The following is a 72,089-nucleotide window of genomic DNA, read 5'->3' on the forward strand; positions in this document are numbered from 1 at the left end:
ATGTTGCCTAGCAACACTGTTACTCGAACTATTTTGCGTCGCGGAAGAATGCTTTATTGTAAGTTTATACACGATAAATACATTTATGAATTAAACATTGTTGTATTTATTATATTTTTTGTTGACCGCCGTTTTATAAAAGCAATAAGCCACTCGAGACCGTGCATTACTGTTATGATTTTAGCACGGGGAAAGAAGTTTTAGGCACTCCGCTTTACGTCGTGCCAAAAACGTCATCCCCGTGCTAAAATCACATTATAAAACGGATAGTTCCGGTCCTAAAATCTGATTGGCTGAGCCGCGTTCGAAGCCGTTGTAAAATCCCCGATAAACGCACACCTAGGACCACCTCACATCATTCCATATTAATACGCCACTGAAAATAAAAAGTTAATGTTATTTTCGCCCTCATGTTGCCTAGCAACACTGTTAATCGAACTATTTTGCGTCGCGGAAGAATGCTTTATTGTAAGTTTATACACAATAAATACATTTATGAATTAAACATTGTTGTATTTATTATATTTTATGTTGACCGCCGTTTTATAAAAGCAATAAGCCACTCGAGACCGTGCATTACTGTTATGATTTTATCACAGTAATGCACGGCCTCTCGTGGCTTATTGCTTTAGTAATGCACGGCCTCTCGTGGCTTATTGCTTTAATAAGCCATGCATTTTCCCTGCCTTACTACTTAACTATTCTTTGTTATTTTACCTTTTATGTCCCATTATAAACACATGACTTTTTAAACAAGAGAAAACATTTTTTTTGGAAAAAATTTAGCAGTTGACCTTATGGTAATTAAATTGAATTGAACAATTTAGTGCATATAATTAGAAACTATTTAACCAGGAATTTTATCATTTTTAACATATATTTTGTATTTAAAGGTCATGTGGTCATGATGTCTATTATATTTAAAACACTTTCTATTACTATTTTGATTGACCTTTAGCAGTAAATGTTATAATGTACAATTAAAATTAGTAATAGTCTTGCATGTATTTTTAAAATAAGAAATTTTATAATAATGACACAGCAGGTAGCATATGTGCAAAATAAAAAGTCCTGGGGCCCTGGATTTAAACAACACAGCATTCACAAGGGTTTCCTTGAGGTTTTTTTTACCTTTCAAAAATTCTTATTTTCTTTGAGGAGTGGAATATTTTAGATTGCAATTGTACATTGTGCACATATGCATTTGCATACATTTTCATAATGATACACTGTTTTATTGAGGTAGTCAGTAAGTTTGTTGGGAAATACATTGTATGTCCACAAAACAACTACATATATATGTATATACATACGTACATGAATAAACTTAATCACAACAGTTGATAAGCTGTTATCAACAGGACTATCCTAAATGTACTATGAAAGTTAGGAGAGGTCCTGGTATAAAAATTTAGTCAAACATATTCTTGCTTATTTTATTAAATTGTATTGTTATCATATACATAAATTACACTTGCATGATAAAATCTTCAGCTTAGGAAGCTACAGTGCTACCTAGCAAATTTATTTGTTTGCAGAGCTAACAATATTAACATTACCACAGGCATTACGGGCATTCCAGCATTCATTTTAGTCTTACTGTGTTGAGAGATGTTTCTCATAAACCTTAGAACAGAACAGCAAAAAATAAGCTTGCAAACTAGTTAAGGCGCTTATCTGTCTAATAATTTTTTTTCTGCTGAATAATCATTTTGTATGTCATATAAATGGTTCAGTTTTGGAACTGTTTACATTACATAATTCTACACAATGTCATCTTTACATTGATAACATGCCTATGTGTTTTTTGCTTTCATTATGTAAATAAATTTTTACATTGTAGCAGTTCGGACTTTGGCTTTTGTCTTGTTTGGATGTTCTAATGTACTGAAAAATATTATTATTTTATTTATTTTCCATCCAGTAAACAACAGAATACTGTTTATAGTGAAGAGAAACAAGCATTTATATACTGTTGTTTTTGTTATTTAATATACAGTGGATATATCTACTTATCTATTTGACTATTCGTTATTAATATACACTGTCTGGCCAAAAAAAAGGTCACCACCTGGATTTAACTAAGCAAATAGAGCCTCCCATTGGACAATTACTGCATGGTTGATTATGTTTCAGCTGGCAACAAGTTATTTAACCCTAACTGATGCAGTGAGTAGCTTCTCATTTGTTAAACAACCATGTTGAAAGACACATCCTGTGGTCGTGGAAAAGATGTTAATCTGTTTCAGAAGGGTCAAATTATTGGCATGCAGATTGCTGAAACTACTAAAATCGGGTTAAGAACTGTCCAGCCCATTATTAAAAAGTGGAAGGACTGTGGGGAAACATCATCTTCGAGGAAGGAATGTGATCAGTAAAAAATATTGAATGATCGTGATTGGCGATCACTTAAACATTTGGTGAAATCAAATCGTAGAAAAACTACAGTAGAACTCAGGGATATGTTTAATAGTGAAAGTAAGAGCATTTCCACAAGCACAATGCAAAGGGAACTCAAGGGATTGGGACTAAACAGCTGTGTAGCCTTAAGAAAACCACTTGTCAGAGAGGCTAACAGGCAAAAAATGGCTTCAATTTGCTAGGGAGCATAAAGATTGGACTCTGGAGCAATGGAAGAAGGTCATGTGGTCTGATGAGTCCAGATTTACCCTGTTCCAGAATGATGGGCGCATCAGGGTAAGAAGAGAGGCGGCTGAAGTGATGCACCCATCATGCCTAGTGCCTACCATACAAGCCTGTGGGGGCAGTGCTATGATCTGGGGTTGCTGCAGTTGGTCAGGTCTAGGTTCAGCAACATCATGTGCCCAAAGAATGAGGTCAGCTGACTACCTGAATATACTGAACGACCAGGTTATTCCATCAATGGATTTTTTTCTTCCCTGATGGCACGGGCATATTCCAAGATGACAGTGCCAGGATTCATCGGGCTCAAATTGTGAAAGAGTGGTTCAGGGAGCATGAGACATCATTTTCACACATGGATTGGCCACCACAGAGTCCAGACCTGAACCCCATTGAGAATCTTTGGGATGTGCTGGAGAAGACTTTGCGCAGTGGTCCAAATCTCCCATCATCAATACAAGATCTTGGGGAAAAATTAATGCAACTCTGGACAGAAATAAATGTTGTGACATTGCAGAAGCTTGTGGAAATTATGCCACAGTGAATGCATGCCGTAATCAAAGCTAAAGGCGGTCCAACCAAATATCAGAGTGTGTGACCTTGTTTTTGACCAGGCAGTGTATCTACCACAGCAGCAGCTCTGTACTGTAATGCTCTACTGCTATATATACACAAACATATATCTACCTCAGCAGCAGCTCTGTACTGTAATGCTCTACTGCTATATATACACACAAATACTGTATATGTTTGTGTATATACAGTGTATCACAAAAGTGAGTACACCCCTCACATTTCTGCAAATATTTTATTATATCTTTTCATGGGACAACACTATAGACATGAAACTTGGATATAACTTAGAGTAGTCAGTGTACAACTTGTATAGCAGTGTAGATTTACTGTCTTCTGAAAATAACTCAACACACAGCCATTAATGTCTAAATAGCTGGCAACATAAGTGAGTACACCCCACAGTGAACATGTCCAAATTGTGCCCAAATGTGTCGTTGTCCCTCCCTGGTGTCATGTGTCAAGGTCCCAGGTGTAAATGGGGAGCAGGGCTGTTAAATTTGGTGTTTTGGGTACAATTCTCTCATACTGGCCACTGGATATTCAACATGGCACCTCATGGCAAAGAACTCTCTGAGGATGTGAGAAATAGAATTGTTGCTCTCCACAAAGATGGCCTGGACTATAAGAAGATTGCTAACACCCTGAAACTGAGCTACAGCATGGTGGCCAAGGTCATACAGCGGTTTTTTCAGGACGGGTTCCACTCGGAACAGGCTTCGCCAGGGTCGACCAAAGAAGTTGAGTCCACGTGTTCGGCGTCATATCCAGAGGTTGGCTTTAAAAAATAGACACATGAGTGCTGCCAGCATTGCTGCAGAGGTTGAAGACGTGGGAGGTCAGCCTGTCAGTGCTCAGACCATACGCCGCACACTGCATCAAATCGGTCTGCATGGTCGTCATCCCAGAAGGAAGCTGACGCACAAGAAAGCCAGCAAACAGTTTGCTGAAGACAAGCAGTCCAAGAACATGGATTACTGGAATGCCCTGTGGTCTGACGAGACCAAGATAAACTTGTTTGGCTCAGATGGTGTCCAGCATGTGTGGCGGCGCCCTGGTGAGAAGTACCAAGACAACTGTATCTTGCCTACAGTCAAGCATGGTGGTGGTAGCATCATGGTCTTGGGCTGCATGAGTGTTGCCGGCACTGGGGAGCTGCAGTTCATTGAGGGAAACATGAATTCCAACATGTACTGTGACATTCTAAAACAGAGCATGATCCCCTCCCTTCGAAAACTGGGCCTCATGGCAGTTTTCCAACAGGATAACGACCCCAAACACAACCTCCAAGATGACAACTGCCTTGCTGAGGAAGCTGAAGGTAAAGGTGATGGACTAAACCCAATTAAGCACCTGTGGCGCATCCTCAAGTGGAAGGTGGAGGAGTTCAAGGTGTCTAACATCCACCAGCTCCGTGATGTCATCATGGAGGAGTGGAAGAGGATTCCAGTAGCAACCTGTGCAGCTCTGGTAAATTCCATGCCCAGGAGGGTTAAGGCAGTGCTGGATAATAATGGTGGTCACACAAAATATTGACACTTTGGGCACAATTTGGACATGTTCACTGTGGGGTGTACTCACTTATGTTACCAGCTATTTAGACATTAATGGCTGTGTGTTGAGTTATTTTCAGAAGACAGTAAATCTACACTGCTATACAAGTTGTACACTGACTACTCTAAGTTATATCCAAGTTTTATTTCTATAGTGTTGTCCCATGAAAAGATATAATAAAATATTTGCAGAAATGTGAGGGGTGTACTCACTTTTGTGATACACTGTATATATAGCAGTAGAGCATTACAGTACAGAGCTGCTGCTGCTGTGGTAGATAAAAATGCCGCTGGCCTTTTGTGAGCGCGCTCAGCCAATCAGCACTGAGCGCCGTTGCTCCCCTTTCTGTCCAATTCTGACCTTGAGGCAGAGAAATAAAAGGGGGTCAGTCTGCACCCCTCAGGCCAAGCCGAGCCGCTCAGAACCCTCGACAGGTCAGTACTCATGTGCATGCCCAAAATCACTGCGCAGTTAAAAACTATCGTCTTGTGTGTGAACCAGAGTAATTCTGTTTTATAGTCTAAATAACGACGTTTCAGAATCTGACATTAACTATTTTCTGACGGTAAAGTGACTTTGTGCGTGTTTATATTGTGGATCTGTGTAATTATAGCTAATCTTGTACTTTAATCTGGTGCAGGTGTGAAACATGACCAGATCAGGACTCTTTACTACATCCAGCTATCCGGTACTTATTCCAGTTTATCGGAGCTTAACGGACCTGGAGCAGCATGACGCGCATGCGCACACTTTTCACGGTACTGTCCATAAACCTGCTACTTCAGCATCGCTTATTGTTTAAAAAGTTTCTTTGTTGAAATTAAGAGGATTTTTAAGTTTACTTAATACGGGTGCTTTAACTATTGTGTCTTTAACTACTGTGGGTAAATAACAAAAGTAGATTATTTACGTGTTGAGTAAAGTACCCACTACTAATATCTAAATAAGAGTAATGCTAGCTTTATATTAAATAAGTCAAAGTAACCTACAAGAAATATACTAAGTTATAATACATAAGTATTAAAACAACTATGACTTTTAAATAGGCCTAGTAAAACATTTAAACCAGTTTTAAAGACATAAAGATTTTATTTCATTTTGCATTTTTGCAAGGAGAAAATAATACAGTAAAATGTTTTTTAAAGAATCATGTTAAAGTTACAAGAAATAGTATAAAGCATTATTTTATAAACGCTTATAACTAAAAACAAAGATTATGAAAATTAATACACATAAAAATAGTTCTGGAACTGTATGAAATTGGTGCACTGTTATTTCTTGATAATAGTAATTACTATCGTAATGAATGTGGAAATTAAAAATGATTTACTTTTGATTATGAATACTATATTAATAATATTTTTCTGAAAAGTTTCAGTAACAAAGTATTTGTAATTTTAATACATAACTAATCAATTCATAAAGCATTATTCTAAGTGGATTTGACCTGCATTTCTGAATCTGCAGTCATTTTAACAATGTATTGCTATTTTTATGGAGTTTTAAAATTTCAACATCAGAAAATGCCAAAATTAAAGTTTAACAACAATATGAACATGAACCATAATCAGGTCATATTACAAGGCAACACATTTCTACCAGCAAAATCATGTATAAAAAGTTTAATATTTATACACTCTGCAACGGTCATTTGGGATCTTCTCTTAAAATCGCACTATTGTGTTTAAGTGAACATTTATGAAAAAAAATTGCTTTTCCTTATTTGCAATATGTGAATATTTTAAGTGCTCATTGCAATTTAATTAAACATTATTTAGAAATTTACTCAATTACTCAGTTTAACAGTTAACATGCTTTCCGTAATGGTGTGGTGATAAAAACTAAATTTGCTTAATTATTTTAAAGCAAAATATTAGCTACAAATATATATAACCACAAAAATGCATGTCATTGAGCCAATTGGTGATGACGGCTACATCCAAAGCAAAATTATTAAATGGTAAATTTTATGTAAGAAAGCAAAAGAAAAAAATTTGTTCAATAGTTTTATATTGATCCAGATGGAATCTGTAACTCTGCAACAGATCAATAGTATTTTGGTATTTTCTCTGGATATTTCCTGTAAATGATAATGACATCCAGCCAATAAACCAATCACATTGTTTCAGTCTACCCAGTTCTCGTCTACAGTTTCTGTTTTCATTAAAAAAAAAACAATGCTTGTAAACACTGTGCTCTAATTACCCAGTGACTCACCTTAATGTTTAAATTCACATAGGGTATGAAAAAGAACCACACCAAGAACAACATCCTGGACATGAAGGCGTTTGGAAATGATACAACTCTAAGGAATAACAACTTGTCCGGCTTGGTGTGAGTCAACAATGAACAAGATCTTGGTGACAGAAGACACTGTGGACTTTCATTGACTTTGGCTTGGAGCTACAGGCCACCAATGATCTTAATGAAAGGTGGGCTTTTTAAAAAAAATTGTTTAAACTAAAACCACTAAAATATATTTTATAAATATTAAGTTACTAAAGGTTGGGAAGCTGTTCCAATGATTTTTAGAGAAGAATGTATAAGCATGTGCAGCGCATTACATAACTGTTTAAAGTGTTTTTGATGACACTGAAACAAAATGTAGACTGAAAAAAAAACAGTAGGTTGGGTATTGAAATGAGCTATCGAGTTTTTTAATTAAAAAAGTATATCAGGAATGTTATTGCATTGCGTCCGGTGATTCTGGTAATGCTGACCAGGATAAAGCGGTTTCCAATAATATCATTCATTTATGGGAAATGTGTCATTTTAATTGAAGGTATGCATATAGATGGCAGGCAAATTCAAAACACAGCATAGCATCTTAGTAAAGTGCTGGGCCACCGATACTTACCAAAAGAGCTTCAATGCACCATGAAATAGATTTTAGATGTCTGAAATGCCACCCACACCATAACAGAGCAGTGGTTCCGTAAGATACGAGCGTTCAGGCCTCTGCCTGACCTTTGGTGAACACTACACATGCAACAAAACACTGGTCAGTTGAGTAGATTGAAGATCCTGCTATATGTGCCCCAATAATTAATGTAGATGTTTAGATTTGGATTTTTGTCGCGTTTTATGTAGTATTTTTGTCTAAAAGTATCTCCACGTACTTTAACTGGTATATTCAGGAAAAATCTTCGTGCCATGCTTGTATGTTCAATTAATGCTTATTTTACACAAGGCTTATGTGAGAAGTATTAATCTCTCTCTCAGCAGGAGCAGAGTCAATGTCAGCACATTAGATTAAATCATTACAGCTTCATAAGGTGGGTTCAAACAGCCATTAAACTGAATATAGAATGCCAAAGTATATGCAGCTAAGTAATAATGAGTGGCAGTTGTAAAGTGACAAGGCAATATAATGGCATGGCTGAGTAAATGTTATGTTGCTATATTAGAACCGAGTGCTTTCTATAGATAAATGGGTCCACAGTTCCCACAGTGATGTTGGAGCACGAGGCAGTTAAGACTTGCAGTGATGTTTAGGTAATTTGACCCATGAACATCACTTTAAGTCTGTGCTGGCTCTACTCTCACCAGCAACACCAACAATGAGGTAAGAGTTCATAGTCCATGCCAAGGTCTTGAAAGTGTTGCTTTACCTCCTCCTATTACCACCTACTGCATATTGCATATTGTCTGAATATCAGTAAAGCCAATCATTGTTCTAATTTGGCATACTATTTAGTAGAGTTGTATGCAAAGATAATGTTCTATTTTAAGCAATTATGTAAGTCTGGTTTGTAGGGTTTGCCAAATACCATCAATATAAATGTCAATCTATTTTGACAGGTTTGGCTATTATTAAATGAACTGCTGGCAATATGAGGGTGCAATAAAAAAACTCCCATGTATATCTGAGTTATTTATATATAGCTTTTTCGTTTGTTTGTAATGTATCTAAAAATAACAAATAATATTTTCCCACCATGTGACATGTAAATCAAAAGTTATTTAAGCTTTATTGCTATATTAAAAAAATACTGTATTTTAATGAGGGTTTGTGTGTAAAGGCATTTCTAGGTCCACATTCGTTGGCATTTAGAATTTAAAAACTAATAATGACTGGGATTGGATTTGGGAATGGGATTTCAGAGGTGCTGTCGGCCAGTCAGGCGACTACATACAGACACGATTAGCCTTGAGGCCCGCAATAGATTCTGCCATTTTGTCTGAAGTGTGTTACTGCATTACCACAGTGAGTCTGGTTTCCCCACCACAACCCTGACCAGGATAAAGCTATGAGAAAACATGGAAAAGAATGAATGAAAATGAAATGAAAAATTAATAAATAGATTAAAAAAAAACATTGTACAGAAATAATGTAATTGTTTATAATCACCAGTACTGCAGAAAAGCATATGCTTGCATATTATCTCTTGATTTTTCCTATATCAAGTAAATATTTAACAAATGCATTTGTTAATATTGGAAACCTGTTGCTTTGTCAATTACAGAATTCTGAGCCATCCTGCCATTCCTGAGAGCCCCTAATGGACTTTAACCATATCCAAGGTCAGAAAAATAAATGTTTTTTTAAATAAAAGTTTTAGATACTGGCTGCAGAAATTAAACTATAGTCAGAATTGTTACACCAACAGTGCAGGCCAGCAGCTTTTTCTATTCTTAAACTGTATGCCAGGCGGCTGTGTAGTAATTCCAATTTATTTTTGAATGTATGGCTGCATGGCTGTGATGTTTCTAAATCTATGTAAAGAATGCATGGAGAAGTCTGGCCTGTGGCATGGCGTGTGGCTGGCGTGTGTCGCCACGCACACAAAGATATGGTTGTGTGTGGCCTCTGTGGAAAAAGCCTGTTAAACCCTTTCAACCCCAAATAGCCTGGACAAAAGCAGGTGTGGAGGTGGGTCATGTGGTGGCTCAAAGAAACCCAGTGCCAGTTGTTCAGTATTTTTTCCTTGTACGCACCGCCCCTTCTCTGTTATAAATAACATCCATCTATTCCCCGTCTGCCTCACCCCTTTGTCAGAAAGGGTAGCTGTACACGTTGCTGAGATGCCAGCCCAGGTGATTGAGGATTAAGTCCTGTTGTTTTACCAGCAAGCTTGCTTGCAGATAATCAGTGACCTCTGTGCACCCTCTGTCTGACTGTTCCTGGTGGTAATGCCATAGCAGATATGTAGAATTGATTTACTCTCTAGGCATGTTCAATGTCAGTAGCAGCTTACTGATATAGAACACAAGACACAATGGTGCGTGCTGCTCAGACCCTATTTGGTGCTGGCCTTGCTGAGCTAATTTAGAACAATCAGGCCAGTGAGTTTAACCATCAAAGCAGAGGCAGTTGTCCTAACATTTGTACTCAACCAAAAAGAAATGTAATATGTTTAATGTTTTGCTAATATATTAATTGTGTTAATAAATGTAGTTACACCCAATGTACCTATTACATAACATCAGTAATTTCTATTTATTTCAAAATGCTAAAAGACTCTACATAAGAAAAAGTACTTAAAGAAAAACACTTGAGGATGAAACCCTACGTCATTTAGTTGTGGCCATATTGTGGCTATAAGTGGCATATATAGCAGGAATAAAAAAAGCTGTTACTGCTTGCATTACTATTTTTCCTACCACATATTAAAAGGTATTCAACATTAAGAAACTATGATTTCCTACATTATTTATGTTATTTATTTACCATTTATCCTGGTCAGGGTTGAGGCAGGTCTGGTTTCACCATGAAACACTGGGTACAAGGCAGGAATACCTTGTACGGAACACCAGTCCATCATAGGGCTTAGGCAACTATTACAAAATTACATAGCCAATCATGTCTGTAAAGATGTCTGGGTGGCCAATAGCACCACCGAGATTTGAACCCAGAGTCTAGAGGTGGCAGCCTATCTAGCAATGGTGGGCTAGCGTAATAGACCTCAGATGCAGATAGCAGTCGGAAATAAAATAAAAAAATATATATTTTTCTATATGTCCCACTATTCACTGCTGAATTGGTTTTAGGATGACAGACATTTTAATATGCAGGTGATGTTATACGATATTAGAAATATTACCTTTTACTCCAATTGATTGACTGGTGGTTTCAGGAGCGGCAGAGCTTTTCTTGATTAAAATCCATAAAAGATTCACCCATAAGTTTGAAAGAGAAAATGTCAATACACATACAGATCTAGGACTTTTGCACCAAACGTTTTCCTAAAAAACATGGAATCATAATGACAAAATAATGTGATCATAAAAAAAGTAGGAAGAAATTTCTCAGTTTGTTGGTGTTTCACTTGCAGGAGCAAATTAATCTGGCGGATACAGAGGACCGATTCAACTTTAACACAGCTACGAACAGGTGAAGAGGAAAATGAAGGAACTTATGAAAAATCTTACAAGATGAAGAAGTAAAACATAAAGAATCGACTGGACTTGTAATCAGAAGGTTGCCGGTTCAAGCCCCACCGCTGCCAAGTTGCCACTGTTGGGACCCAGAGCAAGGCCCTTAACCCTCAATTGCGCTAAACTGTGTTCAGTCATAATTGTAAGTCGCTTTGGATAAAGGCGTCTGCTAAAATGCCGAAAATGTAAATGTAAATGTAAATGAATCTTAATTCAGCAAAACATGGAAGCAGAAGAGATTCACACCATCAACGCAACAAATGAAAATCAATACTAGAAAGCCTGATGTATCAGCTTTGGTTCTCATATGTTTTCCTTCAGGGTCCTGAAGTTACAACCCAACACATTAATTAGTACATAATTACATCAGGACTAGCATTTTAATTGTTGAATAATGATTTTAATTATTTATTGATGTACAGGCATACCTTTATTTATTGTTTTAAAAGGCCTATTTACTTGAATTGGTAAAAGTAAAATATGTAAATTGTTTAGATATTAATGCTACAAAAATGTCTGAATTGTACCTGGTTTTATTCTAAAAGATGCTGCCAATAATTTGTAGTATTTTACATAACAAGTAAATATATATACACATACAAGTCAACCAAAGCTTGGTTAAGGACAGTCCTGGAATATCCGGTAGTGGTTTTTCACTTGATTTAAATCCCACAGAACAGAAAAGAACACGGTTGCAAAAGCCATCAAACCTCTATGAGCTGAAAGCTTTTGCACTGAAAGAATGGATGAAGGTTTCACAAAAGAGGCATCAGAAACTTGTTAGCACTTACCGAAAAGGTTATCAACGTACAAGGATGTAGGGCAGTGGTAGCTCAGCGGTTAAGATACCAGATTAGTGATCTGAAGTTGTTGGTTCACGCTCACCACCACCACGTTGACCCGTTGGACCCCTGAGCAAGACAACTGCCTGCATTTTATTCAGTCACAATTGTATGTTGCTTTGTATAAAAACATCTGCTAAATGCCAGAAAAGTAAAAGGATATTCCACTAAGTACTGAGGCTGGGGGTTGAATAATGGTGCACTTCCAACAACTGTCAACTTATCAAAATTGCTTGTATCAATAAATGTTCTGAGTTTAATTATTGTTGTTGTTTTTATATATATATATATATATATATATATATATATATATATATATATATATATATATATATATATATATATATATATATATATATATATACAGGGGTTGGACAAAATAACTGAAACACCTGTCATTTTAGTGTGGGAGGTTTCATGGCTAAATTGGACCAGTCTGGTGGCCAATCTTCATTAATTGCACATTGCACCAGTAAGAGCAGAGTGTGAAGGTTCAATTAGCAGGGTAAGAGCACAGTTTTGCTCAAAATATTGCAATGCACACAACATTATGGGTGACATACCAGAGTTCAAAAGAGGACAAATTGTTGGTGCACGTCTTGCTGGCGCATCTGTGACCAAGACAGCAAGTCTTTGTGATGTATCAAGAGCCACGGTATCCAGGGTAATGTCAGCATACCACCAAGAAGGACAAACCACATCCAACAGGATTAACTGTGGACGCAAGAGGAAGCTGTCTGAAAGGGATGTTCGGGTGCTAACCCGGATTGTATCCAAAAAACATAAAACCACGGCTGCCCAAATCACGGCAGAATTAAATGCACACCTCAACTCTCCTGTTTCCACCAGAACTGTCCGTCGGGAGCTCCACAGGGTCAATATACACGGCCGGGCTGCTATAGCCAAACCTTTGGTCACTTGTGCCAATGCCAAACGTCGGTTTCAATGGTGCAAGGAGTGCAAATCTTGGGCTGTGGACAATGTGAAACATGTATTGTTCTCTGATGAGTCCACCTTTACTGTTTTCCCCACATCCGGGAGAGTTACGGTGTGGAGAAGCCCCAAAGAAGCGTACCACCCAGACTGTTGCATGCCCAGAGTGAAGCATGGGGGTGGATCAGTGATTGTTTGGGCTGCCATATCATGGCATTCCATTGGCCCAATACTTGTGCTAGATGGGCGCGTCACTGCCAAGGACTACCGAACCATTCTGGAGGACCATGTGCATCCAATGGCGGTGCCATGTATCAGGATGACAATGCACCAATACACACAGCAAGACTGGTGAAAGATTGGTTTGATGAACATGAAAGTGAAGTTGAACATCTCCCATGGCCTGCACAGTCACCAGATCTAAATATTATTGAGCCACTTTGGGGTGTTTTGGAGAAGCGAGTCAGGAAACGTTTTCCTCCACCAGCATCACGTAGTGACCTGGCCACTATCCTGCAAGAAGAATGGCTTAAAATCCCTCTGACCACTGTGCAGGACTTGTATATGTCATTTCCAAGACGAATTGACGCTGTATTGGCCGCAAAAGGAGGCCCTACACCATACTAATAAATTATTGTGGTCTAAAACCAGGTGTTTCAGTTATTTTGTCCAACCCCTGTATATGTACAGTGTATCACAAAAGTGAGTACACCCCTCACATTTCTGCAGATATTTAAGTATATCTTTTCATGAGACAACACTGACAAAATGACACTTTGACACAATGAAAAGTAGTCTGTGTGCAGCTTATATAACAGTGTAAATTTATTCTTCCCTCAAAATAACTCAATATACAGCCATTAATGTCTAAACCACCGGCAACAAAAGTGAGTACACCCCTTAGTGAAAGTTCCTGAAGTGTCAATATTTTGTGTGGCCACCATTATTTCCCAGAACTGCCTTAACTCTCCTGGGCATGGAGTTTACCAGAGCTTCACAGGTTGCCACTGGAATGCTTTTCCACTCCTCCATGACGACATCACGGAGCTGGCGGATATTCGAGACTTTGCGCTCCTCCACCTTCCGCTTGAGGATGCCCCAAAGATGTTCTATTGGGTTTAGATTCTGGAGACATGCTTGGCCAGTCCATCACCTTTACCCTCAGCCTCTTCAATAAAGCAGTGGTCGTCTTAGAGGTGTGTTTGGGGTCATTATCATGCTGGAACACTGCCCTGCGACCCAGTTTCCGGAGGGAGGGGATCATGCTCTGCTTCAGTATTTCACAGTACATATTGGAGTTCATGTGTCCCTCAATGAAATGTAACTCCCCAACACCTGCTGCACTCATGCAGCCCCAGACCATGGCATTCCCACCACCATGCTTGACTGTAGGCATGACACACTTATCTTTGTACTTCTCACCTGATTGCTGCCACACATGCTTGAGACCATCTGAACCAAACAAATTAATCTTGGTCTCATCAGACCATAGGACATGGTTCCAGTAATCCATGTCCTTTGTTGACATGTCTTCAGCAAACTGTTTGCGGGCTTTCTTGTGTAGAGACTTCAGAAGAGGCTTCCTTCTGGGGTGACAGCCATGCAGACCAATTTGATGTAGTGTGCGGCGTATGGTCTGAGCACTGGCAGGCTGACCCCCCACCTTTTCAATCTCTGCAGCAATGCTGACAGCACTCCTGCGCCTATCTTTCAAAGACAGCAGTTGGATGTGACGCTGAGCACGTGCACTCAGCTTCTTTGGACGACCAACGCGAGGTCTGTTCTGAGTGGACCCTGCTCTTTTAAAACGCTGGATGATCTTGGCCACTGTGCTGCAGCTCAATTTCTTCTTGTAGCCTTGGCCATCTTCATGTAGCGCAACAATTCGTCTTCTAAGATCCTCAGAGAGTTCTTTGCCATGAGGTGCCATGTTGGAACTTTCAGTGACCAGTATGAGAGAGTGTGAGAGCTGTACTACTAAATTGAACACACCTGCTCCCTATGCACACCTGAGACCTAGTAACACTAACGAGTCACATGACATTTTGGAGGGAAAATTACAAGCAGTGCTCAATTTGGACATTTAGGGGTGTAGTCTCTTAGGGGTGTACTCACTTTTGTTGCCGGTGGTTTAGACCTTAATGGCTGTATATTGAGTTATTTTGAGGGAAGAATAAATTTACACTGTTATATAAGCTGCACACAGACTACTTTTCATTGTGTCAAAGTGTCATTTTGTCAGTGTTGTCCCATGAAAAGATATACTTAAATATCTGCAGAAATGTGAGGGGTGTACTCACTTTTGTGATACACTGTATATATATATATATATATATATATACCCCTCACATTTCTGCAAATATTTCATTATATCTTTTCATGGGACAACACTATAGACATGAAACTTGGATATAACTTAGAGTAGTCAGTGCACAGCTTGTATAGCAGTGTAGATTTACTGTCTTCTGAAAATAACTCAACACACAGCCATAAATGTCTAAATGGCTGCAACATAAGTGAGTACACCCCACAGTGAACATGTCCAAATTGTGCCCAAAGTGTCAATATTTTGTGTGACCACCATTATTATCCAGCACTGCCTTAACCCTCCTGGGCATGGAATTCACCAGAGCTGCACAGGTTGCTACTGGAATCCTCTTCCACTCCTCCATGATGACATCACGGAGCTGGTGGATGTTAGACACCTTGAACTCCTCCACCTTCCACTTGAGGATGCGCCACAGGTGCTCAATTGGGTTTAGTCCATCACCTTTACCTTCAGCTTCCTCAGCAAGGCAGTTGTCATCTTGGAGGTTGTGTTTGGGGTCGTTATCCTGTTGGAAAACTGCCATGAGGCCCAGTTTTTGAAGGGAGGGGATCATGCTCTGTTTCAGAATGTCACAGTACATGTTGGAATTCATGTTTCCCTCAATGAACTGCAGCTCCCCAGTGCCAGTAGCACTCATGCAGCCCAAGACCATGATGCTACCACCACCATGCTTGACTGTAGGCAAGATACAGTTGTCTTGGTACTTCTCACCAGGGCGCCGCCACACATGCTGGACACCATCTGAGCCAAACAAGTTCATCTTGGTCTCGTCAGACCACAGGGCATTCCAGTAATCCATGTTCTTGGACTGCTTGTCTTCAGCAAACTGTTTGCGGGCTTTCTTATGCGTCAGCTTCCTTCTGGGATGACGACCATGCAGACCGAGTTGATGCAGTGTGCGGCGTATGGTCTGAGCACTGACAGGCTGACCTCCCACGTCTTCAACCTCTGCAGCAATGCTGGCAGCACTCATGTGTCTATTTTTTAAAGCCAACCTCTGGATATGACGCCGAACACGTGGACTCAACTTCTTTGGTCGACCCTGGCGAAGCCTGTTCCGAGTGGAACCTGTCCTGGAAAACCGCTGTATGACCTTGGCCACCATGCTGTAGCTCAGTTTCAGGGTGTTAGCAATCTTCTTATAGCCCAGGCCATCTTTGTGGAGAGCAACAATTCTATTTCTCACATCCTCAGAGAGTTCTTTGCCATGAGGTGCCATGTTGAATATCCAGTGGCCAGTATGAGAGAATTGTACCCAAAACACCAAATTTAACAGCCCTGCTCCCCATTTACACCTGGGACCTTGACACATGACACCAGGGAGGGACAACGACACATTTGGGCACAATTTGGACATGTTCACTGTGGGGTGTACTCACTTATGTTGCCAGCTATTTAGACATTAATGGCTGTGTGTTGAGTTATTTTCAGAAGACAGTAAATCTACACTGCTATACAAGCTGTACACTGACTACTCTAAGTTATATCCAAGTTTCATGTCTATAGTGTTGTCCCATGAAAAGATATAATGAAATATTTGCAGAAATGTGAGGGGTGTACTCACTTTTGTGATACACTGTATATATATATACCCTGACTGAGGTGATCTACATACTGCAGGGGGTAGATCATTCATTTCCACCTGTGACAATAACTGTGCTTTAAACTCCGACTGAAACACAATTACCACTCACAGCAACACAGCTACTTTTTCCACACACATTACATCATTGTAACAAATAATCTGATCATAAACCAATTTTGTAAATCATCAGAAGTGTAAGTATTAGATGATAATGACATTAGACCACAACATGTTAAGTAATGCATGTAAAGATACTGAGGCAAATTAGCTGCTTCATTTGGGTCAGGGTCATGGAAGGTCTGGTTTCACAGGGAATCACTGGGCATGTGGAAACCCCCTGCCTGGCCCTGACATAGCCAATCATGTATTTGTACCCGGATTCTCATAAATTGAACCCCGATTCTCATAATCAATTTACTGAAATGCATGCAACACTGAAAGCTAGATTAATGAGGCTAACAGCATTTTTTATAAACATTGATAAAACTACTAATTAAGGAAATTAAATAATTACACAAGTTTAAAATGACACATTGTAAAACCCCATATTGCAAGTCAGAATGCTTGGACTCAGTGCTGCCAAGGCCAACATTAATACTGTTACACTTATTTACAATGTAATACTCGAAAGGGACTAAGATCAGATGACTGCTGTCAAGCCAAGGTATCCCAGTGTTCCATTGTACTTTTACAATGATTTTTACCATGATCTCCTTAAAAGTTAAGCACAAAATAAACATGCACGTGCAAAACTGCTCATCTAACAATGGAACATAATCTTGGTGAAGAGCTTTTGCGGGTATTGTAGGCATAGCTCTACGATGTGCAAATTCAAGTTTTATTTCTAATACGGGTGATTACACTGTTTTTACTATTAACAAAATGCACTGTGTTATTTTTCTTCTGTGCATTTGTAGGAACAATTTGGCTATTGCTAACAAGTGTTGTTAATCACGGCTATCAACCAAAATCTACAAATAAATGTGTGTAAATCTTGACCCAGCGTAGTTTCAGAATCCACAATAATCATGTAAGTATTTGGATTTTTTGGATAGTGTGTATGTATGAGTAGAAATCATTCAAATTCAAAACCTTCATGTCCTTACATGTGTATGTAAATTTTCAACTTCAACTGGGCATTTGCAAATATCATTTTAAAAAATATTTATACAGCCTTGTTTTTGATTATGCTTTTGGTATAGAGACGTTCTTGAGCATTATGTTTCAAATTTCTGGTTGAGGTATTTTAGGATTAAAATCTCAAGTCTTTAAATACATACAAAAGGTTTACAGTCATCCCACACAATCACAAAACCCTGTATTGTAAACAATATTGTTTATGTAATCAAATGACAGTTTTCATAAAATGTTACATTGTTATTTTCAGGTACTGTCCTTTGTCAATGGGCTGAAACGTTAGAACAAAAGTTTTAGGCCGAGCCACACGTGACCGTTAAATATAGAAGCAGTATTTAAACTAAGCGAACCAAAAACACTGAATTGCATTGGCCCGGAAATTCATATTTTTACTACACGGGTAGGCTCTTCTTTTGGCCGTATTTACTTTCTGATTTCTGTTACATACATTTCATATATTTCTAAGAGAGAGAAAGCCCTTAGACTATAACTGAAAAGTGTGCCTCTGTAAGCCTGGAGAAAAGCTTCCAGCGTTGACTCAACACACACACACACACACACACACACACACACACACACACACACACACACACACACACACACACACACACAGCACAGCTTTATAGTCACTGATTCATTAGAAGCAGCACACTTACACACACTAGTAAAAACATATGCACCCCCCAAACAACATACACTCGCTCATTTACAGCATTACCTATATAGCAGTCCTGTGAGGGTGCATGGTGCTCTGTGGGAGTGCACGACAGCAGATCAAGAACCTTCGTTTGCTTCCACAGCCAGACCCCTCACCCCCCCCCCCCCCCCCCCCCCCCCCAACACACACACACACGCAGTCCATGATCACACCTCCATAAAGTCTCTGTCCAGCTCCCTGTAGGCCTCATCTATGTACGTAGCTATAGCAGAGAGGGAGCTTCTATCTGAACTCAGCAACATTGTCACTGTCTCCTTCCAGTAGGTGAAAGGAATGCAGGAACTCTAAACAGGGATATGCAAAAGCAAAAATACATTATTAACCTGTTTTGTTAGTTTATCTACACATGTGCGAGTTAAAACATCAGTGGTATGCTTACATTCTCCAGACAAGTGCTATCCTTGTCTTTGTTGAGGTAGTGGTGTTGCCAGAAGTGCAGCAGATGATGGAAGTTGTTGAGTAAGCACCCAGGATATTTCTCGGCATACTCCTTCTCCTTGAGAGCTCTCAGGTAGCAAGGTAATTTGCCCCGCCACCTGGCCTGCATCAGCAACACTAAACTGGTGTTCAGACAGCTCACATTCTCCTGGGATTGGGTACACAAAATGTATATAATTAGAAAACACTGTATTTTACAGAGAGCTCAACACCGATCAGGGACACAATGAATCAAGCACCTATTTCAGAAACAATGGGCCTAGAGGTATGTTATTTAGAGGTGGAACCAAACAGGCACACATGCATTAACTCCATAGAGTATAGACAGGCACCCACATTAAAATGAACCAATTTTATATCTTCTGGATCCTTTTTTTTTCCCAAAAGCCCAATCCTTTCCCAATCCAGGTATAAAAAATTTTTTTTAATGTAGTTACTGTAATTTAATACAAGTACACATATTGTCAGGGGCACTGCCAACAAAAAGACATAAAAGAAAAAGCACAATCTTGCCTGAGTGAGAGTCTGAACGTTGATGATGTTGATCAGCCTGAAGAGGAAGGAGAGCCTGTTCTCAACTTGAGCCATGTAGGATAAGAGACGGCACTCTGACATCACTTCCACTACTGAGAGACAAAGAAACACTTTATAAACCTGCACCTACACAAAGGAAACGTCTCATCATAGGTTTTTTTGTTTACCTTTTATATTGTCCGTCTGTCCCTCAAAGCGGTCCAGGGACAGAACAATGCAGCGTACCAACATGTTGGAGTCCACCAGCGAGCTGTTAATCTGACTCAGGAACGTCTGAAACTGACGATGTGACATGGCAAATTAAATCCATTTCAGATAAGCTGCTGAGATACACTATTAAACGGTACAGAATTGTTGCCTAAATACATTTACATTTCTTACATTTGGTAGACATCTTTATTCAAAGTGCTTGAAATATCCTAGAATGGCTGGCACCAAGCTACATTTCACTATACTTAATGGTATGTCAAATTAGTGCACTACCAATAATTCTGATAGAATCCTTGAACCTATACATTGACCATCAGTGGTCATGGATAGTGCATGATATACTTTGGGGTTAATTTAACAGTAGCCAGTCATTATACACTACAAGTTAATAATTTAACAAAATAACGTTAACATGTGGCTTAAAAGTAAACTAGCTTAATTTCAGCACAAAATTATGAGGTGAGGCCACTATATATCATATATAAAAGAAACGTACATTTCCAGTTTTAGTTTAATTTTATGTCGTGTTAGCACATATGCCTGCTTACATTACATGCAGCTGATAGTTTTAAAAAATGGTCTATTTAGAGTTCATAGTACATAAAAAGCCATGTATTTATTCTCTCTTAAGAAGTACCTGTCCAGTCCAGTTTCTTATTTTACTCAAGGTGGAGAATTGTAGGAGATTATGTATGGAGATTATATTTTATTAGTGCGGTTTAACTAGCTTTGGGATGATTCTGTAAATTAAACTGGTTCACCGGTACTAACCTTTTCATCTGTGTTCACATATTTGTTGAATCTTTTAAAGGCATCAATATTAAACTTCATGAGCTCGCCCAACAGATCAAAGTAGCTCTGAAGGATATCCCGGGATTTACAGCCACTGTCAATGATGCAGAAAAGGATGTGCTGCAGGGACAAACACAAACACTGCAATTTAATGACCTGATCCTACTTTGCACACTTTAATGCATCCATGCGTTAGTATCCAAAAAGCACCTCCAAGAGGCCTCTCTTTAACAGGAATATCTGGTCTGCGTAGGACGTGGCTCCTCTCAAGAAACTCTCCACTGCTCTAGCCTGCCAGAACCTGCCAAATAGATTGAAAATGCATTTGCATAATAAAATGTATTTACATAATATCAAAATATACATCATATATCCAGCTGCCTGTCTCACCTGAATGAGGAATCGACGGGCTCTTTCTTCATAATTGCAATCAGCCGAGTCAGAAGACCCTTCTTCCCATCACATGCAAGATTCCTGCAAAGAACACAGTGACAGACCATAAATATTGAAAAAGTCCAGATTAAAATCCAGATGCTGTGTCATTTTGTCTGCTCAATACCTGTCTGTGTTGACCAGAGCCTCCACTTCAGGAACGTTGGCTTTTAGTGAGATGGCACTCAGTTCATTAAGTTCCTGCGCATTTAGGAGAAGATACTTGTTCCTGAAGCAAGAAACAACGTTGAAACATTCAACAAAATAATAAGCAATTACTATACTGTGCAATAATGCCTACAATAGGTAGCTAGACAATGTTAAAGTAAAAGGTTAGTAGTAGGAATTTTGATAAAATCAGTTAACCAATAACCGAGAACAAAGTCATTGTTCAGTTAATGTTGTCAATAAATTAATTTCCAACAACTGACACTTGATTCAGACCTGAGTTCGACTCCAAGGTGGAGCGGTCTGGGTGTGTGGAATTTTCATGTTTTCCCCGTGTCAGCGTGGGTTTCCTCCCACAGTCCAAATACATGCAGTCAGGTTAATTAGAGATACTAAAAATGGCCCTTAGAAGTGTGTGTGTTTGCACCCATTGAGAGTTGGGATAGGCTTCAGCACCCTCCGCGACCCTGATTAGGATAAGCGGCTTAAAAAGTGAGTGAGTGTTGTGTGCTTCCTAACTACATACATGAGCTAGCAGTGACAAAAAAAACATTCTTCTTAGGGACAATTTTGTATCTCCAATTCACCTCACTTGCACGTCTTTGGACTGTGGGAGGAAATTGGAGCTCCCGAAGGAGACCCACGCAGACACGAGGAGAACATGCAAACTCCACACAGAAAGGACCCGCATCGCTTCACCTAGGGATCGTACCCAGGACCTTCTTGCTGTGAGGCGACAGTGCCACCGTGCCACCCAACCAAGTTCTTATAAAAGTTAGAGTTTGTGCTACCATCCACAATGCAATCTGGTGGTACTTACTCATGGTGGTCACTGAAGCTCTGAAGCAGCCTGAGGAACTGAATCTTGAATGAGATTTCCTGTAGACAATGCAAAATGCAGGTAAATGTGGCAATGTTCAAACCATGTATTAATAGGTATTATTGACGAAAATAACCTACTGGACTGCAATCACAGTTCTGGTTCTGTCTGTGTAAGATGTGATTGGATGGCTGTCTTCTCCAAATCAGCTTTTCAAACAGGTTGTTCAGTCCTGGAATCAATCGATACTCCGCCAACAACCTATGAACCTGTAACACAGATAGATTAACAGATGTTGTGGGTGACAGTGTGCCAGCATAACATTTTTATCCTACATGTCCTGCAATTTTCTATCAATTTAGACAACAGTAAACAACCTGAAGTGCAGTAGAACACCAAAGCTCCAACCAAATCAGGAATATGATCAGACTGAATGCATAACTGCAAAAAACCCCATAAATTTAGCAGAAGAAATTTTCTTGGCATATGGGTGGAAAAAAAAGATCATGTGCATTGTATCTCAAGTTGCACAAGGGGTTTGGGTGTCAAATCAGTAAAGCATGCTAGCCAACTATCAGGCTTTGTTCAACAAATCATTCCACTGCTATAATACAACCTAAACAAAATAAGAGCTTCATAACTGTCAATAAGCTATCCCAAATGTAACTGATGGAGCACGGGATGTACCTGATTTCTTTGCCGACCCATCAGCAGGACACAAAGCACATAGAGAACCTCTACTTTGTACATTATCTCATGCACTATCTTCATGGACTGGGGCAACGTGTGCCTAAGTGGACTTGAGGATAGTGAGCCTTCATCTGAAGATTCTGAAATACAGCAGGATTAAAAGACAATAAGACACTGAAATGAATGAAACTCGTAAGACTTGCTTAAATTAGTCAGTCGAGATGTTCTTGTTTTTTTCTCTCTTACCTGTGCTGCTCTGCTCTGCCTCTTCAATAGCCATTTGCATGAGAGCATCCAGAACTAGAGCGTTATCCAGCCAGCTGTGCCAATCCTCCAGCTCCTGCAGCAGCGCAGCCGTACCTGATGCTTCCGACACCTTCCGCGTGGCCAGCTTGCACAGCCGCTCAATAAAGCCAGGGATGTTAAGCAAAGCCACTGCAGAAAAGGCAAAGGGCCAGAAAACTAGTCAGGTACAGTGCTGTTTACTTGTTGGATGCTAAATTAACCTGACACCCAAAGTTTTTCCTCCATCCATCCAAACACACTTGCATTTATGGTTGTTCTCAAAAATATTCCACCCCCCAAGAACATGGCACCTATGCAGGCATGACTGGCTATGTCTGTGAATGGGACGGCTAAAGGAATTTCTCATTGCTGCTGTAATTGCAGCCTCTGCTGGTTGGCCAAACGTGCCTGCACATAGATGGGGAATAATAGAGATCAGTAAGTGACTACCCATATGTGATACCGCTCTCTTTGTGAACCCGCCCCAGGCGAGTGAGAAGAAGAGGTTGACTATTACATGTGTGTGAGGAGGGCATGTATTTAGTATGGGGTCTGCAGCAGTGAATGATAAATCTGGTTAATTGGATATCACTAGATTGGGAGATAAAGGGAAAACACCTAAAAATATGAATCCAACAGATCATATTCCATGAATTCAGCATGGTGTTACAGCCTCTAACCTTGGTTGCTTTCGGCACGTGATGGAGTCGAGTTGACCTTCTGCTGAGCGTTACGAGCCAGTAGGGTGTGTTTGTCATCCGTGCCCGCATCTGGCTCTGATATAGTGATAGACAGTATGCGGCAGAAATTTGCCAGTTGCTGCTGGTTGAAGCTTTGCACCAGGCTGGCCAGATTAGAAATATCCTCCAGCTGGATAACATCCTGGTCAAAGAGTTTTAAATAAACATCAAACATGTCATTTTAATCTCTTACATTTGAGAAGGCCACAGTAAACACATCATAAAATCAACCTCACTGTTCAAATGGACTTGTGCAAAAGTGAAAGAAATACCTTTCTAACCCCCATTATGTCTTCAATAAGTGTGGCAGTTTGCAAGAAAGTCTTTTTGTTTGACATTAGAGTGAAGAGGAACATGACAAAGTCATCCCGTGCTGCAAGACTTTTCGTAACACCCTCAGTCTACAAAACAGAACAAGAAGCAATTTCACCTTTACAAGGGCTGAACAGAAAAGCAAATGCCTAATGCCGTGACAATCATATTCACATGTACTTACACATATACAGCAGTTGTAAAGAATGCTTAAACAGTCCTTGATAAGGTCGTCACTTACTGTAAAAGAGCACAAAAACCACATCATCTTCAACCAACAAAGTGTTTAATTTCAATCTTATTCTTATCCAAGTTATGAGCAGTTGTACATATAAAACTGCATTTGATTCCAGTCTGACCGCTGAGATAAAAAATAAAGCAGTTCAGCACAGCAGTTCCATCAGTGCCTTTGATTATTTTTTATTTAACAAAAATTAACTGAGCATCAATCAATGTGGTATTTCTATCATTTTTAATTAGCAGTTTTATTTTAGTGTACTTACTTATGGGTACATTTCCCTGTATTGAGAGCGTTGGCCGCATCAAAATCTCTATAAACAACTGTAGAAAAAGAGAAGGACGAGTGATAATTAGAGTAATTATTTGGGAGGCCAGATTGACATAGTTTGGGCATGTGCAGAAAAGGGATGAGAGTTCTATCGGAAGGAGGACATGCGGATTGGCAAGATAGAGGAGGATGATTAGGTCCAGGCAAGATCCACTGTAGCCACCCCTAACGGCAGCAGCCGAAAGAATATCTTTCATGCACGTTGTGTGTTCATCGCTGTTGGCTTCACATTTTTGGATAATGCACTATTATCATCTCTCAGCACTGACACACAAGTGTCTGAAAGATCCAAAAACACAGCTACACCTGCTACAGAACGCAGAACACACACTACCATGTCATTCCCATGTCAGCACCATTGCATGACTGAGAATCGTCCACCACTAGCCTATTTTAGACCTGAATGAACACAAGGTTGTAAATTTTAAGATAAAAAAAAAAAAACGCATTTATTCATTTTTCTGCCTTCACCCCTCAATCTAGTAATATCCAATTTCTTCTGATTGCCAGCCCCAGTCGAGGAAAGCTACATAGTCATGCACCCCCTCTGATACGTGTGAGGCCACATGCCACGGACCACTGCCTTTCACCGAGTGAGCCAGGGTCTTACAGAGTGCAGCATCCAGTACGGAGAGTATGCATCATCAGTGATCAAAAACCGCTGCCTGATCCCTCTCTACAGACACACAGCCAATCTTGTCTGTGTAGGCGCCCGGCCAGTTAAATGGCATATTTAAGTGTTGAATATCACTCACATCGACGCCTCCAAAAAGGTCAAAGGTGTAGGTGTTGGGAGAGACAGACTCCTGTGGTGTTTTCCTATCTTCTGTCACAAAGGACATAGCCTCCATGGAGAGCAAGGACGACAATTCCTAAACAATCAGAAACATTTGAATTTAACAGAGGAACAAGATGCAAAATTATGTTGACATCATTGGTTAAAAAAGTAATACGGATTTGTAATTGATACCTTAACCACGGAGTGGCTGTTGGAAAGGTCACTGTTTATATGGGTGCTGTTGTGCAGTTTCCTAAGTAACAGCGGTATTCCCCGCCATCGTGCTTTCCTGTCTCTTTCTTCAAGAAGATCTACTGGGATCTAATCAACCACAAATTAACAAGCACTTAATAAACAGATCTGGATACTAAATAATTACATACTAAATATAGATGTGCAAGTCATGCCATTAGCTCATTAAGAAAAACCTTTACTTTTAAATGTAAATTATGCTTTCTACTCCTTCTCAGCAGTGCAGTTACAAATGTGCTTGACCACCAGCATAATAACATAGATGAAACATCCATTTTCAAGCCTTTTTTTTATTAGAAACACTATACTAGTACTGGGTAAAGCTCACCCAGCTCACAGAACAGCCTCAGTTACTTGTGACATAGATTTCCCAATGTGATTGACATTGTGAGCCTTACTTTCAGATTTTGATCCATACTGACAGGATTGTATCCTGAACTTGCAGCACTCTTCAGATGCAAAATTATGCTACAAATTTTTACCACATTCCAAAGCTGCTCTATTGGATCTGATGACCAAGAAGGTGTACAACAAATGTATTCCCATGTTGATGAAATCAGTTTGAGATGACATAAAGAATTACCATGCTCAAAGTAGTCATTATAAAATAAAAAACTGTGGCCATAAAGGGATGCACATGGTCAGCAACAATCCTCAGATTCAATACACAGCATATAAATTCTCAGCTTGAGTATTATTATCCTAAATGCAGACTGAAAGTGTTACTTACTGCTAAGATTAGTTAAGTTGATTACTTTAATGCAGAGTTTCTAATGAAATACCTTGGACTTTTGCTTATTTTATGTAACCAATAACCAACAAGCTCATAGTGTCCCATTAAAATATTCTTTCCACTTTATTTAATAAGAAACAGCATAACATAGTGAATGTGGCAGTGATGTAGAACAGCGAGATGGAGATATAAACTGTGAGAACACGTTCAGCATTCAGAATGTAGATTAATTAAAGAGCTGCAGAGCTGATAATAAACAGTTCATTACACGTGGTAACTAAATATGCTAATCATAATAAAGATGCAGTCAGTATATTAAAGCTCTCCTACCATTATTAGTGTCGTTATTTTAAACTGATAAACAGTTTTACCTTTAAACTAACCATGATGCAAAATATCCACATCATTAAAGCCTCATTTACATTACATTTATGGCATTTAGCAGGCGCTTTTACCCAAATCAACCTACAGTGATAGTATATATTGTCTAAGCAATTGAAGATGAAAGGCCTTGCTCAAGGGCCCAACAGTGGCAACCTGGCAGTGGTGGGGCTTGAACCAAAGACCTTTCGATTACTAGTCCAGTACCTTAACCGCTAGGCTACAACTGTCCTGCCTCATCATCCACAATTTATATAACAATGAATAAAAACAAGCTTTTGTTAGAATTAAAACTGCAGAGCTTTCATTGAATGTGTATATAAACTGGCGGATGTACACTGGGAGGTCTCAAGCAGTCTGAACTCTACTGTACCTCTAACTGTAACTCTCAGAACAAATCAAGCATGACTTATTTGTTGATTATTGGTTAGCCATTAACCTGCAAAGATGAAACTAAAAACAAAATCTAGACATAAACCCTGATCAGGACCTGTGTATCCTGTAGTCTTTTTAAATGCCTGCTAGATAGACAGCAAGGTCCTGGGCATATTTTGTCCACGCAACGTGTATATCCACATTCCAAATCTTATAAGGAGATTTTACTTTCTATGAGCTGACAAAGTGACCCTTCAACATGAACATACTGCCATGTGACTGACTTACTATGTCACTCAGTTCATTGTAGTTTATTATTAGTAGTAGTATTATGTGTGATTCAATAACTTCCATATGCACTGTTCTTTAAATGATTAGGACTTTTTTTTTTACCTACTATTATAAATCTCGAGTAAAATGCTGACAGTATAAAAATACAACATATTTTTGTTAAACACAAACTTCTTAAAAACTAAGAGCTTAAATTGCAGAGTCTGAATAGGTCAGTTTGTTTTCATGGTGGCTTCAAAAATGAAAGCAAACGGAAGCAAGCGTCCTAATTTAGTTAACAAAAGTAATATTTAATTGTGTTATTAAAAACAGATTTTTAATTCCTTCTACAATAAGCTAACGTGGTAAAACAGAATTAACTCAAGCTAAATGTAATCACTGCTAGCAAAACAGCTAGCCAGCTTAGCAACATGACAACATTCTGCTAACCGAAGTTTCAATTTACAAGCGTTAATGCGACATAACTTCTAATTCATACATGAACGTTAAACTGCATTTAATTTAACTAACGACACTTTAAATAATAAAAAACTAAACCCTCGTGTACAACTACACAAGCAGAGGTGACGTATTTAAAGCACTTCTAGCCCCAGACTCGGTGCTGTTGAGGCCTGCTAGGCTATAATTAACTGCACAGTCGCTTCACTTCAACAACAGCACATATTCCTAATGCTGTTCTTACCTGTGAAGCTCTGATCAGTCCCAAACCTGATATCTCCCCATTTCTGATCTGATTTAATATGTTTTTACTTCGATTTCTTCGTCTCGGCTGGGTTTGAGAGGATTGCCCCCCGTTAGTCGCCATTGTTTTTCTTTGACGTCGCAATGTTTTTCTTTTTCTTCAATAAACTCTTAGTAGAATCTCACTTAGCCACAGTGCTGCCACCTACCGGAGCGGTGAATCCAGGAACAAGACCGAGAACATTCAAAGCGGGCCCCCAATCATCTTACATGAGCTAAGGAGTCGACTCTTTGTAGGGGTAATTTAAGAATAGCTGAATCGACTCTCTTTGGAATCGACTCCACACCACAGAGGTCATTCTTCCTAATGAAAAAGGCTAGCCAATTTAATGATTGTTTTCTAAATTCCGCTATATATTTAAAAGTATGTGAACATTTACACTTTTAATTACTAAGTTTAGGTGTTTCTGCCACACCCACTGCTAACAAATTTGTAAGATCAGTTATCTAAATGTACCTTTAAATGATTAAATGGTTTTTGTGGTCAAGTCTACACAGTGAATTCAGACTTCTTGACTTTCGCACAATATAATGTTGTAGATTTGATTTTGAAAGGATATTTATCCTATTTTTACAAATCAATGTAAATGTAATTACCCATAAAACATTTCCTCCTAAAAATTTATAAAAATCAAAATCTCTTATTTACAAAAAGTATTTAAACTATTAACTAAATGTATTTGTATATATTATTAATAAAGGCATTGCATCTGCCCTAGATTATCCTTATCAGAGACAGTGGTAGCCTAGTGGGTAGAATCAACCTAGTGGGCTATCAACTGAAAGGTTAAGAGTTCGAATCCCAGCTCTGCCATGCAACCACTGTTGGGTCCTTGGGCAAGGTCCTTAACCCTCTCTGCTCCAGGGGTGCCGTACGATGGCTGACCCTGTGCTCTGACCCCAGCTTTCAAACAAGCTGGGATATGCAAAGAAAGAATTTCATTGTACTGTACAACTGTGTATGTATACAAATAATGTATGTATGACAAATAAAGGCATTCTGTTCTACTCTAAATACTTTGTAGAATATAGGACTCGCAGTTTAACCCATCCTGTATGAGAGATGTTTTACTTAGATTGGATGGTTAACTGTTTGTATGCATTTCTGAGAGGGTTTTCTACAAGTAGTTTCATAAATTGACTGCATTCATTCAAATCTTACAGTCCCTGCCTCTGAGATTTACCTGCATAGAACTTACAGCAGGGATGGTGTTAGACAGGTAATGTTTTGTCTCATTAGACCAGAGAAACTCAATGTTTCCTCATGTTGCCATGTCTGGCCAAAGGTCTTCTTTCAGGTTATGCTACAGAGATCTTTTTGCCCATATCTGCTTAGGACTGCATGGGCTAGCTCTTTTAAAGTGAACATTGGGTGCCATTTACTGCTTCTCTGACCAAGGCCCTACTTGCCTGGATGGCCAATTTGGCTGAATGGCTAAGACATTAGAAAGGTTTATGGTTGTGCCAAGCTTCTTTGATTTCAAATTTTTTGAGGGCACTGCAGTCCTGAGAACAATTAAAATGATTTTATATCCTTGCCCTGATCAATGCCCTGCGGCAATTTGATTGTAAGGATCTACAGGCAGTTTCCTGGACTTGGTTTCCTGACAATGCTGTGTAAATTGTAAGCCCTTATAGACTGAGTATAGATTCAAATCTGTTGTTGCAGGACGACTAGCCTAAACACAGTAATTTCTCGCATAAAGGTGTTTCCCTCTCCTGGCCTAATTATCCCAATTGGCCATGATGAAAGGAAACCTCAGCTCTGGGTATTTATACAAAAAAGGAAATCTGGTGGGCGGAAACAGTGTGTATATGGCCTCATGTGTCTTTATTCAGCTGGGTGGGCTTGCTTAAAGGCTAGCCTAATTTTTGGAGACATGAGGGGGTGCAGGAAAGAAAAAGGGAGTGTTGTTTAAGCAAAAGGAAACCGTCATTAGTTAGTAAAGAAAAGATAAAGTAAGCAGGGAACAGAGAAGAGTAGAGCATCTAGACAAGGCAGAGACGGGAACATAGTGGAGTGAGCATCCTGAGGCCAGTAATACACATTACGGATTAATTTGGGTGAGCAAATATTTCTTTTCATTATTGCAATATTAAACAGAGTTTTATCTTTTTTTTATTCTTATGTATCTTGTGTATCTTATGTAAGAGTCTACAGAAACTATAGGGCATGATTTAAGAACATTTCAACAGAGTTGAAAAAAAAAGGCTGTTTGAATTTAGTGGGGAGCCAAAAGTCTGAGAACACTAATGAAAGTGCTTATATTGCTAGTGGCAGCATGTTTCACTGTAGGGATAGTATTAGCCAGGTAGTGTGCAGTGCCTAGAAAAAGGCAGGGGTTCAAAATATTTTACATGTTTAGTGTATATATATACACTGATCAGCCACAATATTAAAACAAATGACAGGCAAAGTGGCCAACATTGACAACCTGTTACAATAGCACCTGTCAAGGGATAAGGGGGGAACCAGCAGCAAGTGAGGAGTCAGTTGTTAAAGCTGATGTGCTTGAAGCAGAAAAAATGGGCAAGCGTAAGGATCTGAGCGACTTTGACAAGGGCCAAATTGTGATGGCTAGACAACTGGATCAAAGCATCTCCAAAACTTGACATGTAGTGTTCCTTGAATGCCGTGTTTAGTGTCCAAGCAAGCGGCTGGTTGGTGTGATAACATTTTTGGCTGTTCATTTGAAATGACCTAAAAAGTAAAAATGTAATTAAAAAACATAAGAAACACTGTCATTGTTACGGCATGATTAAATATATGAAGTCGCAGTCTGAGTAATTACAATTTCATTATGATTAAATTTGCCTTCAAACCACCACCCTTTAATTAAAATGGGAGGTGGCTCAGTCTAAATTCCCTGTAGGCTGGAAACCATTTAAAATTAGTGCCTTTAGCTCTGAACCATGAACATCAGCTCTCCAGAGTTTTCAGCCATTTAGCAGTAGACGCTGCCGTCAAGACATACCAGTTTACTGTTTATCTCCAAAAACACATGAAAATAAATTGCATTAAAATGCACTATTCATTTTTTCTTTAAAAATAACACTTATTTAATAAGTTGTACACCGTTTAATTACCAAAATAACAGCACAAAATCTTCCTATGATGGTGTTGAGAACCTGGTTCCAAAGTTGAAGTTTGACTAAGAAATAAAAGTGATGCTGTAATGTTTAAAACAGCAAGTTGGCCTCTGTCACCTAATATTTATACATCAGAAACAGAAAGTTTACATTTAGATGAATGTTAAAATATATGTCAGATATACGTACATGCCTACATGCCTTTACATTTAGTTACATTTAGCCAATTAAAATATCTTGGTGAGGAAATAATTTACGTAATATTTAATAATTTATGTGGTTCACTGTAGCGTCTTTTATCGTCGCAAACAACTCTATTTTTTACATTTATTTTCAGGGCACGGTTAACCATGGGTCTCCTGTTAATATTTGTAATCCTGCTTCATCTCATCACACTGGCAGTTCTTTTCATTGCCACCCTTGAAAAGGTTTGATTAATTACAATAAAATATCTGTCCACAATCTTTCAAAAGCTTGCATTATTCTTAAATTGTATGGCTTTGATTGTTCTTTGGCCTGTCTGTGGCCAACTGCTTTTCAAAAGCACTGTTGTTGCCCTTATATGTTTAGATTTTACAGTAATAGCATTTCAGACATGGCAGGTTTTGACTAGCTGGCTTATAGAAGGTGGCATCCTATAGCTTGTTTGCAAGATGATCAGGACATTCTGTTTGTGTCCTTTTGGGGTTGCTTTTAGGTTTCCAGCCACCTTTAAAACCATGGCAGTAGGTGGACTAGCCAATCTCAATTAATGCCAGGATTTAGTCAGTGAGTCAATCCGTAATTGGATAAATGTGTGTTGGCCTGTCATAAATGTCTGCATTTCTCTTTGCTTGGTTCAGTCTTGGTGGGTGTGGAGCAGCACTGAGAGCTCTGACTTATGGCACAACTGCAGATTTGATAATGAAACTGACATGTGGTTTTGCACATCATCTAGAGAAACAGGTAAGAATTATTTAAGACGTCTACCTACACCCCACATATCTAAACATCTGGAATGAAGCTCATATATTTCAAATAGCATTAAAAGCACACTTGCTCTCTAAATCATTTTCCAGAGTGGCTGCATGCTGTCCAAGTCCTGATGGTCCTATCTTTAGTCTTCTCCTCGATTTCGTTCCTCGTATTCATCGGTCAGCTCTTTATTATGTCAAAAGGAGGACTCTTCTACCTTACTGGTGTCTGCCAAGCATTTGCAGGTAACATCCAATTTCAGTGCCTGACTGCATAAATACTCCTTCTGAGAGTACGCCTTGTACACATGAAACAGTGAAACCACGTACAGCCAAGTGTTAGAAAGCTGTGCCTCATTCACAGGTCATGGGTGTTTTAAGCAGGATAATGACCTCAGAACTTTACCCTTAACCAAGTTAAACACCTTTTGGATTAACTGGAATGTCAATTGTAAGCCAGGACTTGTATTACTTTAGTATCTGACCTAACTGAATAAGTACAAATAACCACAGACCTTCCAAAATCTTGTGGAAAAACCTTCCTAAAGGGGGCAAATGGGGGCACAAACTCCATATTACTGCTCATAGGTTTGGAATGACCTACAAGCTTAAGTGTCCACATACTTTTGGTTACATAATTGTGTTTTACAGCCTTTGTTATTTTGTCCATTGCTTGTAACTATGCTTTTGGTTATAGGTGCTTAACATCTTAAAGCTTAAAACTTTCTTTACCCTCTTAATGTTCCTCTTTTTACATTTTCCTTCTAGGTCTCATAACCTTTACAGCTTCACTCATCTTCACTCTCCACAACAAAGAAATCCTTCAGGACTCTAGAGAACTGAGTTCAGGACACTTCGGTTACTGCTTTATTTTGGCATGGGTGTGCGTGCCTTTGCTCATCTGGAGTGGCATTATGTACATCCATTTACGCAAAAGGAAGTAGTTTTACAGTTTGATCTTCAAGGAAGAATTATAAACACTGGTATGACTTGATAGTATTACATTTAGTAATGTGTAAACTGGATGCATTTATAAAATAGCATGGCACACATTATATCCATTCTTTATTTAACAATGGTAATAATACATTATAATCCTGTTTATAGGCACTAAAAGCTGCATTTATGTGAATAAAATGTCATTCAAATGACAAATGCATGTTTGATTATGCTATTAATGAAAAGAAGCATTATTGGGATTGAAGCACCATTCACAAATTAGCACCAGTATGCATTTACTGCCTGTTACTGATCAGCAATGTAAGAGGGTTAGATTAAATGAAGAACAATTTATGCTGCCATAAACTTCACAAGTGTATTAACTGGGTATAGAAATTCGATCAAATGCTAATGGCAGCACTGTTTGTGTGTTGCTACAATTAATTTAAAGGGGGAACTTTGAGCATTAAACATTTTCTAATTATTTTGTTGCCTGTTGGACAGCCTTTGACTAGAGTCTAGAGTTTGGTTAAAAGAGTCTTGATGACTAATCAAAATGTGTTGTACAGAACACCCTAAATCTAAAACTTAACAGTTTGTCTGGTCAAAATTCTTTGAACAACATTTTTAACAGCATGGATTCCAGATGCTGCACAATCGATTTAGTGCAAACTGAATAAAAGCAGTGTCAGAAGAGTGTCAGTTGTGTTCTTTTTAAAGAAGAATCGAGAAATCTGGAAGAATCTGGAAAAAAAAAAAATCACTACATGGCCAAAGGTATGTGAACAGCGCTGCTAAATATTGATATTGTTTCAGCCACACCTATTGCTACCAGGTATATAACAATAAGTATATTAAATAAATAATATATTTTTGACTTTGTGACAAAATTAGTTTTTCCATGTATGTGCCCTTGTGCACAACACGCTCTATTTATTTATTTATTACACTTTTAACGTCATGTTTTACACACTTTGGTTACATTAATGACAAATGGTAGTTAATCGTTACACAAGATTCATCAATTCACAAGTTTAAAGTCAAACACAGTCAGGGACAATTTCGTATCTCCAATTCACCTCACTTGCATGACCCGGACCATCCCACCTGGGGATCGAACCCAAGACCTTCTTGCTGTGAGGCAACAGTGCTACCCACTGAGCCACCGTACCACCCACACAAGCTCTACTAATTTCCAGCTCTACATAAAATTGCTGCAGAGAGTACATCACAGCTGCGGACATGTTAAGCAGCTCTTAAATTGAGTCCAACATTAAGACCAGCTATTTAGTTAGAATACTATCAAGCAAGAAAATCAGTAGATTATAAGATAAATTTAAACAATTCACTTTAATGTTTGTTCCCAAGAATCAGCTTTCCAAGAAGCAGCAGTTATATCTGGAGGTCTGGTTATCTGGTGTTGGGTTGTAAGGCTATGGGCATTTATACAGAGAAAATTAAGAGAGAAAAATTAGGGACTGGATACAAAACAAAGAAAAAAGAAAAAGTAAACATGAAAAAACAGCTTAAAACACTGAGGTAAAAGCATGTCAAGTTTTTTTTAGAAAGCTCTTTATTTTAGATAGGGTTCTAATCTGTAAAGTGTGTAATTAAACTTCCAATTTGTTCAACTCTCTTTCCATTAATGCGTCTCATGGAAGTGATTAAACTCTCCCCAACTCCATTTTCTTAATCCTAAAGTACATACTGCCACATATTCACTAAAGAAAAAAAAGTCACAAGTCCTCGAGTCCATGCATTTCCCTTTGAGGAAACTTAATAGTGCCATCGTAAAACTGGAGGGCATCATTATTTTAGTCTCTGCACAATCACAGCATTTAGCAGATTGGCTTCCTTCAGTGTCAGGCTTTCGTCGGTCAATTCCTTGTTGGGGAAAGTCGTCATGAGAACAAACTCTGCTGCAGCCAAGCCAGGCCGTGCACTCACCACAAACCGGCGCACATCAGACACCCTGGGTGCACAGAGACAAAAGAAATCTATTTAGTTTTGCATAATCACAGTGATAATATATAAATTATGCTAGTCCACTAGCTCTGGGATGCAGAGCTCAAGTTCCCAGAGGTGCAAGCAGCCAGTTGGTTGTCTACATTCAGACATGATTTTCTGTATATTTACAGATATTTGAAAGCAGATACAGGCAGTAGTGTGCTAGAATGATTTACTGCTGCCCCACCTAAGCGCCGAAGCTGTAGGAATTATGTCATTAAAACAGGCAGCAAAGATTCAGTCATTTTGGTCTGTATTTAGTTAAAACAAATATTATGTTTTGAATAATAGATACTCTGAGTCCCCACTATACTATCACAGCAAAAAAAACTTTACCACCACACAAGGTAAGTGAAATTTGTTTTTAACGTTTTGGTAACATGTAACACAATGTTTTAATACTGAATAAATGCCACTAAGCCTTGGTGTAATTTGAACCAAATATTAGGGGTTCGTACCTGTGGGTGTGGTTAAACTTTTGCACCAGTCGACCTCCATCAGCCAGTCTGATCTGAATGTTGGTGACGGGCTGAGAGTCATCCACACTAATGGAGGCACTGGCCTCAGCTTCATTTCCAGCCTGATCTTGCTGACCCATCCTTGGGGATACCAAATCTGGAGTGGCACTAAGAGTAAGGAAATAAATACATAAATAAAAAGTTAGGAGAGAGAGAAAATAAACCTAGCTTTATATGATAACACACACCTAGACTAAACAGTATCTAAGAAGCACACTATAAATAGCAAAGTTACACACTGTGTACCACACATGATGTGGCATGGATTGCAGCTAGGAAGTTACCTGTGACATTTATGAGAATTACATGTCAATTAAGAGTAAAGTAAAAACATAAAGGATGTTAAAAGATACAACAGTGCAACAAAAAAGGCAAGTCAATTTCTGAAACATCTGCATTGAAAACTTGGTTTGTTTTGTGTTATGAAATAAAACCTTTCCAGTATTGTGGCGAGTACAGAAAAACGTGGGCGTGGCTGTGTTTTATTTTGGCGTGGTGCAGAATTTCTTTGAGAGAATGCTGTCTGGCCATTCAAAGCACTACCCTTACATAGCACCACTGTAGTTAAAGTTCCACATAACACAATTGACTCCTATGCATCAAGTGTGCAACAAAGCCTAAATACAAACCATGTCTGTTTACATACAAACCAATGCTTATTTTAAGGTAGAACTCCCAACTCCAAAAATGGTAACTACTCCTAATGCAGTGCAGTTTGTAGGCAATTTTAGGCCAAACAGGAGGCATTTTATTCACACAGAGCCACTTTGGCTGCAGTTTCTTTTACTGACCAAGCACAAGCTACATTTAGTTTCACTTGTTTTGTCAAGTGTGCGAGATCTTGACATGACTAATTAGTTGCTGCAGATCTTGTGGGTGTAGCGCCTGCCTTGTACTTTGTGGATCCGACTGAACACTCCTGAGATTTGAGTTCTGTGATTCTGGCTTAGCCACTAGGTTTAAAAGTGCATTATATTTGCACAAAAACTAACATAGATAATATTGCTACAAATATATAATAAAGAGGTTAGTGGGTCTGATTATTTTAATGTTTATAGGTTGGTGTATATTATGATTCCTTTTTATTTTACTTCATCAAATATTTAACAATCAAACTGGTTTTTATATACGAAATATACCAAACTAAACCTGTAAACACTGTAAGGAAACAGCTATTAATGCATTTAGATATAATTATTTTAAGGTTGCCCTATAACCTTGTGGAATGTGCACAGAAACGCTTTATCACCTGCCAAGTTTCTGTCCCTCTCCACCAAAAGCCTTGAAAGCCAGCTTTGGTCTGCTAAAGCCTTCATCCCTATGGTCTTCCATATCCAGATTCACTTGTCCTCCACGGAAACGCTGCCTCAGCTCCAGAGGAATCTCCCTAAATGATAAAGACAAAAGTTTACATATGAGAACTATTTATAAAGGTGGACCTGTACTTGCAAGAAAATACACACACATACACAAACATTAGCACCACCTTCCAAAAATGTGCATAGCAATGCCTATTTCATACCAATTGTGCACGTCACGGTCAGGGATATTTTAACTGTTGAGCTGATGAGATGCACTTCTACCACATGAGCTGAACACAGCAGACAGGATCAGGCATCAATTTTTTAGCAACTTTGATAAGGACCAAATTGTTATAGCCTGACGACTGGGTTGAATATCTCCAAGACAGCAAGGGTTGAAGGCAACTGTGGTGAGTACCCACCGACATAACTCCAAGAAAGATCTAGCCACAACACACCAGAAGTGGCTGGGTAGCCAAAAACTCATAGATGTGACTCAAGTTGCACATTAATTTAATGATCAGCATGAGGTGAACGTGTCACAACAAAGTACACAAAGCAAACTTTTATGGCCACTGAGGCATCAGAACTGGACAAACATAGCAATGGTCAGCTGGTCAGACAAGTCCTGTTCTCTCCAAAATTATGTGCACAGCCAGGCATCGTTTACTAGGCACTGTAATTGTACACTTCTGTAAAGAGGCCTAGTCACTTCGCTCCTCCTCTCTAAGCAGCTATAACAGCATCTGCGTATATCTTAATGAGCACGGACTCAATTCATTTTACTTCATCTAAAATGAATTTAGGATGAAGAGGACAGACACAAGTCACATGAGGATTTCATTGCTAGGGCTCTAAGGTCAAATCATGATGTGTTTGTCAATCATTGATTTGTATATTAAACTTACCCTCTGCGGATAGACTCTAGGAATAAGGAATTTCCAGGATCACTGTAGTTTCTTAGCTCTCCGTCATCAAGGCTGAATCCAGTTTTCCACAACTTTAGCACCACATGTACCTGAATCACAAAAACAGTTAATAAGTGGCCATCTAAACCTATATAGAAGCTCTACTGTAGCTCAGCAGCTCATCAACTCACATCTTGCATACTGCCAGAGGCTCTCCTCTCTCCAGCCACATAAGCGGACTCCTCCTCAGGTGCCACACCCAGACGATACCCTCCTCCTACAAATGGCTGCAAAAAATCTCCGGTCAGTTCGTACATTCGGCTTTACTAATAAAACCAAGCATACATCCATGCAGTATCCGTGGACAAACTTTTACATGTTATAATTTGCCGAGTATGGTTGCCCTTATAGAATGCAACCTGTATGTATGTACCATGTGTGCCTCCTGAGAGCTGAGTTTAAAGTTACAAACACATTTCATGTGTCCCAAATTGCACACTATTGTTTAAAATACTATTTCTAAATAAGTCTAAAACATTCACTTTCAGAACTTGACTGGTTTACTCTCTGACGTTTGGATGGGTTTCCAAAAAACTGTGGATATGACCATGCTTGTGCTGCTCAAACCCAAAAACATTCCCCAGACGCCAAATTTCATCTAGAGAACAGCAGCTTTTCTTTGAGGAATAACCTTGATAATAACATGTTGAAAATCAGCATACTGGACAGGTACTTGTTGGCACATGTCTTGTATAAACAGTTCATGCCCAATTACAGTTGGTGAGTAATACCTTAGCCTTGCTAGACTCCCCAGGTCCCTTTCCTGCTTTGTCTACAGGAACAGCACCGTGCTCCTTAGCACCCTTAAACAAGTCCTCAACCACCTCATTTGGGCTTTTCTTCTTGGGAGGGCCGACAATCTGCTGCCCACTGCGTTCAGATCCACCAGCAAAAAACCTGTGAGAATATAAAACTGACAATAAGCTAATAACGCTGACATGACGCTAATACTAATGCACACTTGCACTGAATGACTACATTGTAAAGAAATTTAATGACTGAACAAACTGCACTGACAACAATTAATAGAGATGTACCGATCGGGGTTTTTGGCACCGATTCCGATCTCCGATCTCCTTTCAGGGATATCGGCCGATAGCCGATTCCGATGGGGGGTGGCAAATTTAGCAGTAAATAAAGTACATCAAACAATTTTTTTTTTTACCCACAGGAGACAAATTTCATTAGTCTAACTGACCACACACACACACGCAGGTTTAATGTTATCCAGTTCAGTCTGAAAAAACCTTAAAAAGAGCCTCACAGTGAAGATACACCAGAGCAGTGTGTGTGTGTGTGTGTGTGTGTGTGTGTGTGTGTGTTTGTGCCTTTAAGAGAAATGATCTGTTCACAGTATCGCTTAAAGTGATTCACGAGTCGATTCATTTTCAGTGAAGCGTAAGCTTCTCTTCTCAGTTATCTCTCCGTGTTTACTGTTATTAATTAATGTGGTGGTTTTAAATAAACACCAACTAATACAGAACATGTTGTGCGACTCTCTTACATTAAAAAGCTTCATTAAACTGCTATTACCACAGATCTGTAACCGAGTCAGACTCGTTCCGTCTAAGGAGCTAAAAGTTTTCTGATGGTCCTAAAAGTTCAGCAGATGATCCTGAACTAACGAATTTGGTAATGAATAAACTTTTGCCTCCGATTGGCTCTGTAACGTCTTCTGTTCTCATCTACATCACAAGTAAGAACCGCTTACGATTTACCAAAGTGAACCAGGAGTTTATATAACGTGCTGATAGAATCGACTCAGATGTGACCGGGTTGAATTATCTTTTTAAAGTAAATATTACAATCAGCAAAATTACATCGTATGTATGATGCACAACGTTAATGATGTTATTTTAGGTCATGAAGAGCTTTCACGATGGTTTCTGTACGATGGTTGATGAATGGTGATGTGATGGTTGGTGCTTTGTAGCTCAAAGTCTGGATCAATCCACTGAGCTGTTAACTTAACGTAGTCTTTATATATCACATGATCGGATCGGCTACTTTTAGAAAATATAGGCCAATCGCCGATAGCATATTTTGATTAAAAATCGGCCGATACCGATTCATAGCCGATCGATCGTCCCATCTCTAACAATTAATATACATGTACGTACCTCTGACCTTCCTCATCACTCTCCTCTTCATCTCCATGCACCAGATCGCTAAAAGAAGTCACTCTGTGTTCACTAGATAAGCAAAAACAAACATAAATAAGCATTTCTAAGTACTAATAGAGTTAAGGTTATTGTCTTGAAATAAACAAGGACAAAATAATTAGGCAATACGGATGGATATACTGCAAATTTGACAATCTTGGAAAAACTACAACTTTTATTATAGTATTTATTATTAATAATAATATTGTTATTTTCAACCAAAATCCTGTCACAGTACAGTGTCTTTCCCACCTTTTGCTAAATACATTTGCACTGATGCTGCCTTATTTACTCTAATATCCACACAGTTTCTAGTCAACGTATTTTGGGGAGGCACCTAAGCATTCCCTCGATCAGCAGCTTGACTATGCCTGTGTCTGTTACAAGCACTACATTATTCATTGCTTATTCATTCAAGTCACTAAGGCTCAGATGGTTTGCAGAATGTCTACGATTATCAGCAATCACAATCATGTACTGGGCATCAAGTTTTCCTCAGAAATAGCCAACTGTGGGGGCCCAACCAGACCAAGACCCACACCCAAATGATTGGATTCCTGAAATGTATTTACCTTGGTCCTGTCGAACGGGTGGTCGGGCCACTTTCCTGTTGAGGAAGGGTAATAATATCATCATCTGCTCCATCCTCAAAAAAACTGGCAAGGGCAAGCTGGGAAAACAAAGAACAGACATGAAGATGAACTGACTTACCGGGAAATACTGAATTTGTTTGGATGATGATTTTAAAAATCATCTAAAACTCTAAGTCTAATTCTATTCCTTTAACATATTATATAAGCAGAACCAGTGTAATTCAGACATTTCAAAACATTGTTTGTGGTTATACAATGACTGTTGTACAGAGGAAAACAACAGCAACAGAAACCACTGCTTTGCATTGCTCCTAGGCTACAACACAACAGCCGGCTACAGATCTGGTCCACATACCAGACTTGGTAAAGTTTTCAAAGTTTGTCCTGTTGTAGTTTGGCAATATTTGTCCCGTGGTATAACCCAGTCTCATTTCACATTTAGTTTTTCGACTGTCACATTAGCTTCCATACTTTGCTGATATGAAGTGGGATGCATTGTCCATGTAGATATGCAATGTCATCTGTGCAACTGCTTGTCACACAACCCCAAAACCGAATCAATCCACTCCATGCTTAACAACTCGCAAGTTTTCTTTTAATCAAATCTTGCTCCATTTTCAGCAAACATACCTTTGTTGACTAAGGACTACCAATTCATTTTTATCGTCATCAGTGCACAGCACTTGTTACCAAAATGCCTACTGTTTAACTGCATGGTTTATGTACAGGGGTTGGACAAAATAACTGAAACACCTGTCATTTTAGTGTGGGAGGTTTCATGGCTAAATTGGACCAGTCTGGTGGCCAATCTTCATTAATTGCACATTGCACCAGTAAGAGCAGAGTGTGAAGGTTCAATTAGCAGGGTAAGAGCACAGTTTTGCTCAAAATATTGCAATGCACACAACATTATGGGTGACATACCAGAGTTCAAAAAAGGACAAATTGTTGGTGCACGTCTTGCTGGCGCATCTGTGACCAAGACAGCAAGTCTTTGTGATGTATCAAGAGCCACGGTATCCAGGGTAATGTCAGCATACCACCAAGAAGGACAAACCACATCCAACAGGATTAACTGTGGACGCAAGAGGAAGCTGTCTGAAAGGGATGTTCGGGTGCTAACCCGGATTGTATCCAAAAAACATAAAACCACGGCTGCCCAAATCACGGCAGAATTAAATGTGCACCTCAACTCTCCTGTTTCCACCAGAACTGTCCGTCGGGAGCTCCACAGGGTCAATATACACGGCCGGGCTGCTATAGCCAAACCTTTGGTCACTCGTGCCAATGCCAAACGTCGGTTTCAATGGTGCAAGGAGCGCAAATCTTGGGCTGTGGACAATGTGAAACATGTATTGTTCTCTGATGAGTCCACCTTTACTGTTTTCCCCACATCCGGGAGAGTTACGGTGTGGAGAAGCCCCAAAGAAGCGTACCACCCAGACTGTTGCATGCCCAGAGTGAAGCATGGGGGTGGATCAGTGATGGTTTGGGCTGCCATATCATGGCATTCCCTTGGCCCAATACTTGTGCTAGATGGGCTCATCACTGCCAGGGACTACCGAACCATTCTGGAGGACCATGTGCATCCAATGGCGGTGCCGTGTATCAGGATGACAATGCACCAATACACACAGCAAGACTGGTGAAAGATTGGTTTGATGAACATGAAAGTGAAGTTGAACATCTCCCATGGCCTGCACAGTCACCAGATCTAAATATTATTGAGCCACTTTGGGGTGTTTTGGAGAAGCGAGTCAGGAAACGTTTTCCTCCACCAGCATCACGTAGTGACCTGGCCACTATCCTGCAAGAAGAATGGCTTAAAATCCCTCTGACCACTGTGCAGGACTTGTATATGTCATTTCCAAGATGAATTGACGCTGTATTGGTCGCAAAAGGAGGCCCTACACCATACTAATAAATTATTGTGGTCTAAAACCAGGTGTTTCAGTTATTTTGTCCAACCCCTGTACTTCTGTAATGAGATTCTAATTTTAGATGACTTGTTAATGCAGGTCGTGTTTGTGCAAACAACACTGCACAGTTTAAAAGGTAGACAAAGAGCCGTGTGACAGGTAAAGCTTCCTGCACATCCTTTGTTGTCATATGGGGCCTTGCCTTTCTAGCATTATTTTTAAGGATTGACTGTAAACTAAACAAGCTTTGACAATTATATTAAATAAATAAGCTTTTTTTTTTTTCATTTTAGGCATGAATTAGCTTTAGTTTCAGATTCCTTATATCTGATGATTCCTAATGATAACCCTTGACCTGCCTAATGAGTTCATTAACTTCTAAGCTTTTACAATATAAAAAACTGCCTAGATGTCTGCAAATGCCATAATTTTTAACACAACTAATATAAGGTTACCGAAACCCAACATTAAAAGAAATGTTTACTTATTCTCACTTAAAGAAAAAATCATGAAAATGTTTGATTAGGCCAGAGGTGTCCAAATCGTTGTATACACCTGTAGCTGTAAAATGAAATCATTGCTTGTTATGAGCTAGTAGAACAGAAATAGAAAGTAAAAGGACCCACATGTTTGCACTAACTTTGTTATTCTAGAATATCATACAAACTGAAGTCGAATTTCTACAAAACAGTTTCTTCTAAACCCGATGAAAGAACATCCAGAGGCTGAAACTGGCCCTTCACATCAGCTAGCACAGTGTACAGTACAGTGAGTCTATAATGTAGCTAACGCAGCTAATAAAATCACGAAACACATACAGAACAGACACGTTATGGACAGATTATTCCCGATGTCCTACTGTGTCCCTACAGGATTAGGATCAATAAAACAAAGCGCTGAATCCTAAATCGCTTTCACTACAGAGTGACTTGCACAATTTCTCAACCGGCTAGTTAGCTTATTATGCTAATCAGCTAACAGTGACAGCCAAAACTCCTACAGCCAGGCATACTTTATCTCAACCCGGTAAATGTCATCCTTACCTGCAAATCCCAGCCGGCCGACTCGAGGAAAAAGCGGGCTCTTTCCTCTTCAACACCGGTCACTGTAACAAACTCCCTCACCGAATCATCCCGCTCCGCCATTTCGCTGTGTCAAACTGCGGGCCGGTGCTCGATGGGAAACAATAAACGGAACTCTTCAGTTCTCATGTAGCAAACACGAACGTTCCGGAGATAGTCACTGATAAATCACCAAAGGGGCTACACATTTACACGTCTTCCTGATATGCCTACTTAATTAATATTTTATATCTAATAAAAATATTATATATTCGGTATTATGGTTATTATTATTATTATTACTATTATCATTATTATTATTATTATCATTATTATTATATTACTACTAATAATAATAATGTGTTTATCATTTTTATTGCTTTGTATAAATAAATTATTAAATGCAAACAAATACAGAAATACAGAATAACTGTTATTTCACGTCTTTTTACTGTATATGACCGTGCACGAGTGTCAATTATAGTTTAAGTGCAATACTGTTTTTTTCCACCAGATGTCAGTGTAAGATCGAAACAACGCAAAGAACGGTTTGAGGAAACAGCTGATCAGATGTAAAAAAAAAAAAAAAAAAGATATTTGTATTGTGTATACTATTGTATTGCATATATAAGATGTACTTTTTGGTGTACTACATTTACCTGTAATAGTGGTTTCATTAAAAATAACTCTCTCTGTCCTGGAAACTTGGAAACGGATATTTACATTTACATTTACAGCATTTAGCAGACGCTTTTATCCAAAGCGACTTACACAATGAGCAATTGAGGGTTAAGGGCCTTGCTCAGGGACCCAACAGTGGCAACCTTAACCACTGAGCTATCACTGGCCCACATAAGTATTTACATACTTATCTATAAATGTTAGTTCCAAATATATACATACAGCCACTTATTATTATAGTTATACGTCTTAATTCTTCAAAACTAAAAAAGTACCCAAAAGTACCTGGGTGTTCACCTCAACAACAAACTGGACTGGTCAGTTAACACTACTGCACTTTATAAAAAAGGTCAGAGCAGACTCTACCTACTGAGGAGACTGCGGTCATTTGGAGTGCGGGGGAAGGGGGGGGGGCACTCCTGAGGATGTTCTTTGACACAGTGGTGGCATCAGCCTAGAGACTTGACAAACTCATTAAGAGGGCCGGCTCTGTCCTGGGGAGCCCCTTAGACCCAGTGCAGGTGGTGGGAGACAGGAGGATGCTAGCCAAGCTGGCATCTATGCTGGAGAATGACTCCCACCCCATGCATGAGACTCTGGCAGCACTGGGTAGCTCCTTCAGTGACAGGCTGCTTCACCCTAAATGTGTGAAGGAGCGGTATCGCAGGTCCTTCCTTCCTGCTGCTGTTAGACTTTACAACCAGCACTGCTCCAGACAGATCGCGTACACACACACTTTGAACTAATCAATACAATGTGCAACATTCTTTATGTGCATGTAAATGTGCAATTTATTTGTAAATATTTTTCCCAGTTTCTTACTGATAATTGTTTACATTATATATTGTATTCTTTAAACTGTTAATTTGTCTATTTTTTTTGTACTGAGTGCTTTGCTATCCCTTTGCTGCTGCAACACTGTGAATTTCCTCACTGTGGGACTAATAAAGGTTTATCTTATCTTATCTTAAAACATGCAAAAGGTGCTTGAAATTTGGTAAACGGTTTTGGTGAACACACTGTCATCTGGTCTTTACACCTGCAAAATACAACAGGGTAAGAACCATGATGGAACAGCTTGTGTTGGATGCAAGTGGTTTCATCATGTCTAGCTACAGTGACAAGAACACAACCCTGTATACCCTGTTGTAGAAATCTAAAAACAAATTAAAAGAGAGAGGAGCCAGTCTTCACACACTGGTTCTGCCTTTTGTATTAAGGTCCGGAGTTGGCCATAGAAATTGCAATGCAAAAGAGCTGAGTTCTGCATTTTCTGCAGACAAAGGGGGTTAATGTTCCAAAATACAGAAACTTCCTTGCTGGGCTGTCCAAATAAGGAAGTTAGAGATTCATCAAAGTGAAAAAAATAAAGACTAGTTTGACCACAATGAGCTGAATAATAATATCTATGGCTGGCACTGTAGACACCGTCAAGGAATTGTACTGTAAAACCCATAATACTGTAAGCATGAGTATACTGTGGTTTGGGCACCTGAAATTTGTAAATGCTTTTTGACATTATATTTTGTGCTTGTACACTCAGTACTTTCTTAAAATCCCAAACATTAAAGGTTACTAGACATTAAGTTGGGTGAGATTAAAATATACCAATATAGAAGTGAATACCAGTGTAATATGTGATATTTATAGTGAACTTAAATATCACAGCCAGAACTCAAAGCATCGTTTGACAAAGTACAACAATGCCCACTGCTATAAGGTGCATGAAATCAAGTATACCCAACCGGCTGAGCATGGTATCTTACATTTTTCACACGTATAAACATTCAGTCATGTGCATACCTCTTACTTCACCATTCTCATTTACTCAGGAAGGCTTTTATTCCCTCTAAACAGGAAATCGTAAAATGTGCAATAGGGGGAGAGATGGCAAATGGAGTAGGAAGCAAAGATGGGCAGCATAATTGGTGTGCCTTCATATCTACTGATAGGATATCATACACATCCCCTGTCCCTGCTGGGTTTTGTTTTTATGGCCCTGCTGCAGAAGATAAGGCACCTGAATGCATTTATGACCGCCTTAACGAGCCACCAGAGAAAATCAGCGCTACTTTGGAGCTAATTATTGAAGAGTACAGATCATCTGTCACGTTCACTTCTTCTCTTACATCCTCTTTCTCACGTTAAGGTCTCAGCACTTACACTAAATCTAAACACCTGACCTCTGAGCCCTGTTTTCCTCTGCTTATATGTTTTCTGTAAGCTCAGAGTGCAAGCCATCTGGAAAATTGAAAAAAGCCATCTGGAAGATTTGACATCTGGAAAAATTGTACAGGTTTTTGGCTTAAAAATAGTAAAAACTGTTTATTTGGGCAAAATTCAACTTGCTGCTATAAATGCACCTTTATATTCTAAATAGAATGTATAATTAGTGCCACATGATGAAGTAAACACAATGCAGGTTCAGATGCAACCAAGAATTATCAAGAATTGTCATTATCATGGATGACTGGATAAAGTTTGTAAAGCAGTGACTGTTCAGGTAAAGCAGAATGTGCTGCATCATTGAAAGAAATCTTGAAACAGACGTTAAAAGTAAATAATTACATACTAACAATGTGCTGTCATTAATAACATTGATAAAGATGTTATAAGCCTATTTCAGCCTATTTCAGATTTCTGGAAGACTTTAAAGCCTATTTACTATTTTTTAAAGCATCCTAACCAGGGTGTATTTCAGCCTTGCTTCCAAGTGCTGCCTTCTTAACATGGTCAATTTAAAGTAGCTACCAGAATTGCTGAATGAGTATGAGGTTTAGCACACAATCTGTTTATTTATTGATGTCTGAATGTGGTGAGTACCCACCAACAGTGGCCTGAGAAGGGACGAAATATGAACTGCTGACAGGCTGTTGGGCGACCAAGACTTACTGCTGACAGAGGGCATGAATGCTATGGCTTCTGGTATAAATGAACCAGAGGGCTACTATGGCTCAAATTGCAGGTTATTTAAAGACTAGTGCATCTACTATGAATGAAGAATTATTTGTGTGTATGTGTCAGTGTTTTTCCACTGTCAATGCTGTTAAATAACAGATTTTATGAAATTTAATGAAAAATATGAATTTTAGATCAATAAATTCAATTTTCAGCTGATGAAAAAAAGAATCTGTAAAATATAACGGGTCATAAACTGTCAGCATATTTTTATTATGTATTTATTTTATTTATGTAATATTTATTTTTATTATTTATTTATTTATTTTATTTATTATTTATTTATGTAATGTTTATCATTATTTTATTTATTTTATTCATTTTATTTATTTTATTTATTTTATTTATTTTATTTATTTTATTCTTTATTTATTTATTTACCTATTTTTATTATTATTTATTTATTTGGGGCTACTGCCAGGTTGCTGCTGTTGGGGCCTTGAGCGAGGCCCTTAACCCTTAATTGCTCAGACTGTATACTGCTACTGTACTGTAAGTCGCTTTGGATAAAGGCCCCTGCTAAATGCCGAAAAAGTAAATTTGATCCCCTTGGATTGCTTTTCTGCTCACAACTGTGCGTGCTATGCTTTGTTATTATCACTTCTAATTGCTGCTCAGAAATAAACCTGGGGCCCATGACATGATAACAACATTTTTAAAGAAATAAACACAAATGCTGACAGAACATTAAAACCCTATACAGAGTCTGACATATTACTGAAGCTATCATACATACAGAGAGAGCAATGCTTATTATTTAGTGTTCCTCACGTATCTGCTTCTCTCCTGGGATTAGCTGAGCATGTATGTGGCTCTGGATGTCCACATGTGGGCCAGATAACTAGTTTGGGCTTGGATCAACATCCGTTTTATCTCTCCTTTTCTGCCTTTGATCTTATCTTAGCTGCTTCTGTCCTTTCCACCACAGTCTCACTGTTGATGAACCACTAGCTTAGTGGCCATTCCCACTTTCTCTATCTCCCTCACTCTGCCTTCACTCGCTCATTTTTTGGTTTGGATGTGGTCTTCCTGACCCCCCTTGCTTTGACCTGTGTGTCCAGGTCATTTTTCATCCTGACACTTTAATCAGCAAGTTGAACCGAATGCTGTCTGAACCCTCCCACTCAGTGTCACACCTCACTTCATAAATCAGCTAGCATCTCTGGTACTAATAATCCTGTATTTGTAATGGAATTAAGAACCTTTTCTTAATGCTTTATCAGATCTATCACACAGTGTTTAACCTTTCTGTCAATTTTCTGTCAGTTTTGTATTGTTAATGCAAAGGTTCTTCTGTAATTTTCAGATCATTCTTTAAAAGATGTTGCAGCCCATGTCTTAGCACTTACAGTATATAGTGCATAAAAAGTATATCAGTAATATTAAAAGGTGTATACACTTGTTCTTGGTAGAATTAACCAATATTAATTAAATTATGAATTTCAAAATGTTCATGTTATACAATGTGATAGAATGTTTATTTAGTACAGTGCTCATCCCTAGTAAATATTTAATCATGATTAGGGTTGCAGATGGCATGGGGCACATGTGTAGGTAACAGGAAGAACTTTTATTGTCATTATACTTGCGTACAACAAAAAAATTGTAGGATACTCTCCAAAAGAGATAAAAGAAAAATTATTTGTATTACATTTGGATATTTACACAGGATAAATCATTACAGCTAAAGTATGGATTGCAAAATGATAATGATTATGTGCAACTTGTTTTACATCCTGGTTTATGCTATTTTGGTTTAGGACTCTTTGATAACTCTTTGAAATAACGCCTCTTATTATCATACAAAATGTCAGTGGTGTCATTAGTCCTATCAAAGAAATACAAGTACAATCTTAGGATGACTGTTTTTACCGTTTACTGCACCAATAGCATGCCACTAAAGCTCAAGCCAATTACATATGTGTTTGCACCATAGGGTGCATCTGGTAAAACAAACATTCAAATTCAAACATTTTGTGCATCTTTCAGCAAGTTATGCATCTTTATGCTTTGACCTTAAATGGCAAGGGTTTCTGAATACCAGCCAGCTTTGTTGGATTATATGATATAGTTTCTGTTGATACTGAATCATGCTTATTCAATATCCAGTTTTGTAATTTGTCATGTCATGCAGCACGGCAGTGATGTTATGATATAAGAATAACACGTTGGATGATCTCAGTACAGATAGAAAAACAGAAAAAGCTTTTTGATGCCTGATCTTATTCTGTTAAAATGCTTCTATGGTTACAAGAGAACATTGGTTTCTAGTTTCTTGTTTGTTTCTTGTGGAGCCATAAAACATGGAGGAGCTGGGGGCCTGAGGGACAACGAGGCAGATTGATCTCTCCCTTGACAGAGAGTGAGTTGTAAATCTGTGACAGGGAGAGCAAAGCTGACGGTTAGTCTACAGTCGGCTTCACCTAGCGGGAGGCCACCTGCCATCACCCTTTCCTTCATTTCTGAAGAACAAACTGGCCTTTCACTGCTGCTGGAGCAAATTTAATTTTGCAGACTGGCTGAGAACACGGGCAGGCTCTGCCCTGATTCAAGTGTTGATTACAGGACAGGGATGATCTGTTAGAATAAACACATTTACAATAGCACTGAAGAGCTAATAAAAGCTAAGAGTCGTTTGCTCTCAGGTAACAGCAGATACAATGAATATGCAAACAGATAACATGCCGGCTCTATACAGACATTCTGACTGTTGTGTTTACATCTATGCATATGTGTAAACTCTTAACAATGGCTTGCTGGGCTCTGTAACATGAAAGTCTCTGAAACAATGTAAAATAAATTGACACAATCTGGATCAGATAAGTTTAGGAATGAAGCTCGAGCTTGCTCAATTTTCCAAATGCAGTTTATAATTTTATTACACAGTCAAGCTTTCAGGGTATTTCTTGAAAACCCACTGATCTTTTTCAAAAATGCCTAAAGGGCCATAGTTCTTACATGAGTACAGCTTACATATATTGTTATAAAAGCTATCCTTCTGCCTAACTGTATTTGTGTATTCTTGAATCTTGTCTTTGTTGATTAATGACAAAGAAAATGTGGTTTTGTACCTAGTAATATTAATATAAGTATATCAATACTTCAGTAACTATGGAGGTTTGTAGTATTCTACTAAAAAAATCTAATAGGAACATGCAGTTACATTCAGTTAGATTTTGTGCATGACAGTTGCAATGAGTGCCAATAACTGAATTGTTTCTTTCTTTTGTTTCATAGTTTAATTAAACACTACTACGTGTCTGCCTGGGTTTCCTCCGGGAGCTCCGGTTTCCTCCCACAGTCCAAAGACATGCAAGTGAGGTGAATTGGAGATGGTCCTTGACTGTGACAAATGGTCACAAATGGTCCGTGACTGTGTTTGACATTAAAAAAACTTAAACTGATGAATCTTGTGTAACCAGTAATTACCTGTCCTGTCATTAATGTAATCAAGTGTGTAAAACATGACGTTAAAATCTCAATAAATAAATAAATAAATTAATTAATTTAAGTAATATTAGGCTTATTAGCCACAGACATTGTTTTCATTACCCATTTTACCCATGTTTACTAATGGTGCAAATTATTATAAAACTGACTTTATCTGTCTAATAATGCAATGTATCTCTAAAATAATTAAATACTTTTTTAAATGGTAATGCTATAATAATATTACATGTCCGCTTAAGCTTTAAAAGTTCAGGTTTTGATTTAAAGCTCAATTTTTTTGGTAACATGTCTGGTGAAGCAGAAAAATCCTGGGCTTATCTCAAATCATCAGTCAACTAATCCAGTTAACACAGTCAGCCACTTTGATATAATAGCACCCAGGTCTCTTGTTAATGTTCTTTGTGATCAGATAACAGCCAGCAGCTTTCATTCAATTACTAGCACAAAAGAGCTAATAAAATTAACTAAACACTGTAGAAAACAAATGGCTAGAAAACCAGTATACACACTTATCAAAGCGTATGTCTTAATTTAAGACCAGTTGCTTTAGGGTTACTAGTCCTGTGTCCTATATATTGTAATTTTATAGGGTGATTTGGTGTGACATTCCACTTTCAGTATCTAGGGCAATCACGCCTCTGCCTCTTTAACTCAGTTTAATGACCTGGGGGCAACTGGGTCTCCGTAGCAACAGCATAGGGTCTCGACTGGTCTGACAGGGGCATGGTCTGTGCTTGAGGGCAAATGTCGTAGATCTCAGTTGACATTTACCTGATCTGAGACCTTGTTTTACATCACTGTGTGTGTAATTATATATGTGATACTCTTTGATCCACTATGATGGGGCAAATTGGTACTTATAGGAATAATTTAATGTTTTGTAACTCATATCCATGAGCTGTTTAACTGTGCTTTGGGAATGGTACAGTCAATGACTCACATCTAGGCAGAACCTTTATAAAATAAAACAAAACGTTCATATCAGCACTCTCTGGTCTATAAAGTAGATACTTACTAAAGGAATTTTACTTTGGTGGAAAGTAAACAGGTCACTTTGCTACAGGTCCTCACACTGGGAAATAAGATTACTGAATGACCTATGTATCTAAACCCAGTAACTGGATAATTGTTATAAGCAGGTTTCATAAAACTAGGATTATTGTGAGCTTCATTGTTAAACTAACAGAAAAAACTAAATCCAAGCTTTAAAAATTCTGTTGTTAGATTAGGGACAGTCTCATTAATGTTAATTGGCTTTTCATTAATTATAAACATGTTCAGGGCTTGGTAATATTTAAAATGTGTGACAGGTCAAAGAAATCCAATCGCTTGCTTATAAATGTATTTTGGGCGCTAGGTCTGGTTCATCACTTTAGTCTTCTGACCTAAAAGCTCAAAATAGCTCATTCTCAAAAAAGCTCAATCTGAATCAAGAAGAAACCATAAGCATGTACGTCAACGTTACTCCATTATCTATTTTCTGAACTAGTGACGTACATTTGTTTGACTTGTTGATTCATCAGAAGACATGAATTGAAAATTGTTGACTGATTCTTACCTGTAGCTTGACTATGTGAAAAAAGCATGAACACACCAACCTCACACAGTTGACCATCATCTGCCTGAATAAGAGGCCTTGTTGAAATGCATGTGTTTGCACATGAGAGTGGGTCTGTACATGAGTTTACATTTCATATTAGGGACACACAGCTGTCTGGTAGCTCTGGGGCTGGAGACAGGGGAGAACACTAAATGCACATGTGTGGACGAAAGGAAGGGGCCAAGGGAGGAAATGCAGCTGTTCTTTAAGACTGATAAATGTTATAATCTAGACATATAACATTTATACAAGTGTTTGCATGGACACAATGTACTGACAGTGGTGAGAAATATAAGACTTGTTTTTTTGGACACACATTTGTCGTTAAGCATTTCAGCAGTTTACTAAGAGGAAAATATCTGATTGTGAAATCTTACATTTAATGTTGTAAACTTTAGAATTACCTGTGATTTCTTTGCTTGCAATTACACAAGGTTTGTTTGTGACTTTATTGAACACACTTATTAATCATTTCCAGCTTAGGTTGGAAAATATACTATTTGCAGTTTTGTTATTAGAATCAGTAGCAGAATTACTGGTTCTTGTAGAAAGCTTTTATAAACAGCCCTAATGTCATATAATTTTATCTTAACTGGATTAAGCTCTGGATTCTGATTATTTGGCTGTTCCAAAAATAGTTCCATGTATTTTTTTAACCATTTAATTGTTGTTTTACTTGTGGTTAGCTCATACTCTTGTGAAATTATTCAACATTACAAAGCTTCTGGTGATAAGTAGTATGGCAAATAATAATTGAAAATTATTTTGATTGATTCCTTAATTAATTTACACTTGCACCAAAAAGCTCTGGCCTAGTGCTCCCTCCACCATGCTTTACAGTTGAGATAAGGTTTTAGTGTAAATAATCTTTTCTTATAAATAGTAGGTTTACATTTTTGCCAAATGTCTCTCTAATCTCCATGAAAAAGAAAACATTTGTTGTGGAGCTGCTGTGTGATCTTTAGCATGTTTTACAAATCTATAGAATAAAAACTATTCTGAATTTGCTTTAGAGGATTTGGCATACTATGAATTAAACATTTAGGTCTTAAAAATGCCTTTGTAGCCTTTTTTTTTACATTTTTAGGCATAATTTCTGTGTGCCTTTTTATAGGACAGATTACAATCTACACCTTAAATTTGATCTGATTAGGAAGAAAATCTGACTTTTTGAGAAATTGTCTTGCTTGAACTGTCATTACATTTTATGTCACTGTCTGTAAAAAATGCACGTGAATGACATTTCGTCCTAGATCCACGATGAATAATGATGATGCATAGTCAGAGAAAGAAAAGATGATTTTAATGAAATATTGAAGAGACACTGGGAATGGCTCATCCCAACACACTCAATATTTCATAAAGATTTTAACAGCCCTTCTGCTTCTGAATATTTCTCTTAACCATTTAGGGATCTGTGCTCTAGGTTCTACAGATTTGAATCTATGCAGTGAGGCTTCGCTTTAGTTTTATGTGTTTTTCTTCTATGCCTTAAGGACTATTAAGGACAGCAGGGAGGAAAAAAGAAGTACATCCTTGCTGTACGAGCAATCAAAAGCAAAAATTTAAATTAGTAAATAAATATTATGTTTTATTAATAATTACTATTGTGTTTAATTTTATGTCTATTATGATGGTTTAAATGATGATTTGACAACATTTTGTACATTTAGAAATTCAGGGAACTCCACAAACATTTTCCTGCTAATAAGATCATCTGTTCATCTGATTCATCTGTTGATTTGTCATTGTTACTGTATTTGGTTTTTGCATTGGATTCTATTCATTTCAGTGGGGATTGCTTTAGTAAAGTAGTGGACTTTTTGCTAATATAATATCTTTTTCATATTAGTTGGACTCTTGGGCTGGCCAAACTTTGCCCTCTCTTTGTTCTAGACAGCATGTTTAGAAAGGCATTTGGAATATGCATAGCTGCAACCAGACACACAGGCCCAATCAGGTCTACCTTACAAAGGAATGTGATTTAAATCTTATTTCCAAGCATTTTCATCATATCCTAACATGTTTTTAACCAACAAGTTTACAACAAAAAGTTAAAAATAGGTTTCAAATCTAAAAAAAATCTTATTAAAACACACAATCAGTTTTGGGTATAAATGTACTTATCTTTTTTTTAACTGCAGTCATTTAAAACATGATTATTTGTTGAACCAAACAGGTCACTTAAACACACATTATTACAAAAAAATTTGTTTTTAATTACCATGAATAAAAACATGACATTCATTGTAGGGTCTACATTTGAAATGACACTGTAAAGATTATCATATAAAATGTTTTGGCAGTACTGGTAAAATGGGCACCTTTGGTTACTGTGAGATGTAAGATGTTTTCCCCATATCAATGCTGGTTCCCTCTAGGGGCTTTGGTTTTCTTCCATGTCCCAAAAACCAAAATAAGTGGATGTGGATTAATTAAACTAAATAACTCATGTGTGTGTATGTGTGTGTGATGCCCTATATTAGATTGACACCCTGCCCTGGTTATATTCCTGCTTAATTCCCAAGGCTTTTGGGTGGCACTGGAGCCACTACAACTACAACCAGGATGAAGTATTTAGTATACGCTGATCAGCCATAACATTAAAACCACCTCCTTGCTTCTACACACATTGTACATTTTATCTGCTTCACTTACCATGTAGAAGCACTTTGTAGTTCTACAATTACTGACTGTAGTCCATCTGTTTCTCTGCATGCTTTGTTAGCCCCCTTTCATGCTGTTCTTCAATGGTCAGGACCCCCACAGGACCACCACAGAGTAGATATTATTTAGGTGCTGGATCATTCTCAGCACTGCAGTGACACTGACATGGTGGTGGTGTGTTAGTGTGTGTTGTGCTGGTATGAGTGGATCAGACACAGCGGCACTGATGGAGTTTTTAAACACCTCACTGTCACTGCTGGACTGAGAATAGTCCACCAACCAAATATATCCAGCCAACAGCACCCCAAGGGCAGCGTCCTGTGACCACTGATGAAGGTCTAGAAGATGACCAACTCAAACAGCAGCAACAGATGAGCGATCGTCTCTGACTTTACATCTACAAGGTGAACCAACTAGGTAGGAGTGTCTAACAGAGTGGACACGGTATTTAAAAACTCCAGTAGGGCTGCTGTGTCTGATCCACTCATACCAGCACAACACACACTAACACACCACCACCATGTAATTGTCACTGCAATGCTAAGAACGATCCACCACCCAAATAATACCTGCTCTGTGGTATGTAGAGAAACAGATGGACTACAGTCAGTAATTGTAGAACTAAAGTGCTTCTATATGGTAAGTGGAGCTGATAAAATGGACAGTGGGTGTAGAAACAAGGAGGTGGTTTTAATGTTATAGCTGATCAGTGTAAGTTGATAATAAATAAAAATTGGGTACAAATTATAAATGCTTGGAAATTGCATCATAAAATAGTCCTGTACACTTTTTGCCACATGCTGGCTCTCATTTACAGCAGCAACATTACAAGAGTATCGTATGTTCAGTGTGAGATGAGCATGCTGTGTAAAGGACGATAAAAAGATGTATAACAAGAAAGGTAAGAAGACGGCAGGAAACTTTCCACTCTGTTCCCCAGGATCACATTACCCGAAGCAGGATGAAAGGTTGGTAGCACAGGTAATAGTACTATGACCCACATATTAGGTTTACCCCACGTCATCCCTACAAAAATTTGGAGCGAGTCAGCAGGACGGTTATTTGCGTCACGAAGCAGGAAGCGGTGTAAATGTATCTGGACTAAACCGGTAATAACTAGCACAGCTGTCTGAGTTATAGCATTAAACATTACAGAACAAAAAGCTCTCAGTGAGAAAAAAAAGTCTATACGTCATTATTCTGTTACGGCAGATGAGCAATGCTGTCAACACACACACACACACACACACACACACACACAGGCACACACCTCTTTACTCTTTCTGCTCCAGGTTATACAGCCTCTGTCCGTCATGGCTCATTTTCTCAGCTCGTTATGAATCACAATTAAAAACACATGGCATAGAGCCAAACATACAAAGTTAAAGCTTTACAGCTACACTATTGAGTCTATGAAACTCTAAATAATACAATACATGGTCAAAAGTATGTGGACACCCCTCTTTAGATTTGAGTTTTTGAGCCACATCTATAGCACTCATTGCTATGGACTGAAAGATACATTATATGCCTCCAACAACATGGCAACAGTCTGATGAATGCCCATCCTCATTTCAGCATGACTGTGCCCCAGTGCACAAAAGCAAGGTTCATAAAGATGTGGTTTGGTGTTAAGGAACCTGCTATTGGCTTGCACAGTAACATAATCTCATCCCCAGTGAGTCAGTGCCTTACCTTGCTAATACTTCTTTGACTGAATGAGCACACATTCCCACAGACACACTATATATTCTTAAATAAAAGGGCCTAAAAGAAGAGTAGATGATGTTAGAGCCATAAGAAAGGGCCCATATAATGCCAGTGGGTATGGAATAAAAGATCCAACAATCTCATTGGCAGATGTACACTTACACACTCACTTTCTTAACCGCTTATCCAATTAGGGTCGCTGGGGGCGCTGGAGCCTATCCCAGCTTTTCAATGGGTGCAAGGCACACACTAACACCCTAGACGGGGCGTCAGTCTATCGCAGGGCAGACACACACACACACCCATCCACCTATAGGGCAATTCAATGTCTCCAAATCACCTCACTTTTGGACTGTGGGAGGAAACCAGAGCTCCCAGAGGAAACCCACGCAGACACGGGGAGAACATGCAAACCACACAGAAAGGCCATAAGCTTGTTGGAAGTCCCCCCTCCCCCGCCCACCCTTTTTTGCTTTAATAGCCTCCACTCTTCTAGGATAGCTTTAAGATTATATCTTAAAGGTGTTCAAAGTGGTTAAAGTCAGGGCTCCGTACTGACCCTTTTTGCACAAGGGCACAGTCATACTAAATTCAAAAATAGAATTCTCAAAACTGTTGCCTTAAAGTTAATATAATAAAGGATAATATAATACAGGATTTATAGAATATAGATGATTTTACACACTTGAAGTGAATATTTAGAGGAGTGTTCATATACTTCTGACCACACATTGTACATGCCCTCTACAGATACATGCAAACCTGATTTTACCTGTTCGACTAATACACTGTAAGCTTACTATATTTAAACCAGAAAGATCTCTCTCAGTGTAACTTCCACTGACCTCCACACACACTCACTGCAGACTCAACATGCTGTGTTATGACGTTAGTGGGATGAGATGGTGGCCATGACAGAAGGAAAGCTGACCTTAAACTACACACACACACACACACACACAGCAGATACCAGATAGTCTATGACTCAGCCAAGGTGGTCAGGCGAGTACATGCAGATCAGTTATTTTAGACTCATCCTGCTTCCAACCACCTGTCAGCCAAATCGACATTGACCTGTTCATGGATTTCTGCTACTCTACTCATTATGGGGCAGTATGGAAAATGTATTCGGTATGCATACAGTATTGCAGACAGTATGAACCCAAGATATTTCATGTCTTATCTGGTCAACTTCATTTCATTTGTTAATAAACATCCATTCCTGCATTTTAGGCCTGCAACACATTCCAAAAAAGTTGGGACAGTAAAGCATTTACTACTAGTAATGTTGGCATTCCTTCTCACAACGTTTTGCACCGAGGATACCAAGCAATGAAGTGTTTCAGGTGTTATTTAGTCCCAATTTTCCTGCAAACACGTCTTAAAATGTATAACAGTACGGGGTTGTTGAAGTCACATTCACAGGAAAGCCAGTCCAGTACCCGTACCATCTTCAGTGCCATCTGAGGGATCTGAGATCACGGGTGTTCAGCTTAGCCTTGCACTCTTGTCCTCCAGATTTCTGGAATTATTCAATGATATCATGCACTGTAGAGAGAGAAAGATTCAAATCCCTTCAAATCTTTCTTTGAGGACCTTTTTTTTGTATTTCAATAATTTCCTCACACATTTGTTGGCAAAGTGGAGATCCTCTGGTCATCTTTGCTCCTCAAAGCATTTCATAGATATTGATTTTGTACTAAATCATTATAACAATCACCTGTTGACATCACCTGTTTGAAATCACATCATTACCAGCCATATATTGCCCCCATTTAAACTTGTTTTGAAATGTGTTACTGGCCTGAAATGCAGGAATGGAGGTGTATTAACAAATGAAATGATGTTGACCAGACAAACCATGAAATATCTCATTTTTAAACTGTTTGCAATGTAACAATAATCTTTTTTATTTGCATTTTCCATACTGTACCAACTTTCCGATTTGGGATTGTAAAAAGAAAAAGTGTGATTACTCAAATAATAGTCCTCCTGCCACACCTCACTTTGTTTCACCTGAGTGTCCATAGTATTTGAACCGTTACCACTGACTGAATGAAGCCGGTTTTATCCAAGAGCTTTCCCAAACGTCTGAATAGTTTTCGTTCCATTTAAACGTATACAAGCCGGCCACACCCAGGAACTTAATACAATACTTTATTGAATGTGCGCTAAGCATCATAATGAAACAACAACATAATGGTTAAATAGTTTTATTGCATGACTATATTTATGTAATGAACTTTAATTTTCAGTAATAAAGTAATAATTCACAAAGCTTGTTTATTAGGATTTTAACGTCATGTTTTACACTTTGGTTACATTAATGACAGAAACGGTAGTTACTCATTACACAAGGTTCATCAGTTCACAAGGTTATATTACACACACTTATGGACAATTTTGTATTTCCAGTTCACCTCACTTGTATGTCTTTGGACTGTGGGAGAAAACCAGAGCATCTGGAGGAAACCCACGCGGACACAGGAAGAACATGCAAACTCCACACAGAAAGGACCCTGGCCGCCTCACCTGAGCATCGAACCCAGGACCTTCTAATAATTCAGAAAGCCAGCTGCAGTGTCTTTAAGGTTCATCCTGATTTGACTAGAAACTATTTTACAAACTCAGATATTATACGTCACTTACATGTAATCTCACATCAGAGGTTTTCAGATGTCTTTATTTCTGGTATGAATTCGGGTGCATAACATGAGTGAGTAGACAGACAGACAGACAGATGGATAATTTATTTATCCCAAGGGAAATTATTGAGTAAGCTTTAATCCACACTAAGATGCAAAGTTTAAAACCAATATCAGTCAAGCTAGTAGCTCATGCAGTCATATGTGCACTAAAACCCAGTTGGACTCAAGCACTTGCAGTCTTTACAGACAACAGATGGCACGGTCAGATACCCAGTAAAGTGCAAAATGAGTAAAACAAAAAGGCAAAGGCTCAGTGAGACATGTCATCATGGGAAAAAGCAGCCATGAGTCATGTATTCACATGATAATCTGTGCATATTTGCAGATATGCAGCTTTTAAATCAGCTACATATATTTCAACTGGCTTTTGCTAAATAAGCTGATCAAAGCCTTCATTTACGTACTTATCTAGTTTAAATTTCAAACAGTTGTGCTGCTAATTAAGACTTGTCAGTCCTTAGGGAAAATGCCACGTGCTAGTCCAATGGCAGCCTTGAACACTCAGACATTATGTATCCGTCTGCTTCATTGTGATTTTTTTTTCTGGCCAGAGGATTCTGCTTAACGTTAAAGCTCCTACTAGAGTGACCCAGTTTGGCAGCATTGCCTCTGAGACATTAATGATTCCTTTTGAAGATGTCTCAGCCTGCACAGCATGACATTCCCATTACAGTGCAAAAGATAGAGGAAGAAAGAATGAGACATGTTTGGTAAGGACTGGAGATGTGTATATGTGAGGTTAAGTGAATGAATACAGTACAATGTACAATATATAGCTTAATATTTTAATCAGGATGTTCTGTTTGACTTTAATATTCGGACTTTTGTAATATATTGAACACAACATCAAAAAAGAAGGTTTGTGATGTCATAATCTTGCAATATTTATAAGGTCATAAGCAAAGTAGCATTTAAAACACAGAAAACTAAATTACTCACTACTCAGACCAGTACTATTTTTGGAGGTGGAAGGAAACTGGAACACTCAAAGTAAGAATCATTTCTTGCAATCTGGAGCTGTACCAGTAAGTAACCAGATTAGCTACTCTAAATCACCCCTAGGTATAAGCCTGTCAGTGGTTGATTAATTGTATGATGCCCTGTAATTATTAAGATTCTGTTCAGTCTGTAGTCCTAGCTTAAGCAAAGTGCTTCCAGGATCCAGACCTCCCACAACAAGGTTACTGAGAAACTGCCATATGTTAAAGCATGACTCATGACTCCAGAGAATGTGTTTTTTTATGATCTAGTGGAATTGTGCTTTTTACCACTCCAGCCAACACTTGTTCATATGCCAACATTAAACCCAGATGTAGTTTGGAACTTGTGATTGTTGCAAGTGATTACTGTGAGTCTGTGCAGTTTACCGCATTGTGAAGCTGTAGGAGTTTTTGTTGGTCATAAATATTTCCAGTTCACAGTAACAGCACTTTTAGTGCAATTTTAAAAGTCCCTGAGCAGACCGTTACGATGCATTGTACTGCCAGTATTTTTATAGATGGGTCTAAGCTTGCTTTATGCACCTAGTCTGTCTTAAAATAGCTGAACTCATGGGGTAATTCCATGGGTTGTGTATGTGTAGTGGCATGCAGTGTATACATTCTTCACCATTATTATTGCTTATGATTTATAAACAACATGATTCATTTTTAAATTTGTGCATATGTGTTTTACAGCATTCATAAATCAAGAGCATCCTGACCCAGCTCTAAGTCTCCACGCATTAGCTGATGTACTGTAGAAAGTGTACTAGATTGTTCACTCTTGGTGGATTAAAAACTAATGGCGCTATAAAAAAAAGAGGTGATTTTGTTGATGCTGTTATCTGAGTGCTGCAATTACAGCAAAGCCTCTAATCATTCCTGTGTCCTCATTTCTAGTTCTCAGCTTTTTCTGGGATGTTTTCCTCTTAGTATCTCACAGACTGTAAATATCTTGCATTGGCTGTGCTTGCCAGTTCCCAAACTGTGTGGACACACAGATCATACCTTGGATGGACACAGTGGACAGCTGCTGGAGATTCAGGCCAGTACAACCAGCAGTAAGACAAACAGTCCTGCCAAAGAAGTGGTAAAGAGATTCCAAAGCTGGCCAAGTATTAGTGCACCTAAAAAAGTACTGAGTAAAGCAAAGTGTTGGTAGGAACGTAGATCACAAGTACATATACAATGTCCCAAGTACAAAGTTTTGTATTGTTTTAAGGTAGTGCTGACCGTTTAAATCCCACAGCTACAATGCTCATTGATCAACACTAATGCCTTGGCTCACACTGCAAAAATATTGGTTTATTTAAAGGACAATTTTCCTCTCCTAACTCATAAGTCTTAAATTTGCTTGTGGTGTTGGGTCTATAAAATTCTGTCTATTTTAATTTACTTGGTGCTGCTCCAAATTGTAAAAGTATTTGGTGTTCTATAATGTATATCTTTTATTTTAAGGGGGCATCCCATTTCAAAGCAATAATACAAAGTTGACAGCCCCTTTGCAGCTTTAAGAATCACCACTTTTCTGGTGTGTGTGATTTTGAACATCTGTGACAATCAGACATTGATGTTGAAAGAGAAGCCCTGGCTCACAATGAACGTTCCAATTCAAGTTGTTTAGTGGTTCACAGGGTGTTCCAGACCAATAGATTAAATGAATGTTCATGGTCTGGAACAGGATGCCAACAAGCTCACTGTCAGGTGTCCACATACTTTTGATGTAGTATATAAAATTTATCGCTGAATGTCTTCTGTGAGGTACTGGTTAAAATTTCACATCTGCATTCTCACTGAACTTTACATAATCAGGATGCACCAACATTCTTCTTCAAGCATCTTTTTCATGCTTGTGCACACATACACCCACTCACCCTCATACTACCCCTCTTATCTAAAAACACCTGCTGCCAACCTGGACCCACACTGATACCAGGTATTATATGCACTAAAACAGGATGTTGATTAGTGAATCAAAGAACCTGTTAAGCCTTACACAGTCTATACAGAAATACAAAACAGGAAGGTTTAAAAAGACAAAGGTAAAGTAGGGCAGAGTAACAATAACAGCAATTATCAGAAAGATCATAGCAGTAAACAAGGGAAGAATGACCTAGATCCATAACAGCATTACTCTATTAACAATGCAGAACATAATCATTTTTACACAAGACTAGGCAGCCTAAAACTGCTTTCTTACATTAATATGAGCTGGCAGTGTAACTGGCAGTGTAAGCCTAGAATAGGAATAGACAAATGTGCGGAAAAGAAACTCAGTCAGATGTATAGTGTTAAATTAATACATTTTCTAACCTAATTTTTATTTAGTGCATCTGTTGTTACCAAAGGCAATAATGATGACGTACTAAGAAAAAAATTACATAAAACTTATGTAATAAGTTTATAATGGAAAATAATGAAAGTTAGGAAAGGTATTTGTTGGGACAGTCAATATTACTGAGGAAAATATATTTTAATACACATTTGTTAATTCTTTAGCATATACATGTAAATAAGGCTGTGTTGACTATACCCGGCATAACTGTATTGTTGGTGTTTCTATAAGTTTAGTATCCCACATAACAAAAGCATAATAGTAGTTTAAATAGTCAAATGTAGCACCACACAAAAAGCACCTAAACAACAGGAGGTAAAATCTGTCACTACAATAAACAAGGAAAAGCAAAATCATTTTAAAACACTTTTTTTTTACTATACATAGGCAGTCTACTCCTAAATGCACTTCATGTTCATTACTTACTAAATAGTAAGTCTAATTAATGCACTTTGAATAGTATAGTTGCACACTGTGTAGTTTGGTACAAAATCAGGACACCAGTCGTAAGCAATGTCTCTATGACTTAAAATAACCAGGTAATGTGTCAGTTGAGTGTGAAGTCATGTCTTACAAGTAAAAAGAACCAAGCCAAAATATATGTCTTTTGTAAAGTATAAACTGCAGACTGTAATGTAGCATTTAAAAATCTCTGTACAGAAGGTAAAGTAAAAAAACGGTGAGTTGAATCTAAAATGTATGATGCCACTTATTAACAACAATGCCAAAAAGTATGCCAGTGCATTGTAACACTTCTAAGAGAACTAAATAAAATCTGCTTCTAAAATTAAACTTTGGGGCATTTTGTATGTGTTGTGGATTAAACCTTCCCTGTGCTGGGTGAGTTTTAGAACTTGAATTCAGCACAATTTATAACCAATTCCTTCAGTGACTTTCCCCAGGCTCTAAACCTCATATGGAGAATGGTGGCTGGACTCATCAGTCTACTGCTACAGTTTAATATGGCTCTCAGCTGATGGTGGTGTATATTTGATCCTATATATTGTTCTGGCAGCCAGGTAGGCAGGGTAAGATGCAACGATCTCCCAGAGAGGATTTCTTGCTTGTAATCCTACTGACACATATCCAGTAGAGCCAGTATTGATTTGTTGTGTCCAGACTGTGGTCATCGGAAACCACAATACAAACTATGGTAATTCTGTTCTGAAATTCATTGCTAGGACGGTGAGGACATTTCAGTTTCATATGAAATTTTTTTCTTACATAATTATTATTTACATAATACTCTTATTTAGGCAATTTTTGTTTAGTTCCTTTAGAATGGCATTAGATTGTAGCACAGTGTTTCTGTAGAAGCACTGAAGGTCAGGATGAGTGACACAGACAGACAGACAGATAGATGTACACTTTATTTATCCTAAGGGAATGTATTAAATATAATTCGTTGTTAAAAAAATATTTATTTATTAGGATTCAATTCAACTCACCTGCATGTCTTTGGACTGTGGGACCCGGACAACCCCACCTGGGGATCGAACCCAGGACCTTCTTGCTGTGAGGCAACAGAGTCACAGTTGATTGAAAAAGCAAGGAGGCAAGCACTTTTTTTACAAAGGTAATATAAATGTTGGATATCCTTAATCCTTAAATAATGTAAAGTTTTATTTATAAATGTATCACTCAAGGTCATTGTGTAATACCATGCTTAGTTTAATAGTCATTAGAAAGGAGATGATCGCTTTTTTCACAGAACTGTGTGTTCAGTCTAGTATGTTGGTGTTTTACTGTGTGGAATAATGTTATCTTTACAGTGAACAGGTTATTGAGTTCGAAGTCCACTAAGACTGACCAGCCCCCACTTTGCTCAACTGCCCCTGAAATAACATTAAAATTTTACCAGATACACACAAAGTCTTAAACATTTCCAAGAATCTCCTCAAAATCAGAGCTGTGGATTATTTCCAGCATAAGTTAATTAAATAAAGTTATAACAGAAAAATCTTAAAAATTTTTGTCTCTTCACTTACAGCCGCAGTTTGAAGGTTGTGTGAGTGTGTATATTCACATGTATGCGAGAGCTGACAAGCGTTTAGCCCCCATACTATGACTCACCCGCACTCTCCTGGTGTTACAAAACAGCCCATCAAAGGCCTGTTACTCATAACTCAACATTTTCTCTCCAAATATTCTACCAAACATACAGTGCATTTATTTGTTTCTGTAGGAAAACATTGGCAGTAGAATGTGTTATACTATAAATACTTTTAAGGTGGCACAGTCATATGCTAACAGTTCAACAAACCTATGCACTGCTAAAGCCTTACCGCTCAAACGTGCTCAAAATTGCTGAAACTTTGGAGTCTAGGAGCAACAGCAGCTCAGCCGTAAAACAACAGACCACTCAAGTTCACAGACCAGAACCACCAAAAGCTGAAGCATGTAGTTGATGAAATCATCTGCCTTCAGTTGCAACACAACACAAAGGTCAAAATCTCTGAAACCAACCTAAGCACATGAACTGCAAACAAGTCTTAAAATTAATATACACAATGCCAAGGGTTAAAGTGGTGCAAACGGTACTATCACTGGACCCTGAAGCAGGGAAACATTTGGGTCAGGAGGGACATAATTAAGACAGATAAAATGCAGAGTGCAGGCAGTGAAGTATAGGGCATAAGGAATAAATGTCTGGATCCAGTTAAGAAGAAGAATCCTAATGGTGTACCATATATTAACAGAGCCATGACTTCAACCCCACCCAACCCTTTAAGACAAATTGATGCCTAGAATACATTAAACCACTAAAATCACTGCCTGACTCCAAATGAACTTGAAAAAAGAAAGTATGATTACATTATGTAGAATCTCTTCAGTCATGTTCCACAATCTAGCAGAAAGCCTCTTAAAGAAGTAAAAGCAATTAAATGTTTATCAAATAGCGTAAAGATGTAATACCTGAGTGTCTACATATATTTGACCATGTAGTGCTATTATAGATCTATAAAGCTTAGCCAAAATGCTTTTTTTTTTTATTGATCACTCATATACAAACTATGGTAATTCTGTTCTGAAATTCATTGCTAGGACGGTGAGGACATTTCAGTTTCATATGAAATTTTTTTCTTACATAATTATTATTTACATAATACTCTTATTTAGGCAATTTTGTTTAGTTCCTTTAGAATGGCATTAGATTGTAGCACAGTGTTTCTGTAGAAGCACTGAAGGTCAGGATGAGTGACAGACAGACAGACAGATAGATGTATACTTTATTTATCCTAAGGGAATGTATTAAATATAATTCGTTGTTAAAAAAATATTTATTTATTAGGATTCAATTCAACTCACCTGCATGTCTTTGGACTGTGGGACCCGGACAACCCCACCTGGGGATCGAACCCAGGACCTTCTTGCTGTGAGGCAACAGAGTCACAGTTGATTGAAAAAGCAAGGAGGCAAGCACTTTTTTACAAAGGTAATATAAATGTTGGATATCCTTAATCCTTAAATAATGTAAAGTTTTATTTATAAATGTATCACTCAAGGTCATTGTGTAATACCATGCTTAGTTTAATAGTCATTAGAAAGGAGATGATCGCTTTTTTCACAGAACTGTGTGTTCAGTCTAGTATGTTGGTGTTTTACTGTGTGGAATAATGTTATCTTTACAGTGAACAGGTTATTGAGTTCGAAGTCCACTAAGACTGACCAGCCCCCACTTTGCTCAACTGCCCCTGAAATAACATTAAAATTTTACCAGATACACACAAAGTCTTAAACATTTCCAAGAATCTCCTCAAAATCAGAGCTGTGGATTATTTCCAGCATAAGTTAATTAAATAAAGTTATAACAGAAAAATCTTAAAAAATTTGTACACTATGTAGAATCTCTTCAGTCATGTTCCACAATCTAGCAGAAAGCCTCTTAAAGAAGTAAAAGCAATTAAATGTTTATCAAATAGCGTAAAGATGTAATACCTGAGTGTCTACATATATTTGACCATGTAGTGCTATTATAGATCTATAAAGCTTAGCCAAAATGCTTTTTTTTTTATTGATCACTCATGATTAACTAATTACCCTCAGCACAAACCAAATATAGTGTGATTTAAAGCACATTTATTGTAGTTCCTTTTACACCCAACCCAATTTATTTCACACATATGTACACAACCATCTGCTGCCATGCTGCTAATCAGCTTATCACTAACCATCCCTCAGGGTGAGTGTGTCAGGCAGTGACATACATCTACTGCTCTGGTTATAGTGATCTTCCTCCTTGTACCATGTGGACTACATATGGTACATACACCAATCATCCCACCATTTCCTGTTAGCTAAAATATGCTGAAATCATTGTACATGCCATATTATTAGGGGAATAAAGGTAAAATAAAGAATTAATAATGCTTTAAAATATAGCATATTATAAAATATAAAAACACATTTGTGTGGGACATGTAAGCCATGTGATTTTAGAGATTTTGATAGCCCGAAGCCCTACTCACTAGGCTACCACTGTCTTGTATGTAATATGTACATTGTGGATCTTCAAAAATAATGCCAGGTCAAACTATACACACAGTAACATAGATTACTAATCTGATCCAGACGTTAGACATTAAAAGAACGTCTGACTAAAGCTATGATGGAAAATTAAGTCTTGGTTGGATTTGTTGCTGGCAGTATTCTGTAAAATTAGAATACTAGAATACTTCTTGGGTGAAGGAAGTTTTTTTTAAAGAAGATCTGGATGCTCTTGTCAGCGATTACAGATTATTATAGACTCTCGTTAAAAAAGGTGAGGTCCTGGTGAAATATCTGAATCCTCACAAGCTCGGTGATGCTGCCTATGGTCCTCCAACCACTGTTTTCGCAGTAACCTAAGCCACTGTCCATACAGTGGTGTAGTTTTTAACATTTTACTTTATAACACAGTCTAATCTATTGTTAGTATTTATGATTGATAATAGCTGGTAACTTTTGTGTCAGTACAGTTAGGCAATATTCCTGCCTTGTGTCCAGTGTCTGCCAATGGAACTGGTCCCGTGACAGCCCTAATCAAAACAAAGTGGTTGATGAAAATAAAATAAAATGAAATGAATGTTATAAATGTTACAACCATATTTGACACTGTGATAATAACCAAACCAAATTCTTCTTCAGAATTACGAAAAAGACATCCATTTCTACCAGTGTTATTGGTTAAAAATATTATTTTATTTTCAGCAGCTAAAAACTGACAATTATATTAAGAGCAAGAGTAAAACTGCTAGTGTGAAAATGAAATACCTTCTTCATGAAAAACAAACCATTAACAAGATCTGAATCAGAAGACTCACACTTCACATACATACACATTTTAAAAAGGTCTCAGTATCTGGTTTAACATTAAACAATCTGTAATTCAGCTCAACTGCATCACTAGATAAAACATTTGTAATGATCTAATGTAATAATTGTCTTGTTGTAAATTTAGCTTCCTTCTCGTTTTCATTTTAATCTAATAGTATGCAAACTGCTGTGCTTCACTGTATGAAGAATGTGTGGGGGGGTGTACGTGTGAACACGTGTTTTGCTGGTTAGACTATTTTGTGTCTTGATTCAGAGTCCAAGCTACATTTTCTGAGTCCTTCCTATCAGTAACAGACAGACTGTGGCCTCTAAACTGCAGTCCCTGAAACTGCTGTAAACCTGATCAGTACCTGATTGGTTACATTGCCAAGCCCTTGACTATTGATCTAGTGCTATCACAGAGGCCACAAGTTCCACGAATAAGTACCTGATTATCAACATTACACAATGTCTATTGCTGTGATTATCAACAACTCTTCAGTCGCTTTCTTATGGCTCTTCATTTATTTTGATTATTGCTTTTATTGACTTTTACTTCAATATAAATGTGCAGAAAGTCTAAAGCCTGCTCCAGTTTTCTCTCTCTTTGAGGTAAATTGTCATCATGTAGCCAAAAGAAAGAAAACAAACTACAACAGACTGCTTCAACAAGTCTATAATAATGTAACATGGATGAAATGTATAAGAACAATATCACTGAGCTTACTGTGAGCCAAATAAGAATACTCTACATGGAACACAAATATACAACACAAAATTCATCAGGGTCTCCCAGAGTCTCAAAAACAAAATAAATACACGGCATGTAAAAAACAAGATATCATTCATTATAACGGGGCAGAATTGATCTAGATCTGTCACCTTTAACTTCCTTCTCATGGGTGTTTTGGTTCTGCATTAAGGTCTTTTACACGTTAGAGGCAGTTTGAGTGTCCCGAGCCTGTCGGATCCCATAAAGCCATTTGATAACGCGTGCATTCCTCTCGATGATCGATATGCCATAAGGAACACGTTCACTGGGCCTGGCGTCATCGTCATCATCATCGACCTCCTCCCGATACTGAGTGTGTCTTTCGTCGCCACACTCGGAGCTTGGCGTGCTGACACTGCGGAGCTTTGAAATGGACACTATGTCTGAATTGGCACGTCCGAAATGCTCCATGCCTTCTATTTCTTTCGGCTCAAGGCCACAGTAATTAAAAAAGCGTTCCAAATCTGCATTTGCTCGTGCATACCGGTCGCTTAGGTCCGATTTGGATCGGTGAAGGGAGGGCCGTCTGCGTGTTGAGCCCCGTGAACTGGCAGAGGACAAGCGAGTACAGGCGGGCGAGGATGGGGGAAGCATCACAACCAGAGGGCTAGAGGGTGGGTAAGAGGGTGATGAAGAGTGTGTAGGGGTGGATGAAGATTTAAAGGATGAAGGAAGTGGTGGTGATACCTGGGGCTGTGCTGTCTGTCTGGATTTAGATTGAGGCTGTAGAGCTTTGGGATGGACCTTTAGTGGCATCCTCTGAGGCTTCCTAATCTCCGTCTGTGGCAGCACATCTACCCGTCGCACAGTTACAGGATTTGGGTTGCTGTTATTGTTCTGTGCAGCAGGTCTAGAAACTCTGGCTGGAACAGGTGGAGGCCTGTGGCTGGGCTCTGGGGCTGCAGAAGGTAGAGGAGAAGCTTGCGTGTGGCTGTTGAAAGGAGAGGAAGTGCAGGATGAAGAAGGTTTTGACAGGAAGTGTGACCTGAAACCAACACCCTGTTGAGGTCCTGCAGACTTGTCAGATGAAGCAGAGGGAGATAGAGAGGAAGGAGATGAGGGTGAAGGCTGAGGTCCATCTGAAATGTTGATAAGGTTGTTTAGGATTTCCAGGTTGAGCAGAGTCGCCCTGCATGGCCCCTGTCCTCCGTTTTCTGAGTCTGACGGCCAGCGGGGAACCTTTCTCGCTGGCGGTGTATGCAACAGCATGCCTGGAGACATCAGTGGTTTGCGAATGATTGGCGGTTTGATAGGTTCCTGCCTGGTGTGTGCCACCCGCTGGCTCTTTACATATTTGGCCTTGTCGGCTTCCAGACGCTCCACTGCGCTTAGCCTTCGCACACCGGGCTCAGGAACCCTGCGGAAATAGTCCGGGCCCTTGTTTAAGATACGGAGGGGCATGGCTGAGGTAAAAGGTGCACCAGCCAGGCGACCATCTGAGGGACGAAGAGTCTCCACAGGCATGATGAGTAAATCCGTGAATGTGTTGGTGGGATTAATTCAACGAGCAGTGAAACAGTCTATAGGTCCAAAAGTCCAGCGTCCATGAAAAGTCTTTTCTTTGGGTTCCTTTTGTTGAGGCTTTTAGGCTTCTGTCCTAAACAAGGGCCTCTTTAACTTTCCGATCCAACTGAACTGCTCCTGCTGCTGCCGCTGCTACTCTGTCTTTTTTTGTGTCAGCTCCAGTCTTTTATCCCTGCTCTTCCCAGTCCTGTTCACTGAAAAGTGGCTTAAGGGAGGGGGTCACCAGAGGTTGCATTCCACATCGGTCCGGTGAGTGACCCACCAGGACAACTGCAGTTGGAAAAGTGAATGCTGAGCCTTGACTTCACGCTGGCAGTCTCCAATACAATCCACTCAAGTCTGTAATCCAGAGGTTCCACACTTGAGACTAAAAATAAAGAGAGAGAAGAAAAGACATTAGAAGTCAAAGGTAGTCAAAGACCTCCTCTTACTCCCTCAGCTCCACACATAAAGCACACTGGAGCACTGAAAAGTAAACTGGGCAGACTTGGTTTTTAATGCACTGCCTGGCTCCTCCTACTACACTCTCAAAGCCAGATGCTGCTTCGCTCAGCAGCCAATAAGTGGATAGAAAAGAGGACGGGAGACAGATCTGCTCTCCAGTTGGATGATAGCCGAAGCCGTGACGACTGTCCCCTCCCCCCCGCACACACAACAAACACGCCTACTGAATTCTAATTCAAATGAAACACTCTGAAAGAAGACAAAAAAGAGGACAAACGAGAGAACAGCTGAAACCTTTTTATTCACTTGCATCAAACATAACAGCGCTTTTCTTGGCGAATGCATTGAAATCCTCTTCACTTCTAGAGCATTCTTGTAAACATAAGGAGCTTTGTCTACTGTCTACAAACTACCGCACATGACTGGCGGATTATATTTCTGAAACTAGAGTGGCTCATTTAAATGCCTCTGATCAAGCTTGTGGGGTCCACATTGATTGAACTAAACTAAACTAAACCTCTTTAGAACTGTTTTCACTTATTCAGCTTACTTTAAGTGCTCAGGATTTGAATTAAACCAGCAAACACTCAAATCCCTGTTGTGGCTCTTTTGTCATTTTATCACATTCAACAGATCTTTTTAACAAATCTTTTTATAACCTGCCCGTCTGCCAGGAACCGTGTCTTTTCACACTCCCTCATTTGATATTCTCCCTAATGAGATAAAGAAGCTTTGACAAAAAGACATTTTGAAGAACACCAAACAAGTGTCTGGTGTGATTTGGTAACTCTTTGCATTAACATGCTTGCAAATGCCTGTTTAAGGCCAGACATTTTGAGCAGATTTGAAATTAATTAGTAAGTTAATTACCTTATCCAACAGGTTAATCCAAATTGTACAGTTAGAGATACAGTGAATGAGCCATTAAGAAGCTTGAAGATCCAAACAGAAGACAGAATATTCTGGAAAAACACTATCCATATGGTCACCAGAAGTCGGAACCAACTTGAAAGCATTTAATATTTATTATAGTAATAATAATAGATACAATTAAAAAAAAAAAACTTTTAAGAACCACATTTATAAACATTCTCTTTTATACACCAATCAGTCATAACATTAAAACCACCTCCTTGTTTCTACACACACTGTCCATTTTATCAGCTCCACTTACCATATAGAAGCACTTTGTAGTTCTACAATTACTGACTGTAGTCCATCT

General features: G+C 38.6%; 4 protein-coding genes and 1 long non-coding RNA gene across 5 annotated transcripts in view; 2 read left to right on the forward strand and 3 right to left on the reverse strand.

Annotated features, from left to right (window-relative positions):
- Positions 1-7,116: 7,116 nt before the first annotated feature.
- On the forward strand, positions 7,117-11,105 carry LOC134333451 (uncharacterized). Its single transcript, XR_010015384.1, has 3 exons — positions 7,117-7,202; positions 9,237-9,294; positions 11,046-11,105. It is a non-coding gene; the product is annotated as an uncharacterized LOC134333451 (long non-coding RNA).
- A 7,707-nt stretch (positions 11,106-18,812) lies between these two features.
- trpc4apb (transient receptor potential cation channel, subfamily C, member 4 associated protein b) lies at positions 18,813-28,298 on the reverse strand. Its single transcript, XM_063015300.1, has 19 exons — positions 28,174-28,298; positions 25,652-25,780; positions 25,437-25,553; positions 24,617-24,674; positions 24,298-24,353; positions 24,074-24,202; positions 23,742-23,943; positions 23,023-23,211; positions 22,774-22,916; positions 22,227-22,355; positions 22,087-22,145; positions 21,226-21,327; positions 21,057-21,140; positions 20,877-20,967; positions 20,646-20,786; positions 19,832-19,943; positions 19,644-19,756; positions 19,072-19,278; positions 18,813-18,976 (listed from the first exon to the last, which is right to left on the reverse strand). Exons 1-19 carry the CDS (start codon positions 28,294-28,296, stop codon positions 18,839-18,841), a joined length of 2,322 nt encoding a protein of 773 aa, XP_062871370.1. The 5' UTR covers positions 28,297-28,298; the 3' UTR covers positions 18,813-18,838.
- Positions 28,299-31,672: 3,374 nt separating this feature from the next.
- On the forward strand, positions 31,673-33,238 carry emp3b (epithelial membrane protein 3b (MAM blood group)). Its single transcript, XM_063015672.1, has 4 exons — positions 31,673-31,750; positions 32,165-32,267; positions 32,381-32,521; positions 33,044-33,238. Exons 1-4 carry the CDS (start codon positions 31,673-31,675, stop codon positions 33,217-33,219), a joined length of 498 nt encoding a protein of 165 aa, XP_062871742.1. The 3' UTR covers positions 33,220-33,238.
- An 866-nt stretch (positions 33,239-34,104) lies between these two features.
- Positions 34,105-43,862, reverse strand: nsfl1c (NSFL1 (p97) cofactor (p47)). Its single transcript, XM_063015671.1, has 9 exons — positions 43,726-43,862; positions 40,743-40,840; positions 40,129-40,200; positions 38,740-38,905; positions 38,140-38,235; positions 37,949-38,058; positions 36,989-37,126; positions 35,680-35,847; positions 34,105-35,186 (listed from the first exon to the last, which is right to left on the reverse strand). Exons 1-9 carry the CDS (start codon positions 43,825-43,827, stop codon positions 35,024-35,026), a joined length of 1,113 nt encoding a protein of 370 aa, XP_062871741.1. The 5' UTR covers positions 43,828-43,862; the 3' UTR covers positions 34,105-35,023.
- A 24,209-nt stretch (positions 43,863-68,071) lies between these two features.
- Positions 68,072-72,089, reverse strand: part of wu:fa11c10 (protein FAM110B) — a 9,761-nt gene continuing 5,743 nt past the window's right edge. Inside the window, exon 2 of the mRNA XM_063015446.1 lies at positions 68,072-70,790. Coding sequence (XP_062871516.1) covers positions 69,056-70,363 — 1,308 coding nt within the window. The 5' untranslated portion in view covers positions 70,364-70,790 and the 3' untranslated portion in view covers positions 68,072-69,055. The remainder of the gene's footprint in view (positions 70,791-72,089) is intronic.

This window comes from Trichomycterus rosablanca, chromosome 19, assembly GCF_030014385.1.
Source record: "Trichomycterus rosablanca isolate fTriRos1 chromosome 19, fTriRos1.hap1, whole genome shotgun sequence".
NCBI classification, from domain to species: domain Eukaryota; kingdom Metazoa; phylum Chordata; class Actinopteri; order Siluriformes; family Trichomycteridae; genus Trichomycterus; species Trichomycterus rosablanca.

What these genes read in the sequence shown, in the direction of transcription:
- trpc4apb (XM_063015300.1), bottom strand. Translation starts at nt 28,296, where the DNA reads ATGGCGACTAACGGGGGGCAATCCTCTCAAACCCAGCCGAGACGAAGA. An exon ending in ACGTGCCGAAAGCAACCAAG is followed by an intron (nt 23,212 to 23,741) that starts GTTAGAGGCTGT and finishes CCTTTTCTGCAG; the next exon opens with TGGCTTTGCTTAACATCCCT. An exon ending in AGAACTGTGATTGCAGTCCA is followed by an intron (nt 22,146 to 22,226) that starts GTAGGTTATTTT and finishes CATTGTCTACAG; the next exon opens with GAAATCTCATTCAAGATTCA.
- emp3b (XM_063015672.1), top strand. Translation starts at nt 31,673, where the DNA reads ATGGGTCTCCTGTTAATATTTGTAATCCTGCTTCATCTCATCACACTG. An exon ending in TCATTGCCACCCTTGAAAAG is followed by an intron (nt 31,751 to 32,164) that starts GTTTGATTAATT and finishes TGCTTGGTTCAG; the next exon opens with TCTTGGTGGGTGTGGAGCAG. An exon ending in TGTCTGCCAAGCATTTGCAG is followed by an intron (nt 32,522 to 33,043) that starts GTAACATCCAAT and finishes TTTTCCTTCTAG; the next exon opens with GTCTCATAACCTTTACAGCT.
- nsfl1c (XM_063015671.1), bottom strand. Translation starts at nt 43,827, where the DNA reads ATGGCGGAGCGGGATGATTCGGTGAGGGAGTTTGTTACAGTGACCGGT. An exon ending in GAGGGACAGAAACTTGGCAG is followed by an intron (nt 35,848 to 36,988) that starts GTGATAAAGCGT and finishes CCTTACTCTTAG; the next exon opens with TGCCACTCCAGATTTGGTAT. An exon ending in AAGTTTAACCACACCCACAG is followed by an intron (nt 35,187 to 35,679) that starts GTACGAACCCCT and finishes CTGTGCACCCAG; the next exon opens with GGTGTCTGATGTGCGCCGGT.